At 43.1% G+C, this 72,089-nt stretch overlaps 1 protein-coding gene across 1 annotated transcript; it reads left to right on the forward strand.

Annotated features, from left to right (window-relative positions):
- Positions 1–23,043: 23,043 nt before the first annotated feature.
- LOC138299386 (keratin, type I cytoskeletal 12-like) lies at positions 23,044–35,865 on the forward strand. Its single transcript, XM_069237612.1, has 8 exons — positions 23,044–23,514; positions 25,223–25,305; positions 27,607–27,763; positions 30,078–30,236; positions 30,637–30,762; positions 32,485–32,702; positions 32,950–32,999; positions 35,225–35,865. Exons 1-8 carry the CDS (start codon positions 23,119–23,121, stop codon positions 35,320–35,322), a joined length of 1,287 nt encoding a protein of 428 aa, XP_069093713.1. The 5' UTR covers positions 23,044–23,118; the 3' UTR covers positions 35,323–35,865.
- Positions 35,866–72,089: the final 36,224 nt, after the last annotated feature.

Genomic DNA, 72,089 nt, shown 5'->3' on the forward strand with positions numbered 1-72,089 from the left:
GTGTGATCACTACAGCCAGCTACAGGTCATTAATCTATGCTCATTCTCTGTACAGTTGCTTTGCAATGTTTGTACCTGTTTCAATGAATACATATTTGATACACATGACATACTCCAAATGTTTTTTTTCAAAGGGTGTTTATTGAAGTGCTAATATATAGAGGGGCAAGTGCAATGGGATGATGGGAGGTGGAAGGCTGTTCAGATGCCTGGCTAGTGGTAGGGGCCCGCTGGTGTGAGGCTGCTCCATCATAATGTTGGCCAAGTCTGCCAGCACCTCTGCTATGGAGATCAGGGTGTTGTTGATGACCTGCAAGTCCTCCATGATCCCCTGGTACTGTCCCTTTTGCAGCCGCCTGCTCTCCTGCACATTGTCCAGGATCTGGCCCATCGTGTCCTGGGAATGTTGATAGGCTCCCAGGATCTCGGCGAGAGCCTCCTGAAGAGTCGGATCCCTGGGCCTGTCCTCCCCCTGGTGCACAGCAGTCCTCCCAGTGTCCCTGGTGGCCTGTGCCTCTGTCCCCTGAACCATGTGCCCACTGCCACTGATCCCAGGTCCCTGATTGTCTTGGTGGAGAGGTGTGCCCTGGGGTCCCTGTACAAGTGGACACACTGCTGATTGACGAGTCCTGGGGACGATGGGTGGGTGCTGTGGTGGTGTTTCCTGATGGGGGAGGCTCTGTGGTGATGTGTGACTGGGCCTGAGTAACTGGCTGTCCAGTGGTCCCTGATGGGCCAGGTAGGTCATCCAGATCCTGAAGACCAGAGTTTCTGTCATCACTGTGGGCCTCTTCAATTGGGGGACTGGATAGTGGTGACACCCCCTCTATGCTGACATTGGTTGGGATGTAAATGATGTGTTATTGTTTCTGTGTCTGACATATTGTACATCCGTGGCTTCCCCTCTATGGTTGGATTTGCCCTGCCTGCTTTCACTTGTTTCTGTTAGTGTATGGTGGGATAGTTAATTCTCTATGGTGTGCATGCTTTAGTGATGCCCATGCAGGGCTGTGAGGGGTGTCCATGCATTGGTACAGCATGCAGGGCTTAGCATTGGGATGAGTATGTTGTGATGGTGGGGTATGTGGGATGTAGTGGAGTGATGGGGTGAGGGTGAAGGTGAGGGTATGTGATGGCATGCAGGTGGGGGGGGTGATAGTTGTTGAGAGTTGATATACCAGAGTCCAGTCCTCCTCCGACTCCGGTCAGGCCCTCAGGATGCAGTATTGCCAAGACTTGCTCCTCCCATGCTGTGAGTTGTGGGGGAGGAAGGGGGGGTCCACTGCTAGTCCTCTGGATAGCGAGCTGGTGTCTTGCTGGTGTCTTGCTACTATGGAACGTACTTTCCCCCGTAGGTCGTTCCACCTCTTCCTGATGTCATCCCTAGTTCTTGGGTGTTGTCCCACGGCATTGACCCTGTCCACGATTTTCTGCCATAGTTCCATCTTTCTAGCTATAGATACTTGCTGCACCTGGGCTCCAAATAGCTGTTGCTCTACCCTGATGATTTCCTCCACCATGGCTCTTAACTCCTCCTCTGTGAAATGGGGGTGCCTTTGTGGTGCCATGGGTGTTGTGTAAGGTGTGTTGGTGAGGGTGTGCTGGGTAATGTGTTGGGGTGTGTGATGTGGAGTGCATTAGTGGTGTATAGGTGTGAATAGTGTGTGGCTCTAGTTGTGTCAGTGGTCTTGGTGTCTCTCTGGTGTCAATGGTTTGTATTTGTAAGGGGTTGTGGGTAATGTGGGTCTGTGTTCGATAGTGGTGTGGGTGTGTGGCTGTGGTGTGTGTATGGGTGTCAGGTGTGTGTTGTTTGAATTGTCCAATGTGGTCTTATTTTGTTTGTGTGTGTCCATTTTGAGTGCAGCGGTATGTACCGCCAATGTTTTACCGCCATTGAATGACCGCCATGGTGATTCGTAGGGCATATTGTGGTGGCCGCTGTTCTGCTGGTGTAATGATGTGGGTTTTGATACTGCCAGTTTATCACTGACCTTTGGGCTAGCGGATTTGTGGATGTGGCTGAATACTGACTGATTGGTGTGTGTGTGTCATAATATGGTGAACGGATATCCGTGGTGGTAAGTTGGCGGCCGTCAGCGTGGAGGATAATTGGGATTTACCGCCACTGTCATAATGAGGGCCTATGTCATTTATTTTTCTCATGTCAGATTTTCCCACAAGGTTTGCACAATCCCATTATTGGTGAATTACATGGGCTGCTCAACACTTCTTTTAAAATACCTCTCTCCACATACTCTCCTATCAATGGCTTCACACCCTCGATTGCATATTTTTCCATCGGGTATTTAGGAGTCTAAGGTTGAACTATATTGGACTTAACTGCGACTCTAACTGGCTCTGTTCCTTTTATCAACCCAATATATTTTCCTGAAAGATCTCAAACATAAGTCTTAACACTTTTCTGTAAATCAGCAGGAAGATCTTTCACTTCAAAAACTGGAAAAAAACTAATCAAAAGAGCTTCCTCATTATCTGGTTCATTAAAATTAATCAAAGGAAATTCTTCAGACACTGACTCATTGTTAACAGTAAGTATCAGGTCTTCTTCATCATCACTCTTTGTTTGAATTTCAATGCCCTCATCTGAACAAGTAATTGAGCATCTTGTTTTACACAATAAGGGGGTCATTCTGACCCTGGGGGCCGGTGGCCGCCAGGGCCACCGACCACGGGAACACCGCCAACAGGCTGGCGGTGCTCCCACGAGCATTCTGACCGCGGCGGTGCAGCCGCGGTCAGAAGCGGCAAGTCGGCGGGCTCCCGCCGACTTACCGCTGCTCGGGGGAATCCTTCATGGATTCTGACAGCCCCTACCGCCATCCTTTTCATGGCGGGAAACCCGCCATGAACAGGATGGCGGTAGGGGGTGCCGCGGGGCCCCTGGGGGCCCCTGCCGTGCCCATGCCAATGGCATGGGCACGGCAGGGGCCCCCGTAAGAGGGCCCCGCAAAGTATTTCAGTGTCTGCCTTGCAGACACTGAAATACGCAACGGGTGCAACTGCACCCGTCGCACCCCTGCAACTACGCCGGCTCAATTCTGAGCCGGCGTCCTCGTTGCAGGGGCATTTCCTCTGGGCCGGCGGGCGCTCTTTCGGAGAGCGCCCGCCGGCCCAGAGGAAATGTTTAAATGGCCGCCGCGGTCTTTTGACCGCGGTGCGGTCATTTCACGGCGGTACCTTGGCGGACGGCCTCCGCCGTCCGCCAAGGTTAAAATCACCCCCTAAATCCCTTCCCAGTAAGGGCACGGGACTTGAATCACAAACATGAACTGTTGCAAATCCTTAAAATTGCCAGGTTTACCTAAAACTGGTTCTGTAATAGGATTTTTCAAATATTGACTAGCAACTCCCACAATCTGAACTGTCTTCCCTGATAAGGGCAGGTTTGGAACGTCTGCAGATCTCACTGTTGAGCGTGTAGCTCCAGTGTCAACCAAAAATAAAACTCTGTGAGCATTCACCTTTCCTTTAACATAAGGACCTTTCTGATCCACTTCTAAAGAAGCTGCCATCACACAGTCTTCTTCATCAGTACTCTCAGACATCCATTCATTGTTTATTCCATCCTCACTGTGTAATGAAAATTGGTGTACAGTATTATTACTCTGATTCACACCGGGACCGGTGATCATCTGAGAAACCATCACCTGCTGCTGATTCATTGGGGCATGAGGTATCTGAATTTGTTGTCTAGGCATTTGAATTTGTTGTGCAGGCACCACCTGCACCTGTGGTTGCGTCTGCTGTAACTGGGGTATTCACATTTTTAACAGTTGTACATTTTGCATGGGCTTCATGGGTTGGAAACCTTGCATCAGATTTACATTATTCTGGAAATTTTGAATTTGGCCTCTCATTCTTGGTCCTCTCACATTTTGAAATGAATTGACATCATTCACTTGCTGAATCATACCTCCCTGATTTACCATCGGACACTCTCATTTCCAATGCCCGATTCCCACGCAAGCGTGACAAGGTAACATTCTCTTTCCTTGTGGCTCTCCTTGTACCATGACCGTATTAAAATCCAAACCACGACTAACACTTACCATACCACCACAACCTCTGCCTCCATTCTGAAAAGTGCCTTGATTCTGAAACATACCGTTCCCTGCTGCTGCTGAGGCTGAAAACTTCCCTGAATCCCTGTCTGTGCAGCCTTAATCTGCATCACCATCACTTTCTCCTTCAACGTTTTCTGTTTCAATTCAATCTCATCACTTCAGTATTTTTCTTACTGTAGCAGCTCATCAATCAGTTTAACTTGCCAACAAATCAAATGGCTCTTAATCATCTGACTAATTTCTGGTCCGAGTCCTTCAACAAATCTGAACACAAAATGGATCATGTCTTTTGGCTCAATTGTTTTTGTGCCACTGTAATGTTTAAATACTTTTAGCAACCTCTCACTGTATGCATGAATTGATTCTTTTGCTTCCTGAGCTGTCCTATCTATGCACTGCCAATGAGGGTTTTAGGGAAAAATTCTTGTTTCCAGAAATTCAATCATTTTATAGTAATATTTAATTACTTCAGGAGATGGTGCACCTGTCGCTGGATCCCTTGGCAGCTCACTTGTTGGCCAATCTACTCTCCTTGTGCATTCATTCCATAAGTCTGCTGGAACAACTATCGCCACGAGAGTGTTCAGATCCTCCCACAGGCATTTTGTAAGTTTGTCAAACCTATCTGTCTGCTGATACCATTCTTATGGTTTTGCCCTCAACCTGGGGTAATCATTTGTAAATTTCAAAATGTCACTTCTGCTCCAAGGGACATGTACAAAATTCCCTCCTGGAATTTCTCTAATTGGTAAAACTGTCAGAGCGTCGAATTCCTCGGACTCTACGCGTTGCTGACAAGAAGCCCACCTCCCAGCAACACCAACTCAGAATGCCTTTGTAGCGCTGAGATTTGGAGGTGCCCGAAGAGGGGAAGGGAAGTAGGAAGGGAACAGCCAGGAAGGAGATCTGAAAAACAAAAGATTTTCAACACAATGCAACACAATAAAAACTGTAATTACAATTGCCACTCTTTAAAAATGTAACATCTTGTGGTGTCGCTAAAATAGTAATCACTGGGTACCACAGGAAAATCTAAATAAGATTTAGTCAAACAATCAGTTGCTAGAAGCAACACAAAATGGAAGCCACTAAGATTTACTAGAAATTATCATTAGACAGAATGTAGTAGGCTTCTCAGAACAAAGATTATTTGAGAATAACTCTTGCCAATAAACGTCTCACTGAAAAACCACCCTGTGATCCTTTAACGTGAACAATAAATAACATTTCTTCATAAAACATGAAACACGGTGCATCAAAGTGTTCTATTGAACTCAAGTTTTCCACCACTATTCTCTTATGGGGGACATTGCCAGCAATACTTTGATAATTCATTCAAGTTTATATGCACAGAAAACAAAGATGGTTTATATAACGATCCGCGCTAAAATGAAACACAACAAAACTCAAAAATTACTGTCAAACAGATTCTCAGCATTGCGATTGTATTTCCCTGAACCCTTGTTGAACTTGGGAATGTGGAACAAAGTATCTCAAATGCAAGCATATTTAGAATGCAATCAAAGAAGGGAAAAACCCAGCTGGAAACAAACTCACCGTTACGAGTACGGCCTACTCGTCACTCTCTTTCAACTCTTTTACCTTTAAACGAATCCACTGTAGGACTCTCTCTCTCTCTCGCTCGATCTAGGTCCCCAGAATAGTGAGCGTCTTTGCCAGGGTGTGGTTGGCTTTTATAGCCCGACCACACCTCAAGATGGCCGCCACCAAGGCATGATGGGAGTTGTGGTCCTGTTTTGCCACAAAGCACCACTCCTAAGACAGGCATCAGAACAATGGTTGAAGCGCAACCACCAACGCCCAAACCCCGCAGATAGATGAGCTTTTCCACATGGGAATGGTGGAGAGTTTGATTTAGCACAGGATGGAACAAATAGGGTTCTGAAAATACGTGCAGTGATGGGTAAAACCCTGGATGGAGCGGGACTGAGACCGCGCAGTGTCTTATACTTGACAGTACACCTCCTCCCCGAGCGCGGGCGAGGGCCCGTCTTGGTCGGATAAAGGAGGTGAAAACGAGGAAGCATACCAGGAGCATGGATGTTCATCGCAGGTTCCCATGAGTTATCCTTGGGTCCATAACCTTTCCAGGCCACCAAATACCACAGAGATGAACCACGAAAGGGGGAATCCAAGATTGAGCGTACCTCATATTCCCATTGTCCTCGGACTAGCAGTGGAGCGGGTCGTGGTGTACACAAGAAAGTGGCGGGTTTCAGTAAAGAAGTGTGAAATACTGGGTGTAATTTTAAGGAAGGTGGCAGTTTCAGTTTGTAAGTCACTGGGTTGATTTGGCGTAGAATTTCGTAGGGTCCCACAAATGTAGGGTGAAACATATTCTTATTTTTAAAAACAACGTTTTTTGTAGATAACAGACCATATCTTTCTCTTTATATCCAGGGCTGGGTTGATGTTTCTTGTCGTATTGTAATTTGTATTTTGTTTTCGCATGGTATAGGTTGATTTGTAGTTGTGAATGTATCTTTTGCATGTGCGATACCATGTCTTGGACCGCTGGCATGGTATGTATAGAAACTGGTAGTTTAACTGGTAGGATGTGAGGGTGACGACTATAGATACCATAAAAAGGGGTAGTTTTAGTTGAAGAATGGTGAGAATTATTGTATGCTAATTCTGCAAGCCAAAGAAGATCTGGCCAAGTAGTCAGTGAGTCTGCAGCATAACACCGTAAATATTGTTTTAGTGTCTGATTTAGTCTGTCGGTCTGGCCATCAGTCTGAGGATGCCAACTGGTGGATAACGTGGACTCAATGTGTAGGGCCTTACACCACTTTTGCCAGAAGTGTGCAGAAAATTGTGACCCTCTATGAGAGAGAATGATATTAGGGAGTCCATGGAGTCGGACAATGTTTTGAAGAATAATGGTAGCTCAAGCTCCGGCTGATGGGAGGCCTTTGCATGCAATAAAATGAGCGTACTTAGTGAGACTGTCTATTACCACCAAAATTGCAGTAAAGTGGTGTGTTTCAGGAAGCCCTGTAATGAAGTCCATGGAGATGTGTTCCCAAGGTTGTTTTGAGGTAGGTAGATGTATTAATAAGCCTTTTGGTTTACTATGTGTGCTTTTACATCTTGCACACACTTCGCATGACAGTAACATCTGTTTCAAGTCTTTAGAGAAAGTAGGCCACCAGAAATATCTTTTCATTAGTTCCGTTGTTTTTTGAGGGCCTGGATGCCCTGCTAGGGGATGGTTATGTAACCAATGGAAAGCTGTTTGCCTCAGATCTGTTGTGGGCAAGAATACTCGAGATTCATGTAAGGTCAGACCTTGATGAATTGAACGTTTGGTATCCTGTTGTAGCCATTCTTGCCATTCTGTGATGTGAAAGTGAGTACGGATAAGATCGAGGAATCTTTCAGCTGCAATGAAGCATAACACTTTTGAAGGCATTATGATTGGCAGAGGCTTGGTTTCTTCATGCGTAATTGAGGAGTCTTGCCTGGTTAATGCATCGGCCTTTCGATTATCTGTCCCTGGTCTGAAAGTTACCACAAAATCGAATTCAGCGAAGAAGAACATCCACCGTAACTGTTGTGGGGTCAGTACCCTGTCTGAACTCATGAACTGCAAATTTCTGTGATCTGAATAAACTGTGATGGTGTGTTTTGTTCCAAGTAAATAATGCCTCCACTCTTTGAAGGCATCACATATTGCTAATAGTTCTTTTTCCTCAATGGTGTAATTTTGTTCAGCTGCACTTAATTTCCGTGACGTATAAGCAATGGGATGTAATTGCCCAGTATGAAGATGACGTTGGGAAAGGATAGCCTCTACTGCTACATCAGATACATCTGCTTCTACTGTGAATGGCTCCGTGATCTTTGGATGAGCTAAAATGGGAGCGGATGTAAAAGCTTTTTTTAAATCTTTGAAAGCTTCATCAGTTTCTTTGGACCAAAGAAAGAGGGAATTTGTACGTAGTAGTTTAGTAATTGGTGCTACCTTTTGGGAAAAATGATCAATGAAGCACCAGTAAAAATTTGCGAATCCCAAGAAACATTAAATGTCTCGTACTGATTTTGGTGTGGGCCATTCAGTCACGGCTCAAATCTTCTGTTATGTCATTTGCATTCCATTGGGCGTTATGTTAACTCCTAAGAATTCCACTTCTTTGGTATGGAACTCACATTTGCTTAATTTGCAGTATAACTGATGTTTTTGCAAGGTTTGTAGAACCCGCTTTACATGTTCCTCATGGATCTCTTCTGAGTTAGAGTAGATTAGGATGTCATCAATATAGACAAAAACAAAAATGTCTAAGTACTCTCTCATGACGTCATTCAAGGAATACTGCAAAGCCGCGAGGGCATTGCATAGGCCAAACGACATTACTTGATATTCGAATAGACCGTAACTGGTTTTAAAAGCTGTCTTCCACTTGTCTCCCTCACGTACACCGACTAGATGGTAGGCCCCACGTAGGTCAAGCTTGGTATAAATGACTGCTGTCTTTACTTGGTCTAATAACACTGGGATGAGTGGCAATGGATATTTGTTCTTAACAGTGACTTTGTTCAAAGCTCTATAGTATAGTCAATACAAGGCCTCAATTCACCATTGGCCTGGGGTACGAAGAACAATGGAGAAGCTGCCGGGGATCGTGATGGCAGAATCAACTCATTAGCCAGACACTGATCAAGGTATTCGGCAAAGTATTGGTTTTCTTTTTCTCAGAGTGCATAAATTCTGCAATTAAGAATATTGGCCCCGGGTATGAGATCAATTTGGCAATCATATGGCCTATGAGGGGGTAAGCTACTTCACGGCTTTTCATTAAAGACATCGACATAGTCAGAATATCTCTTTGGTAAGGCTATCTCTTTTTCCACAGCCGTGGCCAGGTATAGTTGATGTTTTCTTTCTTCTCTTGATTGAAGACAAGAATTTTTACACTGGGTTGAGGAAAAAATCACGGTTTGTTTTTGCCAATCTACTTGTGGATTATGTAACACCAACCAAGGCATCCCCAAGATGAAGCCGTACTGGGGAGCTTGAATTATATCAAAGAGTATCTCATCGCGATGTTCCTGGTTATTGGCATCCTTGCACGTCATCTGCATTTGTGAGGTGTGCATGTTGACTGGTCCTCCCGCTAATTTACTGCCATCTACTGCTTGCACAATTTCAGGTATTTCCTTTTTGAGACTGGAAGTTTGTAGTTTTTGGGCAGTTTGTAAGTCCACAAAGTTGCCTGTAGCCCCTGAATCTATCAAGGCGTACACTGTATGTTGTTTTCCTCAGATCCTAAGTTGTATGTTGAGTCTGAAGTCTTTAACTTGATTAATGCAAGAACACACTGAAGGGATTGTTAGATTACCCAAGAGGTGCCCTTCCTTGTTTCTTGGGCTTCTTAGTTTTCCTCTGGGTTTTCTAGGGTTGCTATCTTTTTCTTTGGGTTAGCAGTGGAATCCATTTTTGTTTTTGGTTTTAACTGACATTCTCTTACAAAATGCCCCCTTTTGCCATAATACAGAGATTGACCTTTGCGACTTCGTAAATCCTTTTCTTCTTTAGTTAAGGGCTGTCAGATGGTTCCTACTTCCATTGGTTCAATAGTGGTTTCTGAGGATGTTAAAGGAGTTCGATACTTGTCGAGGTGCCAGTTGACTCGTTCTGGTCTTTTCTTTTCCCCTTTTCTCTCTGTAAGTCTGTGACCTAATCTAAGGGTGAGATTTATTAAGTCTGTGCAAGTTTTAGGTTGGGGATCGATTTGAGCCAAGACATCCTTCAACTCCTCTTTCAGTCCTTGGTAAAAGATTGCAGATCTCTTTTCTTCAGGCCACGGGGTTTCTACTACCAGACGGTTGAATTGTGACAAATAAGAAATAAGATCTTTATTTCCCTGGCGCAGTTATAGTAGTTCTTTGTCTGCTGACATAGTGATAGCACGTCTATCATAGACCTTCTCAAATTCGTTCACAAACTGACGGCAATTGTACAATAGTGGACTGTCTAGCCTCACCAATGTTACCGCCCAAGAGGCTGCGTCACCAGTCAGGTAAGAGATAAGAAAACCAATTTGAGATTGAGCATCCGGGAAGGCACCAGGGCGGCACGTAAAATGTAACTCCACCTGTGTAAGAAAAACCTGAACTTTGGAGGCATCCCCCGAAAACCTCTCTGGTGCTGCTAACGGAATCTGTGTGGGCACATTGACATCTATGTTAGTAGGTACCGAAGGCATTAAATGTGGAAGGGGTGTGTCCCCTGTTCCGTCCACCTTAGCCTGTAATTGAGTTATCTTAGTAACCAGTTCAGCAGTAAAACGTTTTGATTCTGATAACTCTCTCTGTATTTGAGTGATCGCCTTCATCAGAACATCTAAGGTGGCCATCTTGAACAACTCTCGCGTAGACCAAGAGGAATGTTAAATCGTGGGCTCACTATTCTGTGAGAGCGCCCAATTCCTCGGAGTCTACGCGTTGCTGAACAAGAGGCCTACCTCCCGGCAACACCAACTCAGAATGCCTTTGTAGCGCTGAGTTATGGAGGTGCCCGAAGAGGGGAAGGGAAGTAGGAAGGGAACAGCCAGGAAGGATATCTGAAAAACAAAAGGTTTTCAACACAATGCAACACAATAAAAACTGTAATTACAATTGCCGCTCTTTAAAAATGGAACATCTTGTGGTGTCGCTAAAATAGTAATCACTGGGTACCACAGGAAAATCTAAATAAGATTTAGTCAAACAATCAGTTGCTAGAAGCAACACAAAATGGAAGCCACTAAGATTTACTAGAAATTACCATTAGACAGAATGCAGTAGGCTTCTTAGAACAAAGATTATTTGAGAATAACTCTCGCCAGTAAACAATAAATAACATTTCTTCATAAAACATGAAACACTGTGCATCAAAGTGTTCTATTGAACTCAAGTTTTCCAGCACTATTCCCTTATGGGGGACATTGCCAGCAACACTTTGGTAATTCGTTCGAGTTTATATGCACGGAAAACAAAGATAATTTCTATAACGATCCGCGCTAAAATGAAACACAACGAAACTCACAAATTACTGTCAAACAGATTCTCAGCATTGCGATTGTATTTCCCGAACCCTTGTTGAACTCGGGAATGTGAAACAAAGTATCTCAAATTCGAGCATATTTAGAAAGCGATCAAAGAAGGGAAAAACGGGAAATGAACTCACCGTTATGAGTACGGCCTACTTGTCACTCTCTTTCACCTTTAAACAAATCTGCTGTAGGAATATCACGCTCTCTCGCTCGATCTAGGTCACCAGAATAGTGCACGTCTTTGCCAGGGTGTGGTTGGCATTTATAGCCCAACCACACCCCAAGATGGCCGCCACCAAGGCATGATGGGAGTTGTGGCCCTGTTTTGCTACAAAGCACCTCTCCTATGACAGGCATCAGAACGATGGTTGCAGCGCAACCACCAACACCCAAACCCCGCAGATAGATGAGCTTTTCTACATGGGAATGGTGGAGAGTGTGATTTCGCACAGGATGGAACAAATAAGGTGCTGCAAATACGCGCAGTGATGGGTAAAACCCTGGATGGAGCGGGACTGAGACCGCGCAGTGTCTTATACTTGACAAAATACATACTGCTTCCCTATTCTGCGGTACTTCTGCAGATAAGGTGTCAGGGCCTTTTTCAGCTTCTTTTCTTCACCCATCTACCTTCCCATTTGTCTAATGCTCTCCATATCTGGACACCATGAAGCAACTCTCTAAGGTGCGTTTTCATCCCTGCAGAGCTCATGTGTTCGAAATCTTTTGCCTCGTAATCCTACCTGTAACTTCTTTTCAAACATTTCATTTTCAAAAGGTCTATTCCATATTTGTCTGCTACATCCGCTAACTGTTGATGTATCTCACCTGCTTCTTTTGTAATCTTGAGACACAACTATCTCAACTCTTCTTCAGTGTAGGACTCTAACCTATTTTCACCTATAGTTCCTTGCCCGCTTCCATTGAAAGCCTAGTGTAGTTAATAATTTACTCCACTAGGAGCATCTTGTTAAGTACTCAGCTTTTCTAACCACTCGGTTAATTGATGAGCTGTCAAACCCTGTAATGAGATGTTATTTGGCTGAGTACCAGGAAGCTGTTGTACAGTTAGACTTGGAGGTTGGGGTGTCAGTAATCTCATGTTGGTGCCAATGTGCAACTCTTTTTTAACATTCAAAGGAACTCTAATAGGACTCAGGTCTATTAATCACCCTGTCCCATCAAAAATCTGTCTCATTGTAGAAACTATTCCGGCATTATCATTATGTCCTTTGCCCAGTTTTTCCCACTCAGACTTTTGACTTAAGATTCCCTGTCCATTTGTTCCATCATTTTCCTGTGGATACAATGGTATAATTGGACCAATATTAATAGGTACAGATACAGCATATGGATTTGGTCTGGCAGTTATGTTTTGATAATGCACTAACCCTGCGTTCTCCCATGTAGTAACATGGGAGTTGGCTCTGTCTGAACCAACATTGTTTTCTGGTAAACTTCTCCTGGTGGCACCATTAGATTAGCTGTTGTATTTACAATTGGCACATCTGGGTAAGCCCTCAGAACACTAGGTTGTGGCAACTGTACAGTGTCAGTTGATCTAATGAAGCTGCTCTCCATTAGCATTTGTACATAAGGACTAGTCTGTACTGAGCTCTGGTTCACTTTAGTATTAACCTGTACGGAACTCTCAGTCATGCTGTGGTCACTCTGAACTGGACTCTGTGTCATGTTAACCGGTGTCGGTGCAGTGGCATTCACACTAGTACTTGGACCTTCTTGTGCCACATATGGTGGTGGACGATTTTTCAACAAATGTAAAATTGACTCATCATCGTCCGATTCTTCATCAGGAGTTAAGAGATTTATTTGCCTCTCTTGATTTCTGATCGTCATCTGAGATTAAACTCCCTTTTGTTTTCCTGGAAGCTTTCTTCGCTTCATTCTCACTGTCTTCTGAAATCGCAGGAAACATCCCAATACTATGTAAGGTATCTAATCTCCACTGTCTCTTGTCATTATCCCACCTAGCTTCTCCTAGTGACTTTTCTACTGTTCTCATTTTTCTCTCAAACCTCAACGCTTGTTGATGTATGGCTACTAGCTCCGAGATCGCTAATGCTTCGAACTGTGCTGTCTCGATGGAGGTTTTAAACTATACAAAACTTCTCTCAAATCTCTAAAATTTGCAAATTAAATGTCCCATTTTCAGGAAATGCTAAGCTGCCTTCTTTTCCTGTGATTTTGCACCAATACTTTAACCAAAGGTATTCTCCGGTACCTTTCTATTTAATTACGCTATATGCGGAGTACCTTCTGGTGGAAACATTTCTCCTACCCTAGCTGGAATATATTCATCTCCCATAAGACCACTTTTTAAAGCTTTGAAAAACTTTAATTTCACAATTTTCTGTCAGAAATCAATAATCAGGAATTTACTTTTATTCCCACAATCCTATTTGTCTTCCTTCTCGACCAATTGCGCTTCACGGTTGTCCACTAAACCCTGCACGACCCTTCTCACTAACCAACCTCTTGCAGCGCTGAAGAAAATGACGTCACCCTTACACACAGTGGCTGACAAAGTCTTTCATCTTGTCCACCTAAACTCAAAAACACTCAAAACTAATGCCCATTTTTTGGAGCACTTCATCAAAACCAAATAAAAAACAAACCTGTCCACTACAGGTAGGGTAAATCACAATCGCTTCAGGAACCGTATGGATTTTTACTGACGGCTTTCGCTCTTGCAACTATTCTATCTTTCTCAGTTCCCCAGATTTGCAAGCAAAATTCGACCCAGCAAATTTCACTCTCAACTGATGAATGGATACTGTTCTAGTGCACATAGGACTCGCAAAATCTCAGTCAAAAAAACCTTACACTCGATTTGACTCACAACTCGACTTGCCAATCACGCACGATCGGCCTACTGAACAGACAAATTACAACAAAAACCAAGTGACTTATTACACTTTCAATATACTCTGGAGTCTTAGACCAACCTGCGAGGTCTGTATACCAAAAACCACGTGGACAATTTTTGAGCACCAACCGCAAAACACACATGTGAAGTTAGCCGACTTCCCTAGTCTCACACTTCTGAGTATGCAAACCTCTTCTACAACATCATTTTGGAGTACGCAAACCCCTTCTTCAGCAACATTTGGAGTACGCCAACTCCCCTAAAATCTCGCAAACAACTCAATCACCTGCAAGCTAGCTAATGATGTGCAAGCGCATAATCTACCTCATTCAACCTGACAATAGAACGCTGAGAACACTCCCCACCAACATAGGCAGACTCCAAGGACCGGGAAAAGTCACCTTGGGCATTTAGGGACACATCTTCTCCATATTCTGTATCAATTCAAATCAATAAATCTCAACTCAAAAACACCTTTGTTATTAAAATGTAAAGAGACATAACTATCTGAAATCAATAATTTAAAGAGACTTAACCATCAAATTCTGCTACAAAAACTGTCAGCGCACCCTTGGCTTACCTATTTCATCATAGTAAGTGGTCGGACGCAGCCATAAGATTGATGAATCTTTTGACTCGCCTAAATTACATTGAGATCACTAGTTGTTAGAAATGGGGTCTTTGGTTGGCAGTCAGGTTAACCACTGTCCAAGCAGGCACCCTCACTCTAGTCAGGGTAAAAGAGAATCCACCTCAGCTAACCCCTGCTTACCCCCTTGGTAGCTTGGCATGAGCAGTAGGCTTAACTTCAGAGTGCTAGGTGTAAAGTATTTGTACCAACACACACAGTAACTTAACGAAAACACTACAAAATGACACAACACATGTTTAGAAAAATTGGAAATATTTATCTAAACAAAACAAGACCCAAACGACAAAAGTCCACAATACACAAGGCATGTTATCACTAAAAATGCAAAAAGAGTCTTCATGTAATTTTAAACACACACTAACAGTGTTAGCGTGAAAATGTACCTTGGGTGCATTAAAAATAACCCTGCACGGGCGAGTGTGCATCAAAAAGTGCTTGCGATGCGCCAAGTTCACTCACGAGCAAGACCTTTAGTTGTTTCTCCTTTCGTTGGATCGGGGTGTGTCGTTTCTTCTCTTCGCGGGAGAGCGATGAGGTGATCCGGTCAGCACTCTCGGGTCTGGGCAGGCCTTGCGTTGTTTTTACACTCCCAGTGGTACTTGCGTCGGAAATCCAGCCGCACGATGATCCGAAAACCACACAGCGCGGGTTGCGATCTGACCATCCTCCGTCAGCGATGCTGTGCGTCGTTTCTCCAGCTCCGTGTGTCGATTCTTCGGTAGTGTTACAGACGAGCGTCGATTTTCAGCCGCGAAGCCGGCAGCGCGTTGATTTCCCAGCCACAGATCTGAGTTGCATTGATCTTTTCCCCGCACAGCGTTCTGTGCGTGGACTTCTTCATCTTAGGCTGCCAGCTTCTCCTTTCAGGGCCCCAGGAACTGGATGGGTGTAGGAAAGTCCTCCTTTTTGCCCTGGTCACCCCCACACTTTTTTGACAGGTACTGGTGGTTACTGACTCTTGGCTGTGCCCTGGGTGCTGCTTACCAGTCCCAGGCCCAGTGTTCTGTGTAAAGTATGCAAATTAGGCTAATTATAATTGGTTAAGTGAACCTACCTATAAGTCCCTAGTACATGGTAGAGCATGTAGGTTTAGGGACCCTAGCATAGGTAGTGCACCCATAGGTGCACTGCTGAGGTGCCCTGTGTCATTTTAAAGGCAGGCCTGCCTTGCTGGCTGCTTTTAAATTAAAGGTATATGCAAATTCGACTTTGGAATTAAAAGTAGTTCCAAAGTCTTAAACTACCTTATTTTTACATATAAGTCACCCCTAAGGTGTTCCCTATGTGCCACTAGGGCTGGGTGCCATGTAACTATAAGCAGGGACCTTATAAAAATAGTTTTATAAGCCCTGGTGAGGTAAAAACAGCCAAATTTGTTTTTCCCTCATTGTAGTGAATGGCCTTCATAGGCTAAAATGGGGAGACTTTATTTTAATTTTATAAGTCCCCTTAAGTGACAGATACAAAGAGTTTGGTATCAAATTAATTGCTATAGTAAATCCCACAACTTCCAGTTGTTGGATTTAATATAACTTGTTCAGGTAAAGAGTTTTAAGATTTACCTGAAAAGTTGCCAACTTCAGCCCTGCAGTGTTTTTGCTGCTGTGCTCTGATTGGCCAGCCTCTGGCAGCCTGGCCAGGCTGCTTGATGAGGTGTGAAGTGGCCTGGCGTCACACAAAGAGATGTGCCTGTGGGAGGAGATCTCCCCTCAGCAGATGGTGAGGCAGGAAGGGGGAGGGCTGCCAAACTGGTCTTCAAAGGCCGAGCATGACATTTGGAGCAACCCAGCAACACCCCCACATCCTGCAAACCCAGACAATTAGGTGCCCCCTTGATTAGATTAGGAGAGGGCAGGAGACAGGTGCGTTTATGATTGTTAGCCACACCAGTGGGTGGGCTCAGCCAGATGTAACCTCCAAAAATCACTTTCAGCCATGATGGATTTTTGAGGAATGTTGCCTCCTGGGATTGATTTTTGCCACACTTCCCAGGAAGTGGTCATCACAGGGGGAAGGACCCTGCACCTGATTGGAGAACCCCTCTGTTTTTCATCCAGGAGCAAGGATAAAACCGGCAGACCGGCACCCACACCTCAGATCCCCATCAGATTCCAACAAGGAAGAACTACAGGAGAAGAAGGACTGACCTGCTGGACCCCTGGCCTGCACCTGGACCCTGCACTCTGAAGGACTGCACCAGCTGCACACTTGGGCTTCACCACAAGAAGGACTTTTCATGGCTTCAACTGGTTCAAGGAGGGACTCCCTGTTTGCTACAGGTGAAAAAATGCTAACCAGAGTCCCCTGCACCAACTCCTGAAGAAACCAACCAGCTGACCACTGTCCAGTGGCCAAAAAGGAGTTTGCACCTGGTGCATTCAGGGAGTTGTAACCTTGGGGTGAGCTGTGGACCCCAAAAGAACCTTAAAGGAACATCTGGAAGAAGATCCAGAAGTTTGGAGAACTTTTGAAAAAAAGCTCCATAGAGGGACCGACCCGCCGCGGCAACTCTAGCCGGCTTGCCTCAACCGCGACCCGGCCTGACTTGCAGGTTCGTCCCGGTGAAGAAAATCTACAAAAAAGAGACTAAGGGCCAGATGTAGGAACCATTTTGCATGGCGCAAACTGCGAAATTTGCAGTTTACGCCATGCAAAACGGGCATCGCGATGCACATTCCCATTTTGCGAGTTGGTACCGACTCGCAAAATGTGAATGCGACTCGCAAATAGGAAGGGGCGTTCCCTTCCTATTTGTTATTCGCACCGCAATGCAGAATTGCTTTGTGACCCAAAACGCGGTCACAAAGCAGTTCGCAGTTAGCAGCCATGTGAAGTGGGTGCTAACTCATTCGTAAAAGGGAAGGGGTCCCCATAGGACCCCTTCCCCTTTGTGAATGTCGCCAAAAATATTTTTTCAGACCAGGCAGTGGTCCAATGGACCACTGCCTACTCTGAAAAAATGAAACCAAATGGTTTCATTTTTTCGTTTGTATTGCAACTCATTTTCTTTTAAGGAAAACGGTCTGCAATACAAAAAAAAAACAGCTTTATTAAAAAAGCAGTCACAGACATGGTGGTCTGCTGTCTCCAGCAGGCCACCATCCCTGTGAGTGCAGGGAATCTCAAGGGGGTCGCAAATTGCGACCCACCTCATTAATATTAATGAGGTGGGTCTTTGCGACCCCCTTGCGATTCGCAGATGGTGTCATGGACACCATTCCGCACATGGTTTTGCGACTCGCAAATTGCGAGTCACAAAACCATATCTACCTACATCGGCCCTAAGTCCGAATGTAGGAAGTTGACCGAGTCCTCCCAGCCAGCGTATCCGAGGAGGGATCCAAGGACGTCGGATCAAGATCCAGGTTTGCCCCGGTCGAAGGATTTTCACCTTGAAAAAACAACTAAGTCCGAAGGTAAAAATCTCCACCGAGGGTTCCTGCGACGCGTATCCGGGGAAGAGTTCCAGGAGGTCAGATTGGACTGGCAGGTTCGTCCCGCTGAAGAAAAGTTTCAGAAAAACGACTAAGTCCGAAGGTAAACTTTTGACCAAGGCCTCCCACAGGCTGTAGCCGAGCCGGGCTCCATCGCGGTCGGCCTTAAACTTTGACTTTGGCCCGGTCGAGGTGCGACCAGATGACCAGAGTGGCACTTTTTGTTTCTAGGCGCTAGAAAACAATATGGGGGTCATTACAACCCTGGCGGATGGCGTTAAAACGGCAGTAAGACCGCCAACAGGCTGGCGGTCTTTTTTTGGGAATTATGACCATGGCGGTATGGTCATCCGCCGCTTCTCCATTCCGCCCTCCAGGGCGGAGACAACCGCTGGGCTGGAGATCTGGGTCTCGAGCCAGGCGGCCGTGACAATAGCGCTGCCAGTATTTTGACCCGGCTTACCGCCGTGGATATCCAGCGGTAGGAACCGCCATGAAATCCATGGCGGTAAGCACTATCAATGCCAGGGAATTCCTTCCCTGGCACTGATAGGGGTCTCCCCCACCCCGACTCCCTCCCCTACACCCCCCACCACCCCCAAAGGTGGCAGGACCCACCTCCCCACCCTGACCCCCGACATTACCTTACACATACACACCCGACACGCACGCAGGCACCACCAACACACATACACGCACACACACTGACACACATGCCAACATCCACACACACAGTCAGACATGCACACCCACATTCAAACATACACGCGCACATCCACACAGACATACCTACAGACATACACGCACTCATTCCCAAAACACGCACCACCCCCGCAAGCATACACACACTCACACACCCCCTCTATATACACCCACGCACACCCCCATGCACCCACACAACACACAACACTCCCCCACCCCCCTCCCCTGATGGACGATCGACTTACCTGTTCCGTCGATTCTCCGGGAGGGGACGGGAGCCATGGGGGCAGCTCCGCCGACACCACACCGCCAACAGAACACCGCCGCGCAGAATCACAGGACGTGATTCGCTGGGTGGTGTTCTGTTGGCGTGGCAGTGGAGGTGGAGCAACCTCCACTTCCCCGCCGCCCGTCACTATCACTGTTGGCGGCTCTCCGTCGGAAAAACGACGTAGAGCTCCCAACAGTCATATTACGCAGAGCGGAAAACCCTCACTACTGGGGGTCTACAGCACGGCGGTCCCTCGGCGGTCTTGTGAAAAGACCGCCAAGGTTGTAATGACCCCCTAATTCTTTAAAAATTCATATCTCCGGTTCCCCTTATCCGATTATATTTGTTTTTGTGGCATTTGAAAGATAAACATATAATCTATTTTTATAAATTGGTTTCAGATTTTTAAACTGTTTCCTGTGTTTTATTTGATTAATGTTTTGTGATATTTGAATGCTTTACACCTCCTCCTAAGTTGTAATCAGGCCCTCTGTCTCCTAAGTTAAGCATTGTCGCTCGTTGTCAAGCTGCCAAGGGTTGAGCTGGGTTTAATTTACTGAGACCTAACTGGACCTAAGTGGAGGTTAGTGGCCTATTGCTAAGTGTAGGTACTTACCTGCCCTTACCAATACCCCATTTTCCAACAATGGGCACCACTTGTCAGAGTAGGAGTCTCTCCAGAGACTCCAGGTGCTGGCAGAGAGAAGTCTTTGCTGTCCCTGAGACTTCAAACAACAGGAGGCAAGCTCTAAATCAAGCCCTTGGAGATCTTCACAAGATGGAAGGCACACAAAGTCCATTATTTTCCCTCTTACTCTGGCAGAAGCAGCAACTGCAGGATAGCTCCACAAAGCACAGTCACAGGCAGTGCAGCTCCTCTTCCTCAGCTCTTCAGCTCTTCTCCAGGCAGAGGTTCCTCTTGGTTTCCAGAAGTGTTCTAAAGTCTCTGGTTTTGGGTGCCCTTCTTATACCCAATTTCTCCTTTGAAGTAGGCCTACTTCAAAGCAAAATCTCTCTTAAATGTGAAATCATGCCTTGCTCAGGCCAGGCCCCACTCACCAGGGGGTTGGAGACTGCATTGTGTGAGGCAGGCACAGCCCTTTCAGGTGTCAGTGACCACTTCTCTCCTCCCTCCTAGCACAGATGGCTCATCAGGAAATGCAGACTACACCCCACCTCCCTTTGTGTCACTGTCTAATGTGAGGTGCAACCAGCCCAACTGTCAAACTGACCCAGACAGGGAATCCACAAACAGGCAGAGTCACAGAAATGGTACAAGCAAAAAAATGCTCACTTTCTAAAAGTGGCATTTTCAAACACACAATCTTAAAATCAACTTTACTAAAAGATGTATTTTTAAATTGTGAGCCCAGAGACCCCAAACTCCACATGTCCATCCTCTCCCAAAGGGAATCTACACTTTAATCATATTTAAGGGTATGCCCCATGTTAACCTATGAGAGGGACAGGCCTTGCAACAGTGAAAAACAAATGTAGCAGTATTTCACTGTCAGGACATATAAAACACATTTCTATATGTCCTACCTTAACCATACACTGCACCCTGCCCTTAGGGCTACCTAGGGCCTACCTTAGGGGTGCCTTATATGTAAGAAAAGGGAAGATTTAGGCCTGGCAAGTTGGTACACTTGCTGAATCGAATTTACAGTTAAAACTGCACACACAGACACAGCAGTGGCAGGTCTGAGACATGATTACAGAGCTACTGATGTGGGTGGCACAACCAGTGCTGTAGGCCCACTAGTAGCATTTGCTTTACAGGCCCTGGCACCTCTAGCGCACTTTACTAGGGACTTACTGGTAAATCAAATATGCCAATCATGGATGAACCAATCAACAATACAATTTACACAGTGAGCATATGCACTTTAGCACTGGTTAGCAGTGATAAAGTGTTCAGAGTTAAAAAGCCAACAGTAACAGGTCATAAAAATAGGCAAAACGATTGTGGATGACCCTGCATAAACTCAAAAGTCTAACAGTAGTGAAAAGCCAATTAATAATAAACAGTTCAACAGCAATAGAGAGACAGTAAAAGAAACAGCATGACCAATTTGGCCACAAATAACCACACCTTTCAGTATCAATTAAAATCTTTATTTCCTTATATTAACAAGGCTAAGGTCATGAAAATTAGTCTCAACACCAAATGGTACAAATAAAGAAACATCATAGACTGTCGAACTGGCCTGAAGAATCTGAGTTCAAACAAAGCAATAAGAATGAAAATATCAATGGTTAGAACACTAATTAATAACAACAATACTTGAGCAAAAGTGATAAGATACGTTTGATTCAGAAATAAAATGATGTCAAGTCATAAGTATAGAAAAAACACCTCACTAACTTTGGATTAGCATTCGCATGTTGGGCTTCAAGCAAAAGTTTTAGTAACATTAATTTAGAAACCAACTAGTTATGGCTCTATCTAAACAGCAGCAGTATTAAAATATTGGCAGTTGGTACCTGGAAAACAAAAGACAAATAACAATGCACAGATCTCTCATAGTTACCAATCCTAAGGTAATCAACAACAACTTCTACTTCAACAAGGGATCATCAGCGCCAGAATCAGGACAAGAACAGGGAAAGGGGGCAGGTTTAGAATTTTGGACCATAAGATTACTAAACCATCAGAGCATAGTTGAGTATTGAAGAGACATAGTAAACTCAGAAAATAATAAAGCACCTGAATGTCAGTAGACTGACTGGCGAAACGTGAAATGTCAAAGTGACAGATCACACCAAGATATGAAGTGAAGTCTCTGGAAGCCAGGAAAGAAGAACCCCAGATGAATGGCTCTCAAACATTAAATTAAACTTACTAAACATTTTCCATTGGACAAAAACATCAAGCGAAGAAAGAACATCCAATTGCAAAAACATCAGATATCACAATTGCATAAAATGTCAGCTTTGAGATTGTTGATTCCCTTCTGTTCCCTTTACGCAACTCAGACTTATACTAAATGTGTCTTGCACACATCCTTCTCCAACTGCGATCTGAAAGCTCTTTGTTTGGCATCTTCTGGATTTGTTTCTACTAGACAGTGGTTACAAAGATGTGGAAACATTTCTTGTTGCACCATTTTCCTTGAGAGAAATACATGAGTTAGAAACATAACTACAGACAAATATGCAAATTTAATGACTGGAGTCTGTTAAACAATGGGCGTGAAAGCATATGAATGTATCAACATTAGGAACGCCGGGAGTTAGATTAAGTTTCACCGTGGCCCTGTCTGCTTGAGGCCCAGCAGAAAACAGGAAATACTCATTTCAGCATTTAACAGACAGACTATTTTCTCATTTCAACGTTAATACAGTATTATAAAAAATGTGCAGGCCTTGCATTCAATGGTGACCAATAAAAGGCACATTCTGTGTTAACATTAATTTTATGGTTAAATAATTTCACACAATTAGTACATAAGTATGATTTCGTATTCATGCTAGATTTTGGCTCTCACAAGTGGTACAAACTAATTGCAATTTCTTCTATTTATTTACTCATAAGTTGCTTTTAAAAAGTGCCACAGGCTTTTTTTTGGTTACTTTAGAGCACTAAATGGTCATCTTCCATTGCATCCAAACTGCAAGAATCTTTCAGTAGTTCCGGGATACCTTAGTTTAGTGCACATGTTCTAGTCGAATCCTCGGTGTGTTCATATTTTTAAAAGCATGTGTCACTCTGCATACACTTAAAAGTGGCTGTTGCAAACTGTCTATTATTGCTACTTGCATACAAATGAATTGATAAGAAGAGAAATTGCATCAATTAAATTAAATGCTTAGCATTGCCTCACCCGCTTTATCTTGATGTACTCTATAGTAATGAGAGGGAGAGTCTGACCTTGAAACAAAACTGCTTATTTAGAAGTTTACTCATAGAAATGAAACACCCACTACAGTTTGTATATAAAGGCTAAGAAATCCAGCCATTGCACCAGCACCCTCTATTCTCCTACTCAGTGGCACTTTGCAGGGTAGCAGTTCTTCAGGAGCATCATGTCTTTCTTCCAACATAGTGCTGGATCCACCCGGGTTTCAGTAAGTGGTGGTAGAGCCATCTTTGGTGGTTTCCAAGGCAGTGCTGGAGCAGCCCAAGAGGGCTATGGTGGTAGCTTTTGTGCTGGTGGACTTGGTGGCGGACCTGGTGTAGGCTTTGGCATTGTAGCTGGTGTGGGCCATCTCAGCAATGAGGGCCTCCTCTCCACTGGGGAAAAGGAGACCATGCAAAACCTCAATGACCGCCTTGCTAACTACCTGGACAAAGTCAAACAACTGGAAAGTGCAAACTCGGACCTTGAATGCAAAATCAAGGAGTGGTATGCAAAACACCGTGCACCAACAACTCATGACTACAGCAAATATTATGCAATAATTGCAGAGCTTCAAAAAAAGGTAGGAAAATTATAAATCATTAACAACTTGGACTAATGATACACCTGATTACATCGTTCCTTGTTATTGCTACAGTGTGTAATGCAGAAATGTATGTTTACTTTTTAATTGTTTGGAGTTGGGGATTTTGTGTCTCTTAGATTCAGATAGAGCTTTACATCGAGTACAGCCTAATTTATAGAGGTGTAAAGACGGAAATGAGTCACTAGAGTTAATTTCAAAGCCCTATTTATGTACCCACAGCTTCCTTGAATCAAACTGAAACTGAACTCTAGTAAACACCGGAGTTTCCCTGCTGTTTGCAAGGCTACTTCCTTTTGTAAATATCTGTAGTTCCTTTCATGAATGTCAGAGATAAATAACAAGCAAATCTTTGACTAGGTCCTCAGTTGTGTTTTTTTGGTTTACCAAGTGACTACATGCAACTCCATGTTTCCACTCTAAGGGGCACATGTACGTACCATTTTTCCTGTCGCAAACGGCCCGATTCACAGATTCAGACCGTTTGCGACAGGAAAAAAAACATTTTGGTATGTACAAAGCCTATTTTGCGATTCAGTAATCTATTTATCGAATCGCAAAATAGGTTTGTGAATCGCAATTAGGAAGGGGCATTCCCTTCCTAATTGCGAGTCGCAGAGCAATGTAGCATTGTTTTGTGACCGTGAATGCGGTCACAAAACAATCGCAGTTAGCACCAGTTTCAAACTGGTGGTAACCCATTCCCAAACGGGAAGGGGTCCTCATGGGACCCCTTCCCATTTGTGAATGGCAGCAAAAATATTTTTTCAAAGCAGACAGTGGTCCCATGGACCACTGCTTGGTCTGAAAAAATGAAAAGAAAACTTTTCATTTTCGTTTTTTGAAATACATCCCGTTTTCCTTTAAGGAAAACGGGATGTAATAAAAAATAAAAAAACTGCTTTATTTAAAAGCAGTCACAGCAGGCCACCATCCCTGTGAGTGCGGCCATTACCAATGGGGTCGCAAACTGCGACCTACCTCATGAATATTTATGAGGTAGGTCATTTGCGACCTCATTGGGAATCGCAAACAGTGTCATTGACACTGTTGTACATCACGTTTTGTGACTCGCAAATTTATTTTAACACACTTTAATTTAATGCACTCTTGAAGTTGTAATCTTGGCTTTCTTCAATACGGTCATTTCGATTAAAGGACCCATTACTTTGATTTTGTAAAGGGATTAGGGGAGAGGATCTGGCATTATGGCCAGTGCTGCCTACTTTGGAACCGAAAGCTGGTTTGAGTTCCAGTGTTGGCTCAACATCCTGTAATACTGGAAAAATAATTTAATCGCCTTAGGCCTAAAAATGAATCTGACCTTGTATAATGTAACTGGTACTCAGGTAAAGCGCTCCAAAACCTTAGGGTCGAGCTCACGCTATTAAAAACTGCAAAAAACAGCTAAAAACTGTTTTATAGAGTTACGAAGCCACATGATGTTTCTATGAATATTGCATTGTGGTGCCTGGAACGAGGAGAGTAGATAGTATGTGCATGCACCAGATGCCTGTAAAGCTACTCTTTGAAATGTCACAAAAGCTTAATCAAAAATGTATATGTCTATAATTTTTTTGAGAACGAAAACTGACTTTTGTTTCGAAAGTCAGGTTAATGCCCTCTCGTAAATGATAGTCCACCTGCTGCAACATGATCTTCAATGTGAACTTTTATTGTCTTCCAGATCATTGCTGCATCTACTGAAAATGCCAGAATCGTCCTGCAAATCGACAATGCCAGACTAGCTGCTGACGACTTCAAACTTAAGTATGTCTATCAATTCCTCCATCTGTGGCAATACCTTAGCAAGGAGGTGGAGCTACCTAAATGCCAAAATATTCTTGACTCTTCACTTTCCTTTCCTCACTGCCATTCTATCTTCATAGACTTGTCAAAAGTAGACTAGATCACTGGAACACTTTAACCAGTTTGTCGCAATACTTGTTTTCCCCTTTCATAAGGCGATTTACCTTTGCAAAAAGGACTATTTCGAACTTTGCCATGCACACCAGGACCTCCAATAACCAATATCAGGATATCTAAGTATCCAAGAAGCACTAATCCTCTCATGAACACCTCTCTAATCTTGAAATCTTTAGGCATGATTTAGACTCTCCTAGATGGCCCGCCTTCCGTCATGGTGGCAGAGGACATCTCCTCCACCACCCCTGGTAGAACATCACTGGTCAAATTACAAGATCTCTGCGGCCATGCTGTGAACTCTTTGTCTTCTGAGGTACCACTGCCACTGCAGATCCTTTGATGGCAAAGGAAGTTTGGTGCATGACTACCATCGTTTAGGCGGACGATCACCAAGGTTTTTTGTTTTCAGAAACAGACTCACAAATCAGAGTTCCTGTCTGAAAAAACAAAACAACTAATGGATCCCACACCTTGGGAGAAAGAAGAGAGTGGCCGTTATTTTTTTTATTGATGACAGATGGAAAGATAAAAAAGGATGCCGGACTCTCAGCTCTAAATAGAAAGCATGGTTTGATGACTTTTCTCTACCAGCCCCCTTCTCTGTGGGACTGTTGAAGTAAGTTTTCCAATGGTGGAGCCCATGGAGGCACTGCTGTCAGAAAACTGGTGGTCCTCCCAACTCAAAATTGAGCGGGTAGACTGAAGGTTTGATAGACAAAGTACTCCATCTCATTCAGGACAGAATACTATAAATCAGATCCTTTGCATTTTAAAATACTCAATGGCTAAGCTACAACTTACCTGTTAAAAACTACAGCAAGATATGTTTACTCCTGAAATCTGCTATCCGTGAAAATAAACATTTTTGCTATCCTTAGAAAAACCTGTGAGTCACAGAGATATTGGCTCTTGGGACAAGGCACAATCATTGGACTCACACGTGGTAATTCTTAAACATTCAAATGATTGATTACATCTTTCTTTCTACACTTTACCTCACCCTTTTGCACTACAAAGTAAGTTTATTCTGGGTGTGTCTTCTTATCTCAGTGACCACTTATCACCTCACTCACCTTCCTCCCTATATAATCACCTAATCTGAGCCATGGTATGCAAAGCCATGTATGTTAAGAAAATAACCCATTCAAATAATTTTCAAAACAATAAATAGGTCAATTATGTTGACTTAAAACCTATATATTTTCTTTCCGATTGATAATCAATGAATTACTTTTCCTGTCTTCACATTTTTGAAGTAATCCGTCTTCAAGAGATGAGTACAAGATTAGGGTTCACTCACTGAAAAAATACAAAGATGGGTGACATGCTTGAATTATTTTCAGCAACTGAGATCAACTGGAAAACACATCCTGAGGACTCACATGAGGATAGTGGGAGATGGAATGCATTGCACTGACTTCCCTGGAGAGCGATGCTATGAAGCAAAATTATATATTGTAAACAGATCTTCTGAATGGAAACGATGGGAAAGAGATTACTTTGTGGCTAAGATTAACAGAGTCTAATTACATAATTACCTTTAATTGTTGTATTAAGGAAGTAGGTGTTAATGACAGATGAATAGTATTCCGACACCTCACCATTTGGAATGATTTCTGGAACATTCAATATATGGAATTCAAGCAACACAGCCACCCACTACAAACTCCATCTATCTAGGAGATATCACCAGGTGTTACATAGTAAGAAATTAAGTGCTACTGGTTTCATTGACCTTAGAATGAAGCAAGTCCTATTTGGTCCCTATTATTTTGCAAACATGTGCCGGGGTACAAAAGCCTTAAAATCCATATTAACCTTGTTTTTTTACCTTACTGTGCCAACAGCCAGATGGTTTGTAAGACACTAATCCTACATTCAAAGACCAAAACAAATGGAAGGATATTGAAAGAGAAATTGAATATTTCTCTAATGGAGACACAGCTGTCTTCCACAATATTGTACTGACACATCTTTTATAAAAAGCATAGACTTAGTTGCACATTTGGAGTGTCACAGGGAATCTAGCAATGTGTTGTTTCAAACTTTTATTTACCTGCTTGGAACCTCAGTTGTTAGAACTTGCTCTTCCATATTTGTTATAGCTTGGCTGTTATTCACATGTCTAGTTACTTTTTTCTCCAGGTATGAGAATGAGCTGTCCCTGCGCCAGAGCGTGGAGGCTGACATCAATGGGCTGCGCAAGGTGCTTGATGAGCTGACTGTGGCCAAGTGTGACCTTGAGGCAGAGGTAGAGAGCCTGACAGAGGAGCTGGCTTGCCTCAAGAAGAACCACGAAGAGGTAAGGGCAATGTGACATGAAAGTGATGGTATTGACGTAGATAGAATCCAAAAACTTGTGTTACACCTGTTTGAAATGTGCTTTCTGATTCATCAAAGTTTTCCCTTAGTTGGGTGTTTACTGTAAAAATCTTTGACAAAAGGTTTTGTAATTTTGGTTTTGAACTATCTTTCTTTAAAGGGTTGGTATGCAATAAGATAAGAAAAACTGAATGTTTCTAATAGCTGAGGACTTTTCCCACACTTTAACTATTTTCTGCCATTTTATCTTGAAGGTGCCAACATGATTAAATTTTCTCATGCCAAGCATGATATATACAAGGAGTTAGTGCGACAGGAAGCCATTTCTCAACACCTTGGCTGACAATTTACCCAAGGCCAGTGCACTGACAGCCAGCTTATTATCAAACATACCTGCTCCTACTCTAGCTCCAAAACACATATTGTGGTGCTCTAAAGAAAGGTAGCCATGGCAGCATTATTGTTTTCTAACCTGTTGCATTCCTAGCTAGGGTTCAGGTATTTTCTTTTTGATTATTGTGAAGAGAGGATATCTTGAAAGGGTGGCTATCATTCACTTGAATAATTCAATCATTTTCAGAAGCCATAGAAAAAGTCAGATTGGCAAACAAGTAAAGTGTAAATGCACTACTTTCGAAAACTTTAGTACATATTATTACAATGTCAACAAAATGGAGACTCTTAGTATTGAGCGGTTTGGGCACAAGGGGAGAAAGCCACTAGGATAGGAGTTCTCAGCAATGAAGTGTTAAACTCATCAATTAAAATTTAAAGGTCTGGTTTTGAACCACTTCTTCTTCTAGGACACCTATCCATCTCCTTCTTGTTCTTCATCTTCTTCTTCTTCCTCTTCTTCTTCTAAGACGATATATTCTTGCTGTTGGTAATGTATCTTTCTTAGAAGACCATATTGCCTTTCTAGGAGGGTATATCACCTTGTGCTAGACAACATCACATTTCACTGTTAAACCGTTCCTCCTAGACCACATCAGCTTAATTTTGTTATGACATATATCCTTTGAACATTTTATTCATTATGTCAGGCTAGATCTCCCTCACAAAACATGTCTGGTTGCTACACCATATTTTTCTTCCTTAATGACAGGCCACATCTCCTGCATTCTGCCAGATCACATTTCCTATTTGTTTATAAAATCTCTATTTGACAAATATACATTCCTGCTAGATGATAGTCCCTCCAAGCCACATTTTCAGCATGCTAGTCCACACATCCTCCCAGCCTGTGTCAGGGCTTTCATTAATGAACATACTACTTTGTATTACGGCGTAGGTTTTTCCCGCTATACCACATTCTCTCAGACCACAACTTCATATAGTCTCTAATTTTAACCAGTTTTTAAAAGCACTTCAAACACGGTGATGCAATTAATAGAAGATACAGTTTTACAATTTAATGATGCTTAGTTTACTAACATCAAACAGTGAAACATTGAGATGGCGCTGTGAAGGATTTTGAACATGTGGCTTGCAGGTTACACCAGATCTCAGCAGCAATCAATTAACCTGAGTCATCTGCCTGTGACTAGACTGCATCTCCTTATCAGCACAACTCACAACCTTCTTGCTAAACAACACCACTTACTATTTCTAGACTGCCACCTGCTTGCAATTGTGTCTCTTAAATCAGACACAACAATTCATCTGCTGCTGTCAAAGTGCTAGAAATTTGTACTTAGGGCAATGCCCAGTATAGCATTGAAACAAAAGCAGTGCTATATTTTAATAGTATACCTACTGATATCCCCTTTGGAGAAGTGGATGCAGCTACAAAACAGTAACAATGTTCTGATGTATAGGGGATAGGGGTATTTGCTGTGTGGTGATCGGCAGCAGGCAACTAGGTTATGATTTATTTAGTGAAAGTAACAATAGATGAGAATAAGTGGTGGCCAGGGATAGCGGCTGCAACCACTGACACACCCTTGGGTACTCCTATCACTGCTTTTGCCATCACAGATGTCAGCAATCTAAACAGAATGGGAGAAACAAAGTAAATATACTTCAAAGAGCCATTGTAACGTACATTCCTTGACCTCCCATCCCATCTCACAAGCCATTCGGAGGCGTTTGCGGGGCCAAGGGTGGGCTACTGGTCAAAACTAAGATGGTACTGGGGATCAAATGATGCATGAAGTCACTTCTACTGCCGCTGGACTTTTGGTAAATTGACTTATACCAAATCAACTATAAAAATAGCAGAGAATAGAAATTTTTTATCCATGCTTATTGTTAACCCTGGTTAAGGCCATGACATGCTGTTACTCCCCTTGCAGGAATTGAAGGGACTATTAGGAGCCGAAGGACAGCTCAGTGTAGAGATGAATGCCGTCCCAGGCATTAACCTGCTGAAGCTCCTCAGCGACATGCGATACCAGTACGAGGAGATGGCAGAAAAGAATCGGCGGGATGCTGAAGCAAAGTTCCTGGAAGCGGTAAGGAAGGGTGGAATGTCCTGTGGGCTGTGGGATAGGAAGGAATGAACTATGGGCAACCTAGATATTTTCAAACAAGTTAGTGTACACTGAAATACCCATAAGGCTGTCGCCAAGTCAGAACATTTCAGGCTCTACATAAATCACTAAACCTACCCAGGGCTTACACCAGTCCCCACAGATCAGTCCACTTTGATGCCTTGTATTTGGGAAGATCTGCACATTAAATATGGATTTGCATTTGCTTTGTTCCTGCCTGTAACAACAGAGACAATTAAAAAAGAGTGGAATGGAATATGTCCCAGAGTAACCACCGGTGGCTGAGTTAAATTCAAGCAGTCCATCACTTGTCCTGGTGTCTAAATATGGGAAAGTTACCAAAGCCCATGTTGTTTCTTAGAGCAATGCCATCAAGCAAGAGATCTCTGCCGGGGCTGAGGAGGTGCAGACGAGCAAGAGAGAGGTCTATGACTTAAAACGCGCCCTACAAGCCTTGGAAATTGACCTGCAGGCAGCTCTGACGATGGTAAGTTATTTCAATTACTCCATTTCTTTGTAAATAGACTTCATGTTGAGAAATCTTTCCAAGCATATTATATCCCCTATTCTTTGGGGAAGGTCTTGAGGAACCTATGAACATGATGAAATCACCACTTATATATCACATGGGTCTCTTTTTTCAGTTTTAAGGGATTTATAGAAATATCACGGTTCCTATGTCCATGTGTGGGTATCTTTCCCAGTTCACTTTATTTCTTCACTTTCCGGAACTCCTAGTACTGCTTTTATAAAGGGATAAAATACACCAAAAAGTTCCACAGTGCAAAGAAAAAATGTTGACTGGAGCTGCTAGTCACACAAGCAAAACTTGGTAGAGCTGCACTCATCTATATTAGTTAGAACTCCGTAACTGAATGGGCTTTAATTCTCATGTTGGTAATTTCAGAAAGAAGGAAGTGTAGGTTTGACTTTGGAATCAGGTGTTGACCCTCCTATCTGGATATTACTCCCAGTAGCTGACCACTGAGTTTTCCCCTTAACAGCGCCAAGCGACAAGTTGATTTCTAATTTATCTACGCTACTTTACTTGTGTATTGAAGCAAAGTTCTTCTATAAATAACCTCGCAAAATACTAATACTCTTTTGTTTCACTTATTCGGAATGTACATAAATGCCACGACTAAACATGAGTTCCAGGCACCCACAAATAAAATTATATAGATTTTAAAATATAATCTATGCAACTTGTCACACAAAGAATCAAAACATAAATCTTTGCAGGGGGGCATTCTCCTACAGGGAGGCCCAAACAAATGGTGTAGTAAAATTTACAAAATTTCATGCACCATTCTAGCATCATTTTTTAATGCCTGCTCAGGGCAGTCATTAAAGTGACGTTAGTGCATTACTCTATGGGCCTCCCTGTGCTTTGCTGGACTAGCGCCAGCAATGCGCCATATAGCATCAAAATTCTGATGCTATTGTCCTAACATGCACCACGGTGCGCTGTGTTGTAAATATGCCCCTTTCTATGGTATGAATGAGAGGAAATGAGAGTTAGAGAATTTAAAACTATTCTACATTTCGCAAGCCCAGACATATAGATAACATCAGGGTGGGGAGGAGGCATTAGTAGTGGAATGGCTTTAGAATAGACACAGCTGCATCAGCAGCTTGGAGGGGTAGTAGCAAGTTCACTGTGTACATACCTTGAACTAGCGTGGAGACTATTCCAAGGATGAATTCACAATGGGAATGAAAACAAAGCATGAAGCATGTTGCCATAGTCACAGTATCTCCCTAGTAATAATGCCCCCATGCACTCTTAAAGACACCCTGGAACCTTCATGGGCATGAGGCACTACACTCAGAGATTTCTAACACCTACCAGTGATGTACAAAGGCCTCCACAGCCCCTGTGGTGTGGTGGGTTGGGGGGAGCACAGCACCCTAGCCAGAGAGCTCCTGAAGGAGCCCCTGTGTGGAGTTTGCAGGGGGGAGCAGGCTTCCTTACACCACTGACACCTACTGTATGTGCTCAATTGGCAAATGCCTATTGTTCTGATAGAAATCCAAGGAAGGCTTGGCAAAATGTCACACTTAAATGTACTTGATTGTAACACATTATTCTGGACTTCAGGGAAGGGATGTAGCCTAGACCCATTCTTCCTCATGCTTTGCCCAATGCCGTCTACAGCACATTCCATCGCTTTGTGTCAAGTGTCCCTCTTGTCTTTTTTAAACCCAGAAAAAATCCCTGGAAGCTAACTTGGCAGAAACAGAAGGGACCTACTGCCTCCAGCTGGCACACCTTCAAGAGAAGATCAGTCAATTGGAGGAAGAACTTGCAGGAATCAAGGAAGAGATGGAGAACAATATGGCAGAGTATGAGCAACTCCTGGACATCAAGTGCCGGCTGGAGAGGGAGATTGAGACCTACCGGTGCCTGCTGGAGGGTCAGGGAAGGTAAGAACTTGTCAAATTCTAAATATCTGCACTTTAGTAATATAAAGGTTCCGGGCTTTTGCATCGAGTTCCATTGCAGTGAAGCGAGGGGGCCCAATTCAACCACAAAAGTAACATTGGGAACCCGTTGGTAAAACCTCAATTAAAAACTATCATGCCAGTAGACATCAAACATTGCGTATAGGATGATTATAAAACAGTACATTCTCAGTCATGTGTATGTGATATGCATATTGTTTCTTTTCAGTGGATATGTAGAACAAAAGACCAAGAGTTACATCCCTCCCCCATCAAAAGGTAAGTGTGCCTCTTTTTGTGAGCTTTGCGATAATGGCTGGATATCACGGTGGAGGGTTCTCGTGCAATCCTCCCTCCCATCTGTCTGTTTGAAGTCTTGTCTAGTATGATAAAAAACAGGCACCAAAATGTTCCTATGGGACATATAGTTCCAGGGTGGCAGCAGTAGTTTATGTCATGACAGTAGATAAGGAGGGTTCTGGCCCTTTAAAGCGTTTGGCCTCTTCTGTCCAGCTTCTCTGTATGCATTATTAACAATGGTGACGTAGCTCATGCAGGACTTATCCAAGGAGCGAATTAAATGTGACGTTAAGGCCATCACTCTTCTGGGGCATTAAAGGGTTCACAATAGAAAACACTAGAATCACTGGGCCATTTTATTTTTTCCTATGTATCTTCTGGCACCTTTTTCCAACTTTAAAAGCTAAAGTTAAAATTTGGAAGCGGCATCTTGTACTCTCTTTCATTTCCACTAACAGTGCTAAAGAGCCCCATGTTACAGTGCTGCATTGGTACGAGTGCTCCACAGAAAGTAACGAAGCAAATGCGCCTCTCTTCAAACTGAAATGCGTCAGTGAAAACAAAGGATGGAAAAGATGCAAATAATAAATTGATTGTAATTATCCTGGGATTTTGTTTTGTGCAGTACTCAATGCCCATAAATGTCTTCGTTAAGAGTGAAAACGATTCTTTTACATGTCAAGTGACACAGAAAGTAGGAATTTCATTACATTTCTGCCTCATTAAAAAATAATCCTTTTGGTATCTAGAATCGCCTTCTTCATCATAAATGATTGAGTTTACTCTCAACTTCCAACTGTGTGGAGTGAAACGCATTCTCATCCCGAGCATTGGATTCAATACATCTGACACAGTGGTGGGGTCCACTCTCTCCCCCCACCTCATTTATCACATACAATGTACCTTCTCACTCAAGCACACACTCACTCCTGGTGAGTTGCTTCTCTATGGGTTGAAAGTGGAGATGACCTTTAGCCTAACTATCACTCCAGAATGAAGGACAGCAGACACTGAAGGGGGCCTGATGACTGACTAGGTTATGTAAAGACGTTCATCTCAGTGGAGGCCTGTTAGAACCAGAGAGATCAGGATGGTCACATGACCAAAAAGTACCATTGATACAACATTCCAATAGGAGACACACAGCAACATAAGGATGCTTACATGACAAATATGAAAATATGCATCACCATTAGAATGTTACTTGAGACTCTACTGATAATATTTTTATATTCATATGTTGCACATGCACCAAATAGAACATTCCGCAAACGCGCAAGCACCAACTATAAAGTTCACACAAAGCATATTTTCATCAGGGGAATCTTCTCACAAGTCACTTGCACCACTATTAACATGTTTTCCTCCGCCATGATTAACATGTTAAGATGAAGGGCTCTCATTATAACTAAAACATTCCCACATGGCACATGCACCAACTAGAACATTAACGCAAGTCGCGTTCATCAATCAGAATATTCTCATGATACAAATACACCAATTGTAACTTGGTTACGAGGAACGTGCTGGAATGTATGCTTATTCACATTAAGAACAGGCACCAATATTAGCATGTTCAAATCAGCGGTTAGTAACAATATTGCAATGATCAGAAGGGCGCTACCTTGTTCATCTCAAGCAGGGAACTAACATTAGCAAGGGTACACAAGGTAAAAAACAACACCAAGCCATTCACCGGACGCATACACATGGATGTTACTGTGTATAAAGGAAATGCACCAGATCAATAACAGCAGTAGTAAACAAGCACAACATTAGAATGTTCAAAAGTGAAAAAACGCCAATATGTACATAATCACATATGGGGCATGCACCAGCCTAAACGTGCTCACATGTGAGCCATCTGTGAATGACTCAAATAATGGAGATGGGAAAATAAAAGTGTAGTCCTCTAATAACGATGTGTGTATGAGACACCTGAGCATTGTTAAACAATTCACAACATGGATGCACACAAATAGGTCCGATTTAGAAAGTCATTTGACTACCTGTGTTTATTTTAGATACACAAATAAATGCATTGTAGAGGACATAATCCAATTCCTGATCCGTAAAGTGAGCGTAGCATTCCATACTTTATCCAACATGTCCACGACCTTCTCTGTCATTAAACACATCATTTATTCTGTAAAGATATCGTACCTGCATTCCACTGTTTATTTCATTTCTTGTTTCAACCCCAGAGCCAATGAGAAGCCGAGTTGTAAAGACCATCATCCAGGAAATGATGGACGGCAGAGTTGTCTCGCAAGAGGAGAAACAAAGTGAACAGAAATTATAGGCAGAAAGTGGGCCTCTCCTAATGAAACCGCTTATCTACTGGGAAACCTTCAACAAGATGCATAACCCCGGAGGAGGGACACACCTTCTATAATCCCACAGCTCCCGCTCTTCTGATTTTCCTCGGCATTTTCAACTCTTCGAACATAACCACAGAATGTTCTGGAGAATTTCATGCACTGCGCAACACATCTACCCCCGCGAATAAAAGCAAACGAGGGGACACCCAAAATGAATGAGAGGACACCGAAAACGAGAGGGCGCCTAATATGTCTATCACGTGGGCAATATATAGAGAATAATCGGTTACAAGATTTTAAAACTTGTACCAATCTTATCTGTTGTGACTTTACTTCTGAAGACTCCACAAAGTGCCACCTCGGCAGGGGCACCGGCTGGGAAATGGGGCTATTCATTCTGCCAATGCTCTTCTTTGGAATTTCTATGTTTCTTTGTTTCTTTGCCTCTCTTTACCAGAAAATATAAATCACAGTTCCTGTGCCATTATTATTCAATAAACTGCTTTTTGAATGCTAAATAAAAAGGTGTATTTTCTGGTCCCAATGATGTGGGAAACACTTCACCAACTTTGCTAATATCTATTGAGAAAATATAATTTTACTCTAATTTAGAGAAGTCAGCAGTGCTTTATTTGTAAATAAAAACGTGCTGGTGCCCAAAGACCTCTTAACCCCTTAGCTGCTGGGCCTCCCCTCCCCCAGTGCTGAGCCCTTTTTTGGCTATTTGGGGTAGTTTGCGCTTAGGACTTCATAACTTTTTGACCACATAAGCTATGCACGCCAAATTTGTGTCCTTTTTTTGCGGCTGCTGCAATTAAATGTGCGAGCACAGAATGCTGAGGCAGCATAATCCTGAAGCCATCTTGGGCCTCTTCAATCCATTTATGACGACTCTCTGCCCCTTCTGCTCACTCTTGCAGCTTTCTGCTTTCTCCCATTGTGACGCTTTTTCGTTTTCCTCTTCCTACGTCTTTCCCATGAGTGTCTTTTGCTCGTAGTAAATGCTTGAGGTAGAAAAAAAAGGGGCGGCCGTCAAAAATAAATGTCGGTGCTCCGCACCGGGAACAACAATCACAAATTAAGTACTGGAAGCCTGTATGAAGTGATTCCAAATTGGTACTGAATTCAGTGGCAGATATTTGTTTCCTGAATTGTCTGTTGATGAAGCATTTGCAGAACAGATACTCAGAATAGGAGGACATGTGACAGCAGTGCTCCTGAATAGTTGCGCTTCTTTACGTGATATTATGGATCCGTAGCCCGGACCACGGATAAAATTGAACTGCTGAGGCCAGCTGCAAAGGGAAATAGCAAATTATGTGTGGGGGTGTTTGTGTGTGTTTGTGTGTGTGTATAGCCTGGGGCCACACTTAGGGCCTCATTATGACCCTGGCGGGCGGCGGAGGCCGCCCGCCAGGATCCCGCCCTCCAAATTACCGCGCCGTGGTCAAAAGACCGCGGCGGGTATTACGAGTTTTCCCCTGGGCTGGCGGGCGGTTCCAGTTAAACCGCCCGCCAGCCCAGGGGAAAACGACCTTCCCACGAGGATGCCGGCTCGTAATCGAGCCGGCGGAGTGGGAAGGTGCGACGGGTGCTACTGCACCCGTCGCGTATTTCACTGTCTGCAAGGCAGACAGTGAAATACATTTTGGGGCCCTCTTACGGGGGCCCCTGCCGTGCCCATGCCATTGGCATGGGCACGGCAGGGGCCCCCAGGGGCCCCGCGACCCCCCCTACCGCCATCCTGTTCATGGCGGCTTTCCCGCCATGAACTGGATGGCGGTAGGGGGGGTCAGAATCCTCATGGCTGCGGAGCGCGCTCCGCAGCCATGGAGGATTCCAATGAGCAGCGGAAAGTCAGCGGGAGACCGCTGACTTTCCGCTTCTGACCGCGGCTGAACCGCCGCGGTCAGAATGCTCATTGGAGCACCGCCAGCCTGTCGGCGGTGCTCCCGTGGTCGGTGGCCCTGGCGGCCACCGGCCGCCAGGGTCAGAATGACCCTCTTAATATGCCAAAATGGAGATCCGGTACTTGGAGACCAGGCAAATCATTGCTGCAGTGGAGACTGATGGTTTGAATTGTTTTTTATGGGAAGGCTTTTCTTGACTTGCTAATTTGCAATTGCTGTGCCGCCTTTGTGACATTAATGTTTTTATGTCACATGCAAAACTTAAGGCACAAGGTGACATTAAAGATACTTTTGTCAACATGATGACTGAATGTGTTAGAGGAATTTGTAAAGCTGGATGAAGCCACATGTTTTCGACGATGAATTGTCTACTATAGGCTAGCGGCACAGCTGTTTGAAATAGTAAGTTACCAGGTTGGGAGAGGCCCAACGCATTAAAGGAAAAAAGGAAAATAAATGCAGCAGTCTTTAGTGCACGCTCTCTGCTGAATGAATTGGGAGTTTATATATATATATATATATATGTATATATATATATATATATATGTATTCACTTAAAAAAAACACAGTAATCTGATCAATAATTTTACTGCTGATGTTACATTGACATTTTCAATGATGTTATCAAGATGTCATGAGTGCTGTAATTTGTGGGGTAGTTAGTAGTGCATGGTGAGGGCACGAGTTATAGTTACTGAAATAACTCTAACTATAACTGCTGAATTTCTCTGGTTTTGTGCAAACAAATTCAGAACCAAACTATAACGTCCCTGTAACCTTTGGTTTTGTAAGTGAATTTTTAAGGTTTTTTAAATTCTATTTCCTAAATATAACGTCCCTGTAACCTTTAGTTTTTTAAGTGAATTTCTATGGTTTTTTCAACATGAAGTAATTTAAATGACTTTACATTAATCCAACCACCTCACGCACGGCCTTTGGCCATGCGCAGCGGAGGTTGATTGCAGGGCCAGGCCCTGCTGCCAACCCCTATAACCCCTATAACCACCCACTCTTGTGCCACGCATCGTCTTCAGCTGTGCAGGGCAGGGATTGGCCACAGGGCCGGGCCACAGAGCAGGCCCTGCGGCCAACCCCGATAACCACCCAACCCCACGCCATCCATGGCCTTCGGCTATGTACTGCAGGCATTGGCCATCAAGCCTAACCTGTTGCCAAGCCTTGCAACCAACTCTCTGTAACCACCCTGAAGGTTTTGCTAAACGTTATTGTGAGAAAACAGGGCTGATTCCAGAGGCCCCATAACTTTTTGCCCCCATTTTCCTCTTTTTGCTGGTGTTTTCCTGACTTTGATGGTGCCCTGGGTACTGCTAACCAGTCCCAGGGCCTGTGCTCTGTGTAAAATGGATATGAAAATTAGGCTAATTATAATTGGCTAAGTTAACCTACCTATAAGTCCCTAGTATATGGTAGGGCATGTAGGTTTAGGGACCACAGCATAGGTGGTGCACACCTAGGTGCATTGCTGAGGTGCCCAGTGTCATTTTAAAAGCAAGCCTGCCTTGCTGGCTGCTTTTAAATTAAAGTTATATGCAAATTCGACTTTGGAATTAAAGGTACTTCCAAAGTCTTAAACTACCTTATTTTTACATATAAGTCACCCCTAAGGTGTGCCCTATGTGCCCCTAGGGCTGGGTGCCATGTAACTATAAGCAGGGACTTTATAAAAATAGATTTATAAGCCCTGGTGAGGTAAAAACAGCCAAATTCGTTTTTCCCTCATTGAAGTAAATGGCCTTCATAGGCTAGAATGGGCAGACTTTATTTTAAATTTTAAAGTCTCCTTAAATGTTACATACCAAGAATTTGGTATCAAATTGATTGTTGTAATAAATCCCACAACTTCCAGTTGTTGGATTTAATATAACTTGTCCAGGTAAAAAGTTTAGACTTTACCTAAAAAGTTGCCAATTTCAGCTCTGCATTGTTTTTGCTGCTGTGCTCTGATTGGCCAGCCTGCAGCAGCTTCTGCCAGGCTGCCTTGATTAGGTGTGAAGTGGCCAGGCTTCACACAAAGGAATGTGCTTGGGGGAGAGAATCTCCCCTCAGCAGATGGTGAGGCAGGAAGGGGGAGGGCTGCCAAACTGGTTTTCAAAGGCAGAGAAGGACATTTGCAGCACCCAGCAACACCCCCACATCCTGCAACCCCAGACAATTAGGTGCCCCCTTGATTAGATTAGGAGAGGGCAGGAGAGGGGTGTGTTTATGATTTTTAGCCACACCAGTGGGTGGGCTCAGCCAGATGTAACCTCCAAAAATCAGATTCATCCATGTTGGATTTTTAGAGACTGTTGCCTTCTGGGATGGATTTTTGCCACACTTCCCAGGAAGTGGTCATCACAGGGGGACGACCCTGTCCCTGATTGGAGAACCAGGGCCCCCCTGCTTTTCACCCAGGAGCAAGGATAAAACTGGCAGACCTGCCCCCACACCTCAGATCCCCTCCAGAATTCAACAAGAAAGGAACTAAAGAAGAAGAAGGACTGCCCTGCTGGACCCCTGGCCTGCACCTGGACCCTGCACTCAGAAAGACTGCACCAGCTGCACACTTGGGCTTCACCACAAGAAGGACTTTGCCTGGCTTCAACTGGTTCAAGGAGGGACTCCCTGTTTGCTACAGGTGAAAAATTGCTATCCAGAGTCCCCTGCACCAACTCCTGAAAAAGTGACCAGCTGACCACTGTCCAGTGGCCAAAAAGGAGTTTGCGCCAGGTGCATTCTGGGGTTGAAGTCCGCACTTCCCAAGGACCATCACAGAACTTCTGGACCCTTGGGGTGAGCTGTGGACCCCAAAAGAACCTTAAAAGAACATCTGGGAGAAGCCCCAGAAGTTTGGAAAAGATTGGAGAATTTTTGAAAAAAAGCTCCATAAAGTGACCGACCCGCCGCGGAAATTCTAGCCGGCTTGCCTCAACCGCGACCCGGCCTGACTTCGTGGTTCGTCCCGGTAAAGAAAAACATCCAAAAAAGAGACTAAGTCCGAACGTAAAAAGTTGACCGGGACCTTCCAGCCATCGTATCCGAGAAGGGCTCCACGGACGTCGGATCAAGATCCAGGTTTACCCCGGTCGAAGGATTTTCATCTCGAAAAAACGACTAAGTCCGAAGGTAAAAATCACCACCGAGGAAACCGACTTCGCGTATCCGGACAAGGGCTCCAGGAGGTCGGATCCAACTGGCAGGTTCGTCCCGGGGAAGAAAAACATCAAAAAAGAGACTAAGTCAGAAGGTAACTTTTTAACCGAGGCCTCCCGCGACTTGTAGCTGAGCAGGGCTCCATCGCGGTCGGCCTGAAAGTTTGACTTTGCCCCGGTCCTGGTACAACCAGATGACCCGATTGGCGCTTTTTGTTTCTAAGCGCTAGAAAATAATAATACTTTAAAAATTCATATCTCCGGTTCCCCTGAACCGATTTTAATCGTTTTTGTGTCATTTTAAAGATAAAAATATAAGCTATTTTTATAAATTGGTTTTGGATTTTTAAACTGTTTCCTGTGTTTTATTTAATTACTGTTTTGTGATATTTGAATGCTTTACACTTTGCCTCCTAAATTAAGCCTTGACGCTCGATGCCAAGCTACCAAGGGTAGAGCTGGGATTAATTTACTGAGACCTAACTGTACTTATGTGGAGGTTTGTGGCTTGTTGCTAGGTGTAGGTACCTACCTGCCCTATCAATATCCCATTTTCCAACAGTTATTAAATTATATCTTCAGAACTATATATTTTAGGATAAATTGAAAAGAAAAATGTAACTGTCAAGTAAACATTTAAAGTTTAAAATACATTAAATTAGGCAAACGAGCAGAAACACACTAAGACTGGAACCTTCAACCGTCAGTGTGAAGGTCATAGACCTTAACCACTTGTCCACAGATGTCTCATTAGTGTATAGCTTTCAGACATGACTTTGACATTCAAGCCTAAGATTTTATTGGTGAAAAAGCCTTAAATATTACATTACTAAGAATGTTTAACATTCAAAATACTAGTAAATAAATAATAAATAGATAATAAATAAATAGACACACTGCATAACATACCAGGACTTGAAATTTTTGGCCTGTGACCAAGGACGAGATGTCTGAAACGCGTAAGGCCTGGATAATGTGTAAAGAATTCTTTGAATGTTACTGGCTTTGCTGTTTTCCAACATGTTAGGTTCAGATTTTACACATAACAAAACCACAGAAATTTAGCAGTTATAGTTATACTTATCACAAGAAACTATAACTCATACCCTAAGGTAACTATAACTCTCGCCCTCGCCGCGCACTGCTAATTACCCCACATATCACATCAGTCATGACATCTTCTTTGACATCATTGATAATATCACTGCAATATTTGCAATAAAATTATTGAAGAGAAAACTGTGTATGGTGGCAGCGCAAGTTATAGTTAGGGCTCGAGAGATAAGTATAACTATAATAGCGGAGTACAGGGACATTATAGTTAGGTTGATGTTTGACTTACACAAAACCTTTTAAATAATGTGGTGCGGGGCCATGAGGCCCACCCACAGCCCCAGTGAACACCACCTACCTGGGGCTTTTAAAAATTATGGTGTGGGGGCGCACGACCCCCCTGCAGCCCCTAGGACAGTCACCTCACTGGGGTATTGTAGAAATTGGGTGTGGGGGCTGTGTGGCCCCCCACATCCCCGGGGACCACCACCTCCCTGAGTCAAATAGTAATTTTTTTTAAAGGGGGTCCATTTTGGACCCCAAACCCCAGGGCCCATCACCTCCCTGAGGCTATTTCCACATTGGAGTGAGGCAGTGCATACCCCCCCTCGAGGAGCCACTGATGACCCTAGTGACTGACACTCCTCAGGGTGAGCTCTTGCTATGTCCCTGTGAGCCCACCCCCAGGACATAGCTGTTTGCTTTTGCTTGGTGGGAGCTGACCACTCCCACCAAGCAAAAGCAAACATAACTCAGCTTTCTGACAGCGTGCTCTGTCAAAGAGGTCCCTCAGTCAGAAAGAGTAGTTTTTATATGTCTTCCCTTCACACAGATATGTATACAGGGAAGACAGATGAAAACATTGCTCCAGCAAGGAGGGAGCTGCTATTAAAAGCAACTCCTTGCTTGCTGGAGCAATGCTGGCTCATGCAGAAGGCTCCATCCATGGTCCTAGATAGCCCTTAAAGGGCAAAACCTTAAGAGAAAAACAATTGGGTGTGACCATGGGGGAGGCCTTAAGGCTCCCTCTCGGTCCCAGATTGCCCATAAAGGTAAAGAAAATGTAAAAAAAAAAACATTAGCCTAAGTGTATGAAGTCATTATCCCTCCTTTAACTTCTTTTCAAGTGCACATGATTAACGCTCATACTGCAAGTTGATCTTGCTCTTTTTAATTGACAAATACATTTTTCTTTTTAATTTGTGCAGAAATATAAAATTCTCATTCTATGTATATCATCCATTTAATCATAAAAACTCTCTATCTCTGTCTCTCCCTCTCACTCTCTTTCTCTCTTGCAAACTCTTTCTCCTATTCACCCACCCACCCAGACTCTTGTGCACCCACTCACAGCCCCAGTCAGACCCTCAAGCACCCACTCCCAAACCCACTAATGCGCCCACTCACATACTCACTCAGACTCTCAGACACCCACTCACAGACCCACTAACACCCTCATGCATCCACTCACAGACCTGCGCAGACACAGATACACCCACTAAAACACTGATGCAAGCACTCTTACATCCAGACAGAGACTCTCACAGCCACTCTCCTCCCCAGATACACAGTCTTACACTTATTCTCACACTCAGAGATATAGGCTGTGGCAACTCCTGCCGTGCACTGCCAAAGGGTAATGTGCCTAGTAGGGTTGGGTGGTTAGGGGGGTTGGCCACATGGACTGGCTGCAGGCCGGGCTTTGCAGCAACCCCTTCTGCGCATGAGCGAAGTCTGTTCATGGTGCAAGTGTGGGAACTTATAAGGGGTTTGGCTGAAGGCCCTGTGGCCAACAGCCGCTGCGCATGGCTGAAGGCCATGCACAGGGGCGGTTGGATTAACGTATAGTAATGAAAATGACTAAATGTTAAAAAAACATAGAAAGTCACTGAAAAAACCTAAGGTTACAGGGACGTTATAGTTAGGCTCACATTTTAAACGTACAAAACCATAGAAATTAATCTGTTATAGTTAGAGTTATCTAAAGTAACTATAACTCGTGTCCTAAGGTAACTATAGCTTGTGCCCCCTCCATACACAGTTTTTTTAATTAAAATAGAATAAATAGAACTAGGAGCATGTTTTTAATTTCCCTGGCAGTTAAAGATGTAAACTTTTGAATAACTTCATGACTCTTCCTAGGTTAGCAATGGTGAGTGCATCATTTGTGGACTTGTTGATCAGGTGTTTGGGAGAGAACACTCAGCTAATCGGTAGAGTGGCCCATGAAATCAAAAAACATTTGAGAGTCAACACAATTAAGGAAGGGGTGCTTTATAAACGGTTTTGAGAATAAATGTGAAAATGGCCTTACTACCTCCTTTACTGGACATTAGAGTATTTATGCTTGCATGAGATAGTGAGAAAATTAGTACAATGACTGTTCATGTGACAAGGCAGTGTTGAAGGGTTTCACACAATATTGCTGAATTATTGAACTACTGATAATTGACCCACAGAATATTGTAGTACAAGGACATCAAGTAAAGAATATATATTGAGTGACAAAATATTGAAAGGTAAGTCCTAATCCCACACCAACATATCTTGAAAGTTTATGTAGTACATAGGTACATATACGTGGAGGTAGGTAGAGAAAATCTAGACTTACCTGTCAATATTTTTTCAATACTTTTCCTTCTGAGGTGTATCATATACATACCATTCAAAACTATTGTGAACCCGCAAAGTATGAAATTAGTTAAATGCAATCATTTCAGGTTACCCCAACATCTATCTCCCCAGGGAGGAGGCATCACACATCATGGTCTTAAGTGTTTATAATTGGTGCTAATTCACAACAATGATGGGAGAGCAAGAAGATGTATCCTGAGCGGGAATTTGGACAAAAGATGACAAGGATGAGAAAAGTGCAATGAGGGTTTTAGCATCTCCCTGAAGAGAACGTATTGCACTTCTGTAGTTCCTTCTTTCTTCGGTGGGCTTTCCCACCCATGTTTGATTAAAAAAATAAAGGTCTGATTCAAAGAGAAAAGATTATCACTAAAGTAGGTAAGAAAGATTGGCAGCTCCCAATATCTAGGTACCTCCACTGTAATGTTTGGAGTATCACTAAACCTGTCACACAAAACAGTAGTATAACAGTAATTCATAATCAACATATCATGTATCACACCATACATTTTCCACAAACTCTTCAATGAGCAGGATATGATACTCAACATCTGCAAAGTGATCCTCTCTTTATAAACTCCAATCTGAGCAAACTAACAAAGATGGTCTATGTGTACCCTTTGATTAGGTGGCACACACAAACATTACCTTAGAATGCCTAATGGCTAACATTCACAATCAATAAAACCTTACCATGAAAAGAAATATCAATGAGTTTCATTAAACATTTCAAACTCCACTGACTTCTGTAAATTTAGAGTGCCTCACCACTAAGACATCTGTCAGTGAAACTGTTGCATACATCTTTTCATCTCCATGGTTTGTACAACTTCACAATGTATTCTCTATCTGTGTAAAAACTATTTGTTTTTCAGTTTATATATAGCAGGAACTTGGCAAAAGGGCATTAGAGTGCTTTACAAGAGAACCAGATTATATTATACAAGTGATTTGTCCACAATCATAGAATGTTGAACTGACGGTGCACTCTAACCTGGTTCCCAATTTAGCAAGGCTGCTACATTGTGTTGAATGAACTGGAGAGGGCAGATCTGTACCATATCTACAAAGAAGTGGCCCTGTTCTGCTGACTCCCGGTGCTAGCACACTTTTAGCAGCAGTGTGCCAGCCACAGCACCTATGTGCCACAGAACAAGGATGCTTGCCCTGTGATCAGCATAGCCTTTGTGCAGGAACAGGTCCCTTCCTGCACAAACACTATGGGCCTGATTATGAGTTCGGTGAACGATTTTACCTGTCTGCCGAACTTCCGACTGGGAGGTTGTCGCCATAGTGGCTACATTCTTACGGGTCTATTACGAGTTTCCCGCTAGGTCGGCAGGCGGAACCCTGAGTTTCCACTCGCTGACCTAGTGGGAAACACCCCACAGCATTGTCTCTGGCTCATAATCAAGCCGGAGGCAATGCTGTAGGATGTAGGGTGCACCAGCACCCTCGCATTGTGACGGTGCTGACCAGGGGGGGCCCTCCACTGCCCATGGCAAGTGCAGGGGCATTGCAGTTCCCACCCTGGGGCCCCCAGCACCCATTCTCCACCAGCCTTTTCAAGGCAGTGTTAATGCCATGAAATCACTGGCAGAGAACAAAGTCGTAATCAACAGGACAGCGCTGCTTGCAGCGCTGCCTTGGCGAATTAGGACTGCCAGACCCCTGGGACACCTAATCCTGGTGGTGCTGGCAATCTGAACGCGGCACGTCCGTTGCGGTTATATTGTGGCACTCGTACCCCTGCATTGGCAGTAGTCTGAATGCCACCGCCAGTCTGGCAGTCAGTAGATCACTAGACTTGTAATGATGCCATATGTGTTAAGGTAATTTGCCCTTTGCTTGTGTGCTGTAGATTGCAGCACACATGGAAAGAGGAAAAAAGAAGGAGAAATAAAATGTTTCTCCTCATTGCACTAGCCTCAGGGAGGCACAGGATCTTTTGGGGAAAATTCATTTAGATATGCATTTGGATCAACATCCATGGGTAGAAGAATAGAAATGTCCTTTCATCACCTGTTGAACGCCCCCTTAAAATTAAGGCAAGGCAGCACATTACTCTGAGTTGCATTACGTTTGGGTAAAAACCATTTGTGTTGATTTGTAAATGTCAACCCAGATTACGCATCAGGTCTGCATTAAAAAGTAATGCAGACTTGACTTAATATCTTTGTAAATCTTGTCCCTGATTACGTAGATGCAAAGTCTTCAGCTCTGGCCATTAGGCCACACCTGCTCTGCTCCTTTGTGAAAAATGTAGCAAAGGAAACATAAAAGCATCTCATGAGATGCATAGAACTACTGAGCTCTGAAAAAATAAGGTACCATAAGCCATTTCATATTGTAGTTGGGAAGGGGGTGGGTTGAAAGAAATCTCAATTTAGTGGATATTTTCATCCAGAATAATTGTATACATCTACATATATTTTTAGAACTGGGTAGTTCATTCAGGACCAGAGACTAGTGATAACTGTATACATGCATGCTTTATTTTTATTCTATAATTGTTGCTAGAGCATGTTCATTTGCACCACGAACTTTATTAAACTGTATTTCCTTTCCACCTGTAAGAAATCCTTCTGCAACAGTCTGGCCTCTCCAGGGACAAGAGAGATGTGGTGAAGTTGTTCCAGAAGGGAAGATTCTAGACCTGATGTGACCTTGGATTATATACTTTCCATTCCAGAAGCACTCAGCAGCACCCAGCTAACAGAGGAGTGATTTCAACAACGTTGTTATTTATTTATAATCAGTGATGTCAAGAAAGATGCCATGAGTTGTGTAGTGCTGTAATATGTGAGGTCATAAACGTGCATGGTAGGTGCTCAAGTTAAAGGTAGTTCTCTGAACTGTAACTGTTTTTTTAAACATCAGTCCATGTCTCATTCCAACAGTTAACTATAACATCATTGTAACCAATGTATTATATATAGATATAATCAGGAAAAACCTCAAAGGTTGAAGTAATGGCATAGTAATGTAAACATTTCACTGACAACGTAACATTTCAAACTAAAGAAATTGAAGTTCACCAGTTCTAGGTATTTCTAGTAAATATAACTTGTTTTGTTATGTAATGATAACTCTTTCTTTTAATGCCGCGATCCTGCGGGAGTCCTGTGGGTCTCCTGTGGGATTCCAGCATAAAAAAAACATTTAAAAAAAAAATTTGGCCTAAGGGGGCAGGGTATCCCTACCTTGCCCCTTATAACTTTTTTTTTTATAAAACAATGTCAGGGCAGGGAAATACGTTTCCAAGTCCTGCAATGGCTCCTGACATTTTCTTCTCATGTTGTAGCCAGCTAATAAAGATGCTTGCTCCCTGCAAGAGCCTTAATCCTCTGGCAGCGATTTGATCCAAGGGCACAAAAGCTCCCTAGGCCAATCAGACATTCAGGACCTGATTTAGATTTCGGCAGAGGGGCTACTCCATCACAAAGGTGACAGATGTCCCTTCCACCGAAGTATAAATCCCACTGTTGTCTATGGGATTTATATTCCGGTAGACGAGATGTTTACCCCACAGCTGAAATCCAAATCTGGCCCTCAATTTTTTTTAATTGGGTTTGATAGACTCTCAGGATGGTGCCTCGATACCAACCCTCCAGCTGTACAAATATTATTCACCCTTAATTTCTCAAAAGCTACTTTACAGTTTGACATAAAAAGCACACTTTCTCGTCCAAGATCTAGCTTCCTCCCAAATTTGATGCAGTTCCGTTTGTGGTAGCACCGTTCAAAAATGTCCACAGAAAATGCATGGAGGATTTTACATTTTCGGAACATCCCTCATGTTATGGCCAGCCAATCAGACCCCAAACTCCTACAGGAACATTTGATCCCATGGGAACAAGACACCTGACAGGAAAGAGGAACCTCTCAGCACATCAGAATACTTTATTGTTTCAATTTGCATGCCAGCAGGTCTCCAGCAAGCCCAACCGTCCAGATATCTATAAACCTTGAACTATAATTTCTCAAAAACTACTGGATAGATTTACACCAAATTGTATAAAGCACACTGTTTGGGTAAACATTTAGCTCTTTGACAGATTTGGTGTACTTCTGGTCAGCTGTTTCGCACTGTTCCAAAACCTTATGAAAATTGTATTGGGGAATTGTGTTTTGCCCCCCTTCTTTTTCTTGGCCCCTACTTGACAGTTCATTCCGAAACTTTCCATGAAGTAGCAGGATTAACTTTTTCCTGGAAAGTTCTTGTGAGGATTCATCAACCGGCACAAAAGCTATTAGTGAAACAAAAAATGCTCACCTCCTTCCTGGAAAGGTTCAGGGTAATCTGTTACATTTAACAGAAAGCTAGGTAGTTACCCAGTGAGCTTTTATGATTTGGTATAATCCACTCAGTAGTTTTTGAGAAATGAAGGTTCAAAATGCATACATATGTGGACGGATAATGTCCAGATATGCTCTAATTGGTCATTTGAAAAGGGACTAGTCAATCTTGATTTGGTGATCACAACTTTACCAATGGGTTGTGTCAGTTATTACAGAACTCAGGCACATGATTCCTGTGTCCTGAGAATGAATTCAAAAACATAGGACACATAGGGCCACATGTACAAATATTTGGATTTCCGATTTCCAAATTGCGATTCTATGCAAATCGCAATTAGGGAATTGTAAATCCAACTGTAATAAACTCCATTGAGCTTCTTTTGCGATTCCCGGTGGCTTGCAAATAGACCTGCCTCATTAATATAAATGAGGTAGGTCGCAATTTGCGACCAACTGGGAATCAAAAAATCACAGGGATGGTGGCCTGCCGGTGTCAGCAGGTCATCATGTTTGTGATTGCTTTTTAAATAAAGCAATATTTTTTTTTAAACGCAGCCCGTTTTCCTTAAAGGAAATAAGCTGTGTTTAAAAAGAAAGAACATTAAACGTTTCAGTTTCATTTTTGAAGAGTAGGCAGTGGTCCGTGGGACCACTGCCTACTCTTCAAAAAGGTTTTCTCATGCATTCTAAAAGGGGCTTTGCAGATGGGTTAGCACAAATTTGAAATTGGTGCTAACTGCAATTGTTTTGCGATTGCATTCCTGGTCACAAAACAATCATACATACCATTTAGATTCGGTATTAGGAAGGGACGCCCTGAACACGCCCCTTTCTAATACAGAATGGCAAAACCCAAATTGCGATTCGGTAACAAGTTACCAAAGTGCAGTTTGGGCCTTGGACATCCCAAAAAGCATTTTTCTTTTCTCAAACAGGACGATTCTGCAACTCTGCCCGTTTGCGACTAGAAAAATGAATTGTACATGTGGCCCATAAATCATTCTAGGTCACTTCTGTAAGAAGGCATCTGACTCTTGTGTCAAAGAATTCAGCTTTCTGACTTCTCTGAAGAAAAGTAATTGGCATGTTGAGATGCAAACAGGAACATCTGACTTAGAACTCACTACCAGAATATTTTGAAGAAAAGGCTTGGATCAAGTTACCATTTGCTGGCATCCCTGAGAAGACAGGAATTCCACTTGGCCACTGAGTTCTGTTTGAAAATGAAGAACTATCACTGAAATCTGACACAAAAGGCAATTATGCCAGAAATCTTTAGAAATTTCCACTAGAAGACGCAATATTGGACACCCCAAGTGGTTGAGATACTGGACCACCGAAACACTGTTCGTTTTCAGCAGGATACAACAAAGAGCTTCTTGGGGAGAAAAATAATGAATTGTAAAAGAACCTTCTAACAGTTAGACAGCTGATGTGGAAAGTACGTTTCGCTCTGGATTATCTCCCCCTGGCTGTTAGTTTGCCACAGCAAGCGCCCCACCCCAAAAGGCTGGTGTCAGACTCCATCTCCATGTCCAGAATCAGACCAAATATGAACTTCCCATTTTATGAGCTTATGTGGTTAAGCCACCATTGTAGTTTGTGACACACTCCGGAGTGAGAGCGACTTGATCTGAGTTAGACACATCTTTCTGCATGCATGCAACCTTGACTCGTAGTACAGCTTGATAGTCTAGAGGGACAAATGCTTGGATAGACGATGTCAGCGATAGTGTCATTCTCGTCAGCCAATAAAGAGTTAGTGTCTTTTTCAAAAGGGCTTTGCAGAGCTCCTTTTTTATAGCCCTGATATTTTGAAGTGGGAGGGCTAAGGTGGCTGAGACAGAATCTATCATAAAGCTAAAAAAGATTGTTGTTGAGAAAGAGAAGGTTGGATTTGTCATAGTTTTCGACAATCTCTAGCAAATTAAAAGGTAAATTGTGAGAGTCAACTGATGTTTTAGAAAACGAGGGTCCTGAGACTCTGGCTATCAAGAACTGTTCATCAGGCTTCTAAAACTTGTTAAAGCACCAAGAGGATGAGGATGGGCCAAAGGACATTACCAAGATTTTGTATGTAATATTTGGTCATTGAAACTGAAAGAATCGATGTTGAGGTGGAAAGGTTGGAACTGTCAAATAACTGTCCTTCAAGTCCAAGCAGGCCATATATTTGCCTTCTCTTAGAAGGTCTCACAACAAGTGTATTCCTTCCATTTCAAAATGTATATACATGACCCAGGTATTGAATTCCTTGAGACTGATCACCAGAAATAAACCTCCACCTAGATTGTCCACTGAGAAGATGTTGCTTATGAATCCTGTGGAATTAGAGTTGTAGGGAGCTATGGCTTGTTTCTGTAAGAAAGATGCCAACTCCTGGTCTATGAAGTGTTGTTTGAGAGTGGGAGAATGTACTTGGTGTGGGACAGAGGTCTGAGAGGTAGTCACATGGAATTCCAAACAGAAGCCCTACTCCTTATGATGGACCCACAGATCCTGAGTTATCCAACCCTAAAGGTGGACATAATTATGAATCCTACCCCTTAATTCTGAATGGGAAGAAGCGGAGTGACTTACCTTAGTAGGTGGAATTATTAAATGTCTGGCAGAAATTTCCATGATGGAATAAGCCTATGGAGCGAAGGGATGAACGGGGATCCCTTTTAGGAGTTGCTCCGTCCTGAGAATCACCGCATAGATTGGCCTCAAAGGGTGGGACCTTGATACTGAAAACAGCTGGCGGCGCGGCCCCTGCCTTGACAAGCCCTGGTAAAAAAATTGGTCTAAAAGATCTTTTCTAGAGCAGGTTATGCTTTATGCATTGATATAAAGGTATTAACGACTCACATGACCTCCTTTACAAATGAATCGCCAAAGAGCACTCCATTGGCGGAAAGGCCTGCTTTGTTGGTTGCCAGCTCACAAAGCTCTGGTTCTGTTGCGAGGAGACTAGAACACTGGCGATCTGAGGACAAGGTGCAATTAGCATTGCCCAATAAACAGTTGTCCGGTTGGGACATGCAAGCCACAATGTCTGGGTCAATGGAATTACTCTGATCTTTGGCCGTAAAAACCATATCCAAAATCTTCGACAGTGGGCCTGAAATGTCTAAAGGCTTGTCGTGGCAGTCTTTCCAGGACCTTCCAATCTCTTTTCTAGGGTCCTTGAAAAATTTGCTCAAGAAGGTAGACAACTTTGGGTCAGTGTCAGAAGTGAAGGCCACTCTGCCCAACGGGGAAGGTCTGGGGCGTTCCGCCCACAAACGATTCCTAATCTCATTGTGCAAGAATTTATGCAACATACTTTGAACATCAGCAGCCATTTTAGGAGACAATGTCCAATTGGAGGCTTTAGGATCGATGATGACCTAGGGATAATAGGTGCCCCTCAACAAAGTTGATTGAGATTGGGAACACGAGAGTCCCTCTCCTATGTCAGGCGCTTAAAAATGACATTTTTTTGGGGCTTGTAACCAGGACCTACTGCCACTTTGACTGAGACATCTGTATGCTCATCAGAGTTCTTATAATCTTGAAGAGAAATTATACTCTCTTCAGCCCCATCCTCATTAACTGCTTCTGTAAACTGTTGTAGGAATCTCGTTATTGGAACAAGACTGCTGGAATCAGGGCGGCAGAACCACCACTTGTGGGTGACTGAGTCAATCTCACACCATCTTGGCAGCTGTCGGCCCAACCCTTTCGGCTATGTAGCAGCACCTCACCCTAACATGGAAAGCAAAGGTGATTTGTGACAGCCTGATGGATGACACTCGGTGACCTCTCAGGGAAGTTGTGGTCAACCTATCTGACCCCTTTCTCCCATTAGCTAAGGCCTCATAAACACACTTAGGCGAAAGAAAAGATGAAGGATGGTATTCAATACATTTATTGGAAACACTGCAATCTAGGATAAAATATATGAGCTTCAAATATTAGGGCAATGAGACGTAGAAAGAGTAGGATTGTTACGACCAGTGAAAAGGAAATAAACAACCCAAGCAAATAGGAATCCTACCTAACCTCTAACTAGTAGCGACAGGATAGCAGTGAGAGCCCAATCTGTCCATATTTAGTCCATGAGAAGAGCACCTACTGCCATTATTTGAGAACAGGGTTCTGCCCGCCATCTCCTTGGCTGACAAGGTCGAGGTCAGCAGTAAAATGGCATACAGCGTGGGTGGGTATCCTGAAGGAATGACCTCCTTCCCTTTCCCTGGCCTGTATGACGTTTTTATAAGAAAACATATTTACGTTCTGTGCCTAAGTATCAGACTGTTTTAGCACTCTTGTGGTGGTAATACTAGATAGATTATCATGTACTTGTTCTTGTCAGCCTTGGGATGAAGTACATGATGAAATGCCGTGCACAAAAATAATAACAATGCTTTCGCAGAATCACAGCTGATTAGAAAAATAAAACATCCTTGCTAAAAAGCAAGCTGAACTAAAATTAATAAAATGAATAAATCAAATCAGAACATATCTGAGTAAAAGTGCACAGGCCGCAGGCCTAAGCTAGGCTAAAATATGTGTGCCCAAGCTAGGTACTAGTCTAAGTAGGCTTTTTCAACAGTTGTAGAGCATCCATTTTGGTAATAGTTTTAGCTTGTGCCTTAGCCTGTGTAGGAGGACCAGCAGGTCTGGAGTGAGGCAAACCAGCAAAAAAGGACATAAGTTGTCAGCTATAGTGCCTAAAGAGGCTGTTATGCTTGGGTCAATGCCTCTTTGTCAGAACCTAATACAAATTCTGCAACCTCTAATACATCAGGTCAAGAGGTAAAGTAGGAGGATTGGACTGAGACTTAAAGCTTGCTCAATATCAGGCAGATTCACCCTAGTTTTACTGGGTTGTTTTCGCTCTGCCACAGGTTAGCCTATCAATAAGTAGGGGGGTTGACACTTGCAAGGATATACATATATATTTATAGATATATGTAGATATAGATATTGAGCATAGAGAAAACACCAAACACACACACACTTTCCTGTCTTCAATTATTGCTGCAGAGCCCTGATAACATGGGCATCTGTAGGGTTAAACATATTTGAAGCCTTTAACAAGATGCCTCCAAGAGAGGATCGTGGGCTGAGCAGAGGCCGAACAAGGGAGATTAAGGAGGTGCCTTAAGAGGACACTAAAGCTGTACTGCAGGGGAAGCCTATTAGCATGTGCAGGCTCTCTGCAGAGGACAGAACAGCAATGATTGACTCCAGAATATCTGTTTCCAGTAAAACACTTCAACTGGGCTACTTGTTCCATGGGATCATGACCAAGTCCACCGCCAAAGCTTAATTAGGTTGAATAAAATGGCAGCAGTGTTGGGCAGCAAATGGTGCCTGACCAGCTTGCGACAGACAGTCCGAAGGGAAAAAACACACCAACTAGAGTCCACGTGGTAAGGATTAAATACCAACTGAGTCAAAGCAGAAGGAAAGAAACTAGAAATAATATTAGATGACAGATATTTCAATGTATAAACAGTACAATTATATATATTATAATGACATGAGGAAAACAGGAACTCAATACAGCAACACAGCAAAGAAAAGGCAGTGATTGTGTTGCTCAGACTGTTTATAGAGCTGCTTAGGCTCTGATTGGTCAATGGATAGACTAATGCTGGGATCTGTAGTTTTATGGTTTAGATTTTGGGGTTTTATAGTTTCTCTATGTCAACTGTGTTTAATAATGCTTGCTTTACATGGCTGCTGCATAAATAAAACAAAAAGGAAAATACATAATCTGAAGGCTCTAGTTTCGCCATCGAATTTATGGGTAGTGCTGTAGAATGCAAATTTAGGATACATTTTCTAGTTCTAAAAATCTTTCTCATCCTTTTCAGTAAAACATTCTGACATACAGATTCGAACATGTACTTATAACGCCCGCAGTTAAGGTGGTCAACTGCATCTTTGCCACAGTGTTGTAATGAGCAACTAGAGTGCTAACATTCTGAAATTATTGTTCAAATTGTGCCATACCCGAATACAATCTTGATGGAATTAAAGTTCTCAAACTGAAAGCATTTCAGTTATAGGATACTTCAGTAAATAAGGAAATGAGGTGCTTCGATAACAAAAAAGTCTACGAAGGTGGCTGCCAGAGGAAAAAAGAGCCCAGATGTAGCCCAAACATCACCCACATGTTGCCCAATGGCAGAAGTGTGCAAAATGCTTAAGTACCTTTTGCATCAAATAATCAAGTGATCAACTGATTAAAAAACATAAAAATAGCAACAAGTTAAAAAAAAACATTGTTGCTACTTGAGCGCTTTGAAAATATGTCTTAATTTTAGCTTTTTAGAGCAATGACCATACTTTTTGTTATAAAAAGACCGCCCTCATTGTGTTCACTTCCGAAGAAAGTACTTTAAGGTTTGGTCCCAAATTTTTTCAACCCACGGCTCCCTTGACCTATTGCCTGTTGGCCACGGCTCCCCATTATGTTATCTTTTTTTGGTTGGGAGTGGAATGTACACCCAGCTTTGAGAGTACTTTCATTTTTTTCCCCGAAAATAACTGGAATGAAGCAGATGAAGGTATTATAACCGTAGATCATAGAGGGTAGAAAGATTCCCTAAGGACCACCTGTATTTTCAGGGAATGCTTGCTAACGTTTTTCTCGGCAATATAATAATTTTTTCACATGAAAAAAAGCAGATGAAACTAGTTAATGTTCGCTTGTTTTACATCCACAATCATAAATCTTCTGATAGAATGAGTAGTAACCTTCCACTGCATACTTAAAGGGATTATTTTTTAATTTTAAATTCAGCACCAGATGGAAGTGTGTGATTCCTTCCTCTCTCTCCCTACTTTTCTTTCTGCACACTCCTTTCATTCCCCTCCAGGCCTTCTATGTTTTTTTCAATGCTTCCAGTCCCGTTACTCATCCCGCTTCCACTGACTTTCTATTTGTGTTATTCTTTATCCCCATGAGCTTCTTTTATTCCCCTCCCTACACCTCTGCCAGTTTCAGCTGCTCCCTACCTCACTCTTCATCACTTATGTTATTATTATGAATGTTTTTTTATGTGGATCCATCAGCTGTAAAATGGTGCTGGGCCACTGTCTCCCTTTTTTATGTCTGGTCTGAAGACAGCTTCAGCTGTAATGTCAGCCTCAAGTTATTCAAAAAGTGTCACACAAACATACATTCATGTGTGGGTGCTGCAATCAATGCTCTTTCACCACTCTTTACATGTCACTCAAATTATGCTCCCTCACACCAGAGCATAAAGTATAGATGAATGGACAAGCCACTGGATGCTTTCACTTTGAGTGACTGCATTATGTCACTGCGCAATTATACATACATGCATAGGACAAGAAGTCAGCCTCAAACAAAACAGAAGTGTTTTGTTAATCACTTAAAGTATTATTTATAGCATGTTCTAATTTTAAAATGTAATGGCACGAATACTTCAACACATTCTATAACCTACTGGTCATCTCTGTGTTGTTTTGCAAATACTTTGTGCACATAAATAAATGTTTTGAATGCATTCCCTAAATTAACAATGCTAAAATCACATGAATCAATCTCAAAGTCAACTGATAAACGTACACAAACATGACTGGTTGACCAAATCTTCTAAAGAATCTCAACTTAATTAATGTATTGATAATTAAACCTTCCAGAATCACAGTACAAATCAACAACCAGAATAACTGTGCTTTAGATATAGCATACATTTAGTTTTAGCAAATGAGTAAATGCACATTTTCTCAATTAATATATTGTTAACATCTCCAGTGTGTCCCTATCAGAATCTCGGATTAGAATAGCATGTTTGTGCTTCATGCAAAACAGTTTTAGTCAAAGTTAATTTGGAAAACATCTAACTATGGCTCTAACAAAATCAGCAGTTGGTACTCAGAACAACTAGGATTATCTACAACAGGACAATGTCATTTTATACCTCTCCTCAATATAGATTGTCAAGCTGCAATTCTCTTCATCAGTTGGACATCCGTCTTGTCAGCAACAGCAAATTGCAATGGTAGGGGACGGTTCAGACACAGGGGTCTCTAGGCAACATGAACCATGAAGAAAATCTCTAAGGGCAGCATCAAATTATTCAGCCATCAAGCTACAAGATTAAAGTTAAGAATAAACTAATCAGGAACTGCCCTGCTCCCAAATAAAAATTGCATAAACACAATAAGAATGAAGATTGAGGTAAAGTTTCTCCTTTGTGCTGTCCGCTTAAGTCAAAATCACCTAATGTATTTCCCACATTACTATTGGTCAGAAAATCATACATTATCAGTTAATCCAATCAAAGCTCAAGTTGAAGTCTATGATAAAACTAAACTATCTTTCACATGTTGATGATTGGTTCTTCTCCTTCCGTTCCCATTGTCTGACTTGTCAGGTAACTTTTCTTGTATCCTTCCATACTCTAGTCAGAGTGTCCATTGTTAGTTCCTGTCGCTGTCTCACGCATCAAGTTAACAATTGTAACTTTTTAGGTACAGCATGATTCTACAAGCAGTTCTCATGGGAAAGTTAAGGGCTATTGCTACTTGTTTGGTCAACCTTAGAACAATACATCTTTATTTTCTACACATGAATTCACAAATGTATTCAGTCATTGTATTTTAATATGAGCCCGTGCAATACTAAGGCCCAAACCTCGCTAACTTAAGGCCTACAATCAATTGAGCAAGTACATAGCATCAAATCATTAATATGACATACTTCTGCAAAATTATTATTCATATACATTTCTAAATAAGCATTAGTACGCATTTAATAAAACATTACATATTTTATGACAGCCACACAAGTGGCCACATTTTCCAAATCGCACATTATTTTATATGTTAACTAATTTTTATGCAAATTCATAACTTGTAATACATAATTGTTATTAGTAATAGGTTCAGCGTTCACAATCTTCCTCTGATGACAAATATGTCATCACACTTAATTTTTACCCCAACTGTTCTTGTTTAACTAAAACTTGGTTTCCCTTAAAGAGGCAGTGGCAGTACAACCATATTAGCAGACCAGATTCAGGCAGGAGACTCTCAATGTTTAAGCCCAAAAGGGCTTTACTTTATCTGTCTCCTGCCTAAAATCTTCTCTTTTTCAATGTAAGTCTTTGGGTAAAATCAAGCCCCCAGGATTTTTTCAAAATCTCCCACACAAAATGTTCTTGTTTAACTAAAACTTGGTTTCTCTTAAAGAGGCACTGGCAGTACAACCATACATGCCAACAGACCAGATTCAGGCAGGAGACTCTCAATGTTTTAAGTCCAAAAGGGCTTTACTTTATCTGTCTCCTGCCTAAAAGCTCCTCTTTTTCAGTGTAAGTCTTTGAGTAAAATTAAGCCTCCAGGTTTCTTTTTCAAAGTCTCCCACTAACCAAGTTCAAAATGTTGGCAATTCTAGTACATTAGATCATGGGGGGGCAGGAGGAATAGGGTAGGGACATGAACTCAGAAAATAGAGGGCAGGAGGAAGGTAGACAAGGGCACCAGACTGACCTTACAGGGGAGGCATCAGGGGTTGCAGCAGCACAACACACCACACAGGGCAAGCAGGATGGCAGAGCATCACAACGGACTGTGGAAAGCAATATGGAGGGGACAGGGCCATGCCCATGGACAACAGAGAGCAGACGGGAATGAGGCAAAGGCAGCAAGCTGTCTATACCGGACAGCCAGGAGGGACAGTTGCAGCATAATGGACCATAAAGGGCAGGAGGGAGGAGGCAGGGGCATGACAACGGACCAGAAAAGGCAGGAGGTAGAGGATAGGGACCTGCCCATGGAAAACGGAGTGCAGTAGGTGAGGGGGCAGGACAGGAGCAGCAAGCTTAGGTGTGGACAGCACAATGTCAAGCCAGGCTCAGCATCCACCCCCCATGGCTGTTTTGGAGTGATCCGTCAAGCGGGGTCTGAGGGGCGGAGAAAAAAGAGGGGGGAGGTAAAAAATGTTTTGTTTCCCATGTTAATTCCTATAGGACCTTTAGACACTACTACAGCCCTAGCCACTGAACAGAATTACCCCAAATTTGGCAGAAAGCTAGCTTTCGGTGCGCAGATTATACTTTCACTTATTTGGTGTAAAATCCTTCAGTTGTTTTTGAAAAAATTAAAAGGAAAATACATTTGGATAGCTCTAGCTGCAAGGACTTTGCAAATAATGACAAGCTTGTGAAGGGAAATGCAGAGCTCTGATTGGCTTCCAACACTTCAACCAGGAAGTGCTGACAGCCATCTTGAGACACCCTGACCCCTTAGCTCTGGTGCTGGGGCCACAGAGGGACCCCCCTCGGGCTAAAAAACACTTTTTATAAAACATTTGCTGCAATTTTGCAACGAAGTTGTGAATTTGCGGAAATAAAGTGCAGGCTCCAGTGCCAGTGTTTTTACAATCCCTGAAGAAGGTCACATCCCAGGGGCATTCATATTTTGGATGCGATAGGGGATGCCTGGCCCCCTGCATCCCCATTGATAACATAATGAGAGGGATCAGTATCGGACACCCGCAGCCCTGGGGACCGTCACCTCCCCTGGATTTTCATTAAATATAGTGTGGGGGATGAATATCCCTCTCGCAGGACCCGGGGACCACCCACCTCCCTGGAGCTTTGATTAAATACAGTGCTGGTGCTGCACAGCCCCACTGCAGCCCCAGGGACCACCACCTTCCTGGGACTTGAATTAAATAAAGAGAAGGGGACTGTTTTGGACCCTGCAGCCCCAGGGACCACCACTACCCCAGGTTTTTCATTAAATACAGTGCAGGACAATGCCGCCCATCCCCTGCAGGCCCCGGGGACCTCCACCTCCCCGGGGCTTTAATTAAATAAAGAGTAGAAGGGGCACGCGCCCCCCTCGCAGTCCTGGGACTGCCATCTCCCTGAAGCATTAATGAAATAATGAGGGGGAGTCTGTTTTGGATCCCGCAGCCCTGGAGTGCCAATACATGTTGGAGGGGGCTGCACGGCCCCCTTCAAGGAGCCATAGGTGGCCCTGGGGACTGCTACCCACCAGGACTGGTTTCTGCTATGTCCCCAGGTGCCCACCTCTGAGACATAGCTGTCTGCTTTAACTTGGCGGGAACTTTGACAGCTCCCAGCAAAGAGCTCTCACTTTCAGAAAGTGAAGTTTTCATCTAGATATATATATATAATAGTTAAGTCAAAAAATAGTAGCCACACCTCCGCCGTCCTGAGAAATCTGCACTGGCTCCCAATAGACAAGAGAATCACATTCAAACTTCTCACGCAAGCATACAAAGCCCTCTACAACGCCGGACAGAACACCTCAACCAAATACTCCATTTCTACACGCCCTCCAGGCAACTCCGCTCCGCTGACCTCACCCTTGCCGCCGTCCCACGCGTCCAGGTGGCCACAGCTGGAGGAAAGTCCTTCTCCCACCAGCCGCAAAGACCGGGAACTCCCTCCTCAGAATATCTCCCACTCTATCAAAATTCAGAAAGGACATCAAAACTAGGCTCTTTACCTGATCCCATCTGACCTTCACTTACTGCCCCCCAGCACCTTGAGACATAATAGGTGAATAGCCGTGAGCTACAAATACTTTGATTGAGTGATTGATATCTATGTATACAAGTATATATATATTTTTTAAAATTTAGATATATTCACACATGTCAAAAATACTAGCTATGAAGAGTCACAAATACCAAAAGAATCCAGGACAAACACTCCAAACAGATCAAACAGATAGCTATCTTACAATTGCCTAATGGTTTCATCAGTGCTTGTAAAAAAAACATTTCTACATGCTGGATGCATGGGAAACCTGGATACGATAATAGCTCAAAATTTTGTTCCTGTGGTATTACACTCAATAGAAGGTCATGAGTTACACAGGGTAAAACCATAAATAGCCAGCCAAGCCAATGGAAGGACAAATTGAATTCTCGGACTTCACTGAATGTCGGTCTTAGCTGATAACAGTCTTTAGCAATTCTGTTACAGTCAGAGTGGTCTCTGTTCATTAACATTAAATTATACCTCAGAAGCTGAGTTGTGCTGTATCGGGATAAAGTTCAGAGAAAGTGTGTACTTTTCCAGGTGTGTTTAATTTCCTACGAAGCTCTCCTATTCAAACTGCTCCTTTCACTTTGTAGACCTACATGATGTGTGATAGACTTGGCATCCTTCGCGTGGTCTCCCCTAATTTATTGCCTCTGTTCCAAGGTTGTTGATGTGTGCTGGACTGGTTTTTGCTGTTTTTGATACTCTGGGCACTTTACCACTGCTGACCAGTGCTAAAGTGCAAGAGCTCATATGTAAATGTATGTGCAATTGGCTTATCCATGATTGGCATATTTGATTTACTAGTAAGTCCCTAGTAAAGTGCACTAGAGGTGCCTAGGGCCTGTAAATCAAATGCTACTAGAGGGCCTGCAGCACGGTTTGGTCCTCCTACATGAGTAGCCCTGTAAACATGGCTCTGACCTGCCACTGCAATGTCTGTATGTGCAGTTTTAACCTGCCAATTCGACTTGGCAAGTGTACCCACTTGCCAGGCCTAAACCTTCCCTTTTTATAAATGTAAGGCACCCCTACGGTAGGCCCTAGGTAGGCCCATAGGCTTGGTGCACTGTATGTTAAGGGTGGGACATATACTGATGTGTTTTACATATCTTAACAGTGAAATACTGCTAAATTCAGTCTTCACTGTTGGAAGGCTATCTCTCTCATAGGTTAACATGAGTGCTGCCTTTAATTAATTTTAAAGTGCAGATTCCCTTCGAGAGCAGATAGAAATGTGGAGTTTAGGGTTTCTGAACTCACAATTTATAAATACATCTTTTAGTGAAGTTGGTTTTAAGATTGCTAGTTTGAGAATTCCACTTTTAGAAAGTATGCATTTTCTTTCTTAAACCATCTGTGACTCTGCCTGCTTGTGCATTCCCTGTCTGGGTCAGTTTGACAGTTGGGCTGTTTGTGAATCCTCTCTAGACAGTGAGAGCTGGGGTGTAGCCTGCATATCCTGATGAGCCATCTGCGCTAGAGTGGAGGGAGGAATGGTCACTTACACGCGAATGGGCTGTGCCTGCCCTCTCACAATGCAGTCTCCAACCCCTGGTGTGTGTCTGAGGTCTGGCCTGGGCAAGGCAGGATCTCGCAAACAAGAGAGGCTTCCCTTTGAAGTTTTCCAACTTCAAAGGCAGAAAAGGAGTATAAGTATTAGACCCCAAAGTCTCTGAATATTTGGATCACTTCTGGAATCAAGAGGAACCTCTGCCAAGGAGAAGAGATGAAGAGCTGATGAGAAGTGCTGCCCCTGTCTGTGACTGTACTTTGTTGGGCTATCCTGCAGTTGTTAGTTCTGCCTATGAAAGTGGACAAAGACTGGACTTTGTGGTATATTCCTGCTTGTGAAGAATCTCCAAGGGCTTGAATTGAGTTTGCCTCTTGTTTTGAAGTCTCAGGGCCATCAATGACTTCCTCTGCCAGGACCTGGCCTCTCTGCTGAGACTCCTGCCCTGCCAAGTGGTGCTGTATCCAGTCCCTTGGCCCTGGAAAGGTGAAGCTGGCAGAATCAGAGCTGAAATTCCATGTGCAGAACGCTGCAGGGAAAAATTTTACGCACCATCTGCAACATGGCTGATAAACGACACGCCATCGGCTTTGTGGCTAAAATTGATGCTCCACATGTATTGAGGCTGGGAGATTGGTGCATTGCGGCTGGAGTAATGATGAGCAACACCTGCTTGTGGCTGATGATAACGAGGCAAACCCAACGGAGCACGGTTTTCTAACACCGTGCAACCGGATTTTCCATTCATCATCTCTGGACGTCAAAGTCAACCCGACTGCGCGGATCTGAGGTGCCCCATCCAGAAATTGACGCATCGCTCTTTTGCGAGGGATTTAAAAACGGCGCATTGCCGATCGGAGAAGAAATAATGCATGGCCTCCGTTGCGAGGAAGGAATCGACGCATCGCTGCCTTTTCCGATGCACGTTCGCCCATGCAGCTTTACTTTTGACGCTAACCAGGTACTTTGTGCAAAATCATTGTTTCCATTGTTTTTTATGAAGTAAGACTCTTGGGGGGTCATTCTGACTCCCGCCGGCCGCGGTAACCGCAGGGCCGGCGGGAGCCGCCAGAATACCGCTGCGCGGTCAGAAGACCGCCGCGGTTATTCTGGGTTTCCCGCTGGGCTGGCGGGCGACCGCCAGAAGGCCGTCCGCCAGCCCAGCGGGAAACACCCTTCCATGAGGATGCCGGCTCCGAATGGAGCCGGCGGAGTGGAAGGGGTGCGACGGGTGCAGTTGCATCTGTCGCGATTTTCAGTGTCTGCATGGCAGACACTGAAAATCTTTGTGGGGCCCTGTTAGGGGGCCCCTGCAGTGCCCATGCCATTGGCCCCCAGAGGCCCCACGACACCCCATACCGCCATCCTGTTCCTGGCGGCCGAAACTGCCAGGAACAGGATGGCGGTATGGGGGTCGGAATCCCCATGGCGGCGCAGCAAGCCTGGAGGATTCCCCAGGGCAGCGGAAAACCGGCGGTACACCGCCGGATTTCCGTTTCTGACCGCGGCTGTACCGCCACGGTCAGAATGCCCATGGGCGCACCGCCAGCCTGTTGGCGGTGCTCCCGCGGTCCCCAACCCTGGCGGTGTCGGACCGCCAGGGTTGGAATGACCGCCTTATTCTTTTGAAAATTCATATTTAAACTTGGGTATGTTGGATTTGTGTCATTCTGGTCTTGTTCGATTTAGATAAATATTGCCTATTTTTCAAAACTGGTGTGGTGTCCATTTTGTAGTGTTTCCACTGTATTACTGGGTCTGTTGGTACAAATACTTTACACATAGCTTCTGAGTTACGCCTGCCTGCTCATGTCAGCTAACAAGGGGGTGAGTGGGGGTTAAACAGGTGTGTTTGTCCTTTGCCCTGACTAGAGTGAGGGTCCTTGCTTGAACAGGAGGTAACCTGACTGCCAACCAAAGACCCCATTTCTAACAATGTGTTGAACATGTAATTGTGGCAGTAATTTTATTTTTACATTACACTTTTCTACAACTTGACTGGCATGGCATTAAAGTGATTGCCCAAGACTCAGGTGATTTTTCACCCAAGTGTTAAGGTGAGCACACAGGACTTGGTCAGCAACTTGGTTATAGTGCATAAGACTTCTTTATCTTTATTATGTGTAATCATTTAGAGACCATTGAGATCTGGGGCCAGATGTAGCAAACGTTTAGCGAGTCGCAAACGGCAAAATTTGCCGTTTGCGACTCGCTAAACGCGTTTGCCAATGCAGAAATGCATATTGCGAGTCGTTACCGACTCGCAATATGCATTTCCGACTCGCAAATAGGAAGGGGTGTTCCCTTCCTATTTGCGAGTCGCAGTGGGATGCAATACCATTTGCGACCGCGTACGCGGTCGCAAATGGCATCGCAGTTACCATCCACTTCAAGTGGATGGTAACCCACTCCCAAATTGGAAGGGGTCCCCATGGGACCCCTTCCAGTTTGTGACTGGACCCAAAAATATTTTTTCAGGGCAGGGAGTGGTCCAAGGGACCACTCCCTGCCCTGAAAAAATACCAAAACTAAAGGTTTCGTTTTTTTTTAAAGTGCAGCTCGTTTTCCTGCAAGGAAAACGGGCTACACTTAAACAAAAAAAAACTGCTTTATTTAAAAGCAGGTCATGAACATGGAGGTCTGCTGACGTCAGCAGGCCTCCATGTTAGCGAGTGCCTATACTCACTATGGGGCCGCAATTTGCGACCCACCTCATGAATATTCATGAGGTGGGTCATTGCGACCCCATAGCGAGTTGCAGTCGGTGTCTGAGACACCGTACTGCATAGCAATTTGCGACTTGCAAATTGCGAGTCACAGGGACTCGCAATTTGCAAGTCGCAAATTGCCAATTTGCTACATCTGGCCCTTAGTTCTTAAATGGAAACAGCTAGTGTGTACCAATGAGTGTGTTAGTGTGCCCTTTGCTTATCTATTTAATCATAGTAAGTGGTCAGGAGCAGGCATAAGGTTGATTAATCTTTTGAGTTGTTTAAATTATATTAAAATAAGTAGTGAAATGCACATTTATAAGAAACAGTTCAACAACAACAGAGAGACAGTAAAAGACTCACCATAACCAATTCGGTGATGAATAACCACCCCTTTTAGTATCAATTAAAATGGTTATTTCCTTATATTAACAACAGGTCACAAAAATCAGACTGAACACCAAATGGTACAAATAAAGAAGCACCACTGGCCTGAAGAATCTAAGTTTAAACAAAGGAATAGGAATGAAAATCTCAATGGTAAGAACACTAATCAATAACATCAATATTTGAGCAAGAGAGATAAGATACATTTGTTTCAGAAATAAAATGACGTCAGTTTGTAAATATAGAGAAAATACCTCACTAACTTCAGATTAGCATTAGCATCTTGGGCTTCCTGCAAAAGTTTTAGTAACAATAATTTGGAAAACATCTAGCTATGGAGCTATCAAAACAGCAGCAGTATTAAAACAGTGGCAGTTGGTACGTGGAAAACAAAAGACAAATAACAATGCACATATCTCTTATAGTTACCTATCCTAAGGTAATCAGCATCAATTTCTACTTCATCAGGGGGTCATCAGTGCCAGCATCAGGACGGGAACATGGAAAGCGGGAAGGTTTGGAATTTTGGACTATAAGATTACTAATCCATCAGAGCATTAGTTCAGTGTTGAACAGACACAGTAAACTCAGAAAATAATAAAGCACCAGAATGCCAGTAGTCTGACTGGCAAAACATGAAATGTCAAAGTGACAGATCACACCAATATATGAAGTGAAGTCTCTGGAAGCCAGGAAAGAAGAACCCCAGAAAAATGGCTCTCAAACACTAAGTTAAACTAACTAAACATTTTCCATTGGGCGAAATCATCAGGCCAAGAAAGAACATCCGATTAGAAAAACATCAGATATCACAATTGCATGAAATGTTAGCTTTGAGATCGTTGATTCGCTTCTGTTCCCTTGACGCCATTCAGAATTATACTAAATGTATCTTGCACACATTCTTCTCCGACTGCGATCTGTGGGCTCTTTGCCATCTTACACGTTTGCTTCTACTAGACAGTGGTAACAAATATGTGGAAACATTTTTCGTCGCACCATTTCCCTTGAGAAAAATACATGAGTTAGAAACATAACTACAGACAAATATGCAAATTAAATGAATGTAGTCTGTTAAAGAATGAACGTAAAAGCATATAAATGTATCAACAGTGGGAACAACGGGAGTTAGATAACTTCTTACTGTGGCCCTGTCTGCTTGAGGTCCAGCAGAAAACAAGAAATACTCATATTATTTCGGCATTTATTTTAGCAGAGAACATGTTCTCAAAGAGACAGAATTTTTTCTCATTACAATGTAAATAGTGTTATAAAACATGTGCAGGTCTTGCATTTGATGGTGTGCAATAAAAGGCGCTTTCTGTGTTAACATTAATTTTAAGGTTAAATCATTTCACAAATTTGTACATAAGTATGATTACGTAAAAGATAATTATTCACGCTCAATTTCAGCTCTCACAATCCCTCCTATGATGACTATTTCTGTCATCACACTAACATTTTAAATAAATGTATTTATTTCATCTTGCACAGATTTCAAAATTTTGTTTCTCTCACGTTTTTGTAAATGCTCTTCTTCTTTGAGTTTTTCCCATATAATCTTTCCAATTGAAATTCTGCCCTCCTCTGATTCTTTTCAAATCTTCTGCTTTTGATCACTTTATACAGTTTGCATATTCTCCAAATTTCTATTAGACAAATCACAATAATTGAAAGCCCTTGAATTATTTTAATTAACATCCCTTTTCCCAGGTTGCCGATCCAGTTTCCCACAGCAGTCATCCCTTTGCCAGTCTCATCTTTTGTTAAATTGGTAATCAAGCCTCTAACTGCTTTACTGTTGTACGGTATATAGGAGCAACAATGACGCGGACATAGCAATTTACAAACTCTGCCCTCTTTTGCTAAGAGAATGTCTAACGCAAGGCGGTTTTGAAGATTCATAGCTCTTACCGTAGCTATCTCTGTATCCAAAAGAATAATGGCTCCTGAATACCTTGTCAGCATGCTATCCACAACTGTAGACAACTGCCAAATTTTAATAGAATTCAGAACAACTCCCACTGAAGGAATTATTGCTCAAAATATGTCTCCAACACTGTTAGGAACTCATTCTCGCTTTTGTCTCTTTGGTTGTAATTCATTCATTTTAGGAAATGTACTCAAGTCATCAGGTTGGTAAATTTTTGGGAAAAGTATTCCCAAATAACATGTGCCATACCATCCTTTAGGAAGACGATAATATGTATTTTTCTCGTGGAGGTAATAGATACCAGGCACCAGTGGGTCTTGACTGTGCAACATAAAAGTCCACTTATTTTCAAACAAAAACACATGTCTGCATTCACTCGTTCTCACAAGTATCTTATCTACCCTAGATTGTGGCCTGTATATACAAAGCTTTCCTACATGCTGTACATGTAAGGTTAGTCTCCCTTGCTTAGTAATGTGAGTGTATGAATAGTCAATCCCAGGACTATGTGAAACTAATCCCTTATCTACCTTAGCCTTGATTGCCCTTCTCCTATCATATATGTAATCTAAAAAGCTGTTTTCTAAGGGTGAAAGTAAACAAGTTATGTTGTTTCAGTGGGCAAAAGTGGACTTAAATGTTAGTGTAGGTTCAAAGAAACCCTTCACTATTTCAATATTATTGTCTTTAGTTATCTTATTAAGATCCCTAATGATAGGTACAAAAGAGAACACCACATCAACATTTGAATATAAATATTGTATATACTGTTGGTTATACAATGGTGTTATTAAAACAATACAACTTATGCCATATGTTAAAGGCAAACTGTGATTGGCAATTCCCTCCTCAACAGAGGCTGGAATCTGTGTGCAAACGTAACAATCTCTCACATCCATTATATCAACATACTCACGCAATAAGCGATAGAAGACATTAGAAGAAAGTTCTCCCTGTGTATGCAAATATTTCTCATCTATTTTAAATCTACCTATTGCTGAAAGAGAAGGCACTAATTCTGAAGAAGATGTTTCTATAGCTATGGTATGGTTGGTCCCATTCTTATCAAAGCCAGTCACACCCAAGAATTAATACCAAACATACAATCACACAAACAATCACCAAACCCATACACACAGCATATATTTTTAGTGTTCTGCTGGTTATGGTTATACATGGTCTGTAAAGAATCAGGAAGTAAAAGCAAATACAAAAATATGGTCATGCAGCAAAATTCAAAAGAACAAAAATAAAAAATAAAATGTTCCAAGTTTTCAAGTCTTCAATCTTCAGTCTTCAATTTCAATCCATCCTTACTTTTTTTTCCTTTAATAATTTTCACAGCTTTATTCACACTGTACCCTTTTTGTCCTTCAATGTATTCACCTTCACTTAAATCTTCATTTCTTGAAGTATCGACTTCTTCCTGAATTGGTGGCACTACGTTTGTCTTCTTTGAGTTGAACTTGTTTCTGGCCAGTTTTCACCTTTCAGAGATTTTCTTGTTAATGCTCTTTTCAGTATTGGACACAAATTCTTCTCCTTTGACTTTCCCACAACTGGTTCTGGAGGAGTCAAATCCTTTTGGCTCAGATCTATTTCAACTCCTTTCCCTCGGGGAGGGGGCAGTCACTTGTTCATTCTGGTTTTCAGACCATCTGCTTATGAGGACACTCCCTATGAGTAGGTTTTCTCTGGACCAGTTCTCCCTCTTGTTTTCTCTGTACCGGGTTCTTTTATTGTTTCATTTGAGGATGTTGAGGACATTTCATCCTACTCTTCCAGTATTCCTTCCACTTCGTCTGCTACTGGAGTGGGCAAATCAACTAGCGTATGTTCAGACTTGGACTCCAGCTCACTGATTCTTCTGTCCCGCCCTGGAATGCGTTTAGGTGGAGGTAATCTCAACAACTTTTCTTCTTGTTCTATTGGATTGTTCACTTTCCTAGTCTGACTTGCGTGGATCCAGTTCTGAAGTCCTGCACACTTCACAGCTGTGGTAGTAATCAATACTATCTGGTAAGCACACTTCCACCGTGGCTCCAAACACCATTTTCTCACATTTTTTCAGATCACAACCTAGTTACCTGCCTTCAGGTTGTGTCCTTGCTCTTGGGGTGGTTGCAGTGTGGTAGCTTCCATCTGATGAGAGAAAGAGCGAACCACATCAGCTAATCCTTTGCAGTAGTCCAATACCATATCAACTGTAATGTCCACAAGAACATTTGCAGGTACAGCTGGCAATCTCATCGCCCTTCCCATGGTGATCTCATGGGGAGACAGCCCTGTTTTCTTGTCAGGAGTGCTTTTCATTTATATTAGAACCAACAACAAATCATCTGGCCATTTTAGATTCGTGGATGCACACATCTTTGTCAATCTTGACATCAGAGTACCATTCATCTGTTCTACAAGTCCTGAGGCTTCTGGGCGGTAGCTACAATGAAGCTTCTACTCAATGTTTAAAGCTGAACATAGCAACTCAATCACCTCATTGTTGAAATGGCTTCCCATAACTGATTCTAAAGAGACCGGAAAATGAAAACGTGGAATTAACTCCCTAAGCGGTAACTTTCCTACTGTAAGACTGTCATTTCTCCTTGTAGGGTAAGCCTCAATCCAATGACTAAAAATGCACACAATCACCAACACATGTCTCAAAACAGCACACGCAGGCATCTCAAAGAAATCCATTTGCATTCTGCTGAATGGTCCTCCAGCCATGCCCATATGTCCCATGTTGACAACTGTTCCTTTGCCCAAATTCATCTGCTGGTAGATGACGCATCTGTGGCAAACTGCTTCGGAAACCTGTCTAAACTTTCGATTAAACCAAAATTGCTTAAACAACCTGACCATGGCATCTCTCCCCACATGATCCATCCATGATAGCATCTGGCCATCTTGGTCAGTAGACTGTTTGGCGGTACTACCTTCCCTTTTTCCGATACCCAAACATCAATCAATTAATCAATCAATCAGGAGATTTATAGAGTGCACTACTCACTCGTTAGGGTCTCAAGGCGCTGGGGGGGAGGAAAGCTACTGGTTGAAGAGCCATGTCTTGAGGTGTTTCCTGGATGTCAGGAGGTCCTGGGTCTGCCGTAGGTGGAGCGGTAGGGAGTTCCAGGTCTTGGCGGCGAGGTGAGAAAAGGATCTTCCTCCGGCAGTGGTGCGGCAGTGGTGCGGCAGCTGCGGGGGACGGAGGCGAGGGGGAGGATGGAAGATCGGAGATGGCGGGTGGGATTGTGGAAGGAGAGTCTGTTGATGAGGTAGGCAGGACCTGTGGTGTGGAGGGCTTTGTGCGCGTGGGTGAGGAGTTTGAAGGTGATCCTCTTTGATACGGGTAGCCGGTATAGGTCTCTGAGGTGGCATGAGTTGTGGTTGCGGCGTGTGACGTCAAGAATGAGGCGTGCAGAAGCATTCTGGATTCGTTGCAGCTTCGTTTGGAGTTTGGTTGTTGTTCCAGCATAAAGTGCGTTTCCGTAGTCCAATCGGCTGCTGACCAGGGCATGGGTGACCGTTTTCCTGGTTGCGACGGAAATCCATTTGAAGATCTTGTGGAGCATGCAGAGTGTTGTAGCAGGAGGAGGAGATTGTGTTGACCTGCTGAGTCATGCTGAGTGTAGAATACAGGATGAATCCAAGGTTGTGTGCGTGGGTGGTGGGCAAGGATGCGGTTCCTAGGGAAGTGGGCCACCAGGAGTCGTTCCATGCTGAGGGGAACATCATAGTTTATTTGGACACTGTTCATATTAACCCACTCCGTGCGCTCCTCTTTTGGAACATTGTCTGGAGAGTTTTCAACTCTTCTAAATTGTCAATAACGTGCATTACATAATTTGCATAGATCTCATCAGTTTCAGGTAACAATTCCAATTCTCCTTTGAAGGAAATGCAGTTCAATGCGCAAAACGTTGCGACTTGATCCACACATGCATTTCCCAATGACACGCAATCTTGTAGTCTCTGATGTGCACTGCATTTCAACCCAGCAATCTTTTCAGGCATTTGAATCACTTTTAACAACTCCTGAATTTTTTCGCCTTTTCTTATTGGTAAACCAGAAGAGGTCAGGAAAACTCTCTGTGACCACAATTGGCCAAGGTCATGCACAATGCTGAATCCCTATTGACTGTGAAAATAGTGGCTTTCAATTGAGTAGAATGTGGCATACTCTAGTAAGAGGCACTAGTTCTACCACCTGTGCAGAAAACAATCCTTGAAGCCATGAAGCTTCCAGTATGCCAGTGAAAGTACACACTGCATATCCTGCTCTCAATGTGCCCACATTATCTCTCAGACAGGAACCATCAACAAAGATAATTTGGTCATTTTTTTCCAGGCAAGCATCTCTAATATCGACTTTGGGTTTTGTGCATAATTCTCTAATTTCCAGACAATCATGTTCAATAGCATCCAATTACACAATGTTTGCTTCCTCATTTGGAAGTAGAGTTGCTGGTTTAAGCACTGTACATCTCTTAATGCTTACATTTGGAGACCCCAAGATTGCTGTCTTGTATCTGGTCAGCCTTGAGCCGGTCAGATACTGAGTCTTAGACCTGGTAAGCTAAATCTCAATTAAATGAGATACCACTAAAGTAAGGGAATAACCCATTACTACATTCTCGCTCTGAGCGAGGCTCTGCTCAACTGCTGCAATAGACCGCAAACAACCAGGTAAAGCTGCTGCAACCGGATCCAAAGTGGCTGAAAAATATGCCACTGGATGATTGACACCACCATGAGTTTGAGTCAAAACAGACAAAGAACATGCATCACGTTCATGACAAAACAACAGAAAAGGTTTAGTGTAGTCAGGCATACCTAAAGCTGGAGCTTGACACAAACTCTCTCTCAAATCAGTAAATGCTTTCATACATGCCTCATCCAGTACTATAGGATTGAAAACATCCTTATGAGTCAGCTTTTGTAAGGGCTTTGAAAGAACTGAAAAATGTGGGATCCATTTACACTGTTGGACTTTTTTGCTTATGCAGGGTCATCCACAATCTTTTTGCCTCCTGCCTCCTATTTTTTTCTGACCTGTTGCTGTTGGCTTTTGAACTCTGAGCACTTTACCACTGCTAACCAGTGCTAAAGTGCATATCTCTGTGTAAATTGTATGTAATTGGTTTATCCATGATTGGCATATTTGTTTTACTGTTAAGTCCCTAGTAAAGTGTACTAGAGGTGCCTAGGGCCTGTAAATCAAATGTTACTAGTGGGCCTGCAGCACTGGTTGTGCCACCCACACAAGTAACCCTGTAATCGATGTCTCAGACCTGCCGCTGCAGTGTCTGTAAGTGTATTTTTACACTGTAAATTCGACTTGGCAAGTGTACCCACTTGCCAGGCTAAACCTTCCCTTTTCTTACATGTAAGGCACCCCTAAGGTAGGCCCTAGGTAGCCCCAAGGGCAGGGTGCAGTGTATGGATAAGGTAGGACAAATAGTAATGTGGTTTATATGTTCTGACAGTGAAATACTGCCAATTTCGTTTTTCACTGTTGCAAGGCCTGTCTCTCTCATAGGATAATATGGGGGCTACCTTTAAATATGATTAAAGTGTAGATTCCCCTAGAGAGTAGATGGACATGTGGAGTTTGGGGTCCCTGAA

The sequence above is a fragment of the Pleurodeles waltl genome, chromosome 6, assembly GCF_031143425.1.
Source record: "Pleurodeles waltl isolate 20211129_DDA chromosome 6, aPleWal1.hap1.20221129, whole genome shotgun sequence".
Classification (NCBI taxonomy): Eukaryota; Metazoa; Chordata; class Amphibia; order Caudata; family Salamandridae; genus Pleurodeles; species Pleurodeles waltl.

What these genes read in the sequence shown, in the direction of transcription:
- LOC138299386 (XM_069237612.1), top strand. Translation starts at nt 23,119, where the DNA reads ATGTCTTTCTTCCAACATAGTGCTGGATCCACCCGGGTTTCAGTAAGT. An exon ending in TTGCAGAGCTTCAAAAAAAG is followed by an intron (nt 23,515 to 25,222) that starts GTAGGAAAATTA and finishes ATTGTCTTCCAG; the next exon opens with ATCATTGCTGCATCTACTGA. An exon ending in TCAAGAAGAACCACGAAGAG is followed by an intron (nt 27,764 to 30,077) that starts GTAAGGGCAATG and finishes CTCCCCTTGCAG; the next exon opens with GAATTGAAGGGACTATTAGG.